The following is a 72,089-nucleotide window of genomic DNA, read 5'->3' as shown; positions in this document are numbered from 1 at the left end:
ATATTTATCTCTTTTTTTCCAGCAATCTCCACTCTCTTTACCTTGTCTATCATTAAAATCTTTGTTATTGATGGAGATTTAATTTCATGGGGTAATAATGTATAAAGGTAATCAGGTGCTACAGGGGATTGAGGTGCATCACGTTTAGGCAATATAGTTTGCAAGGATCCGGTAGGATTTTTAGAAGTGGACTCCTGAGAATCATACTGATTAGTAAGGATTGCTGCCAGTATATCATCTTCTTCCTAGGATACAACAAATGGGTTTCTCTCAAGCATCATGAGATGTTGAACAAAATTAACTTCTGAAAGATCATCACCAAGGTCTAACCAAGAAATTTGGTCAAGATCTAATTGGGGTTGTGCAGGAGAGTACAGAGTTAACTTTTTAGTCTTGGCACTATCTGATATTGTCATTTTTCCTGATCAACATCCAATGCATGCACTTGTAGTGGCCAACCAAGGTCTTCCTAAGATTAATGGATATCCTCCAAGGGTGCCTCTAGGTGACATCATAATAAAGTCTAAAGGAAAATCTAGGGAATCTAAGGTTACAATGATATCTTCTATCATACCATCAGGCTTGATAGTTGAGTTGTCTACTAACTAAAGTATTGTAGGAGTGTCCCTTAATCCAATAATGCTAAGTTTTAACAAGACTTCTCTAGTCATGACATTAATTGATGCTCCCAAATCAATCAAAACATTCTAAATTTGGATGTCATTTATGTGTATGGTAACCATAAGACTTCCTGGGTTAGAATACTTAGGCATCAAGGCTTTGCTCAACATTAAAGCAAAAAGTTGTCCTAACACATGGACAGTAGGATGATCCTTTTTCTTTCTACCAGACTGCTTGACACATGCTTCCTTTAAAGCTTTATTATAAAAGGGAATCTCCTTAAGCGCATCCAGCAAGAGAATCTAGATAGTCATTTGCTTAAGCTAGTCTAGGAAATTAGTTGCTATAGGATTTGGTTTGGATGGAGTTGCAAGAACTAACCTTTGCAGATATGGAGGAGTAGATGCTTTTACAGAAGGTGGAATTGGAGCATCAATAGGTTGACTTGTTGGAACATTTTCAATATCAGTGACCTTAGTTATTACAGGTCCTTTAGGTGCAGGCAACTTGGTTTCGGAACTTAGATGAATATCATTTATTTGCAAAGAATAAGCCTACTACTTCTTGTTGGGATTTGGTACTGGTTGAGCAGGAAGTTGTGGTTGCTTTTGTGGGCTAGCATTGGTTGTAGGAGGTAGAGGCATTAGGGCTTGCTACTAACATAGAGGCATTAGGGTTTGTTGCTGAGGTGGTTGACTAGGCCCCCATTGGGGTGGTTGCTACCAATTCCCCTGGTGCAAAGGTTGTTGGTTAGGGCCCCACTGAGGATATTGGTTATTTGGTTAAGGTCATTGATTATTTTACTGAGGAGAGTGAGGTGTTTGCTAGTAGGCTTCATTATACTATGGCTACTGGTTGGGCCAATTATTGTTCCAATTCTATCCTTAAGGGGGACAATTTAGGGGAATATTTCCTTGCCACTAATTATTATTATAACCAAAATTATTTAGAGGGTCTTGAGGCATACCTTGTCTTTGAGCCCATGGTTGTCTTTGAGCAACATAAGTCACTTCTCCTATATCCTCATCAATTGCTTTGAACTCAGTGGGCATTGGATGTGCATTCACAACTGTAATGGTCTTGCATGTGCAACATCTCTTCATTTCTCTACAACAAGACCAGAATTTAGTCAACATAGCATCAACTTCATCCTTTTTCCTTTGGGCTTGCACGATATCCAACTGAGTGGTGACATCATTAATGATATCTTGCTTGAAGTCAAATAGTAGGTTAGAGAACTCCATCTTAGATACTCCTCGCCCACCATTGGTCTTATGTGGTAGGTTCCTTAGTCCTCTACCTTTCTTCACAGTAGCTCTTGAATAGTTCTGACATATCTCCTTGATTTCATCCAAGTCCTTTGTGTAACATCTCCTCTAGCCATTAGGTTTAGAGCTTCCATGCTTTCTTCTTGTACACCTCTCAGAAAAAGATGCTTCTTAGATTCTTTATTTAGGTTATGCTATGTATTCTACTACACATTAAACAAGAATCTAGAAACATAGTCTTCTGATGTTTCATGCTCCTTCTCTGACATTTTAAAAATGACATCCCCCTTCATATCTTGACCTCTACAATATTCTTTATATTTTTGAAGAAACAAATTACTCATTTCAGTCCAATTTGCTATAGCGTTGGCACCTAACCCCATGAACCATCTTAGAGCAGCCTCCTTCAGAGTAGAGGGAAACAATTTCAACTTATGGACATCAATTGTGTAGTCATCAATTGTGTAGTAATAGCTCCTACGAAGAATGTCAAACTCAAAGAGAAAGGTTTCAGGGTCTTCTGTAATAAGGTCATAGGGTCTTCTGTAATAAGGTCATAGAATTTTGGAAGGGCAGCAATAGGTATCTTCTTAAAATTTTGATTCCCTTGCTAAGGTGGAATAGGAAAAGGAAAGCTAGGCATATCCATTCTTGGAGGAAGAGGTGGTGCTTGATAGATAACAATGGCAAGTGGATTATCTTGATATTCAGGCTTAGCAAAAAGTTCATTCAAGTGGAGTAATTCTTCTGAAGATGAAGGAGGTATTTCAGCTTGAATGTCAGCAAATAGATTTTCAAAAGGTTTGTCTTCATCGTTCTCTCTTTGGGGTTCATCTAGTTCAAGATGAAAATCATTGAATGGTTCTTCCTGATTATCACAAGGAAGGAATCTCCCAAGGTGGTCTCTTTTTCTATGCATAACATGCTTCTTTAACACTAAACTCTATTCTACAAGGAATAGAAATGCAACTACAAAGATAGGTTTGATTTAACACCATCCCCAACAATGGCACCAAAAATGCTTGGCCAAAGAAAGGGATCAAAATCATATAGCAATAGACTGCTTAACTCAAGATTGGACATCCCGAGTGGTTCTAACCCAACTCATTTGGACTCATTTAATTTGTCAACCATGGATGTAAACTTGAAATGGTGTTTGCAAGGTATATGCTTCAAAGTTCCATCAACTTAAGAACTACTCTACGAAAATTCAAATGCTTATGCTACAGGAAATCTATGCTAAAGCTGAGAATCAAATCTATTTTAACTAAGCATGAAAATATAGTCAAGAACTGCTTCAACTATCTATGCTATAGGAACAGTCCACTAATTTTGCTATCAGTGGCTATAGGAACAATAGACTCTACTCTAGTTCTACAAACTGAAGGTAAATCCTATACTAATTAATTAGTTCACTATAGATAGTAATTAGTTAGTGTAGGATTTACCTTTAATTTGTAGAATTGGAGTAGACTTTGTTGTTCCTACCGCCACTGATAGCAGAATTAGTGAATTGTTCCTACATCATAGGCAGTTGAAGCAGTTTTCAGCTGTACTTTCATGCTTTGTTAAAATAGATTTCATTCTCATCTTTAGCATAGATTTCCTATAGCATAAGCATTTGAATTTCCATAAAGTAGTTGTTTCTTATTTTTGCGCCCCTGCCAAAATTTGAATTCAAATTCCGCCCGCCCAACGTTCACTTCCATGTTTAATGTTACTTTAAAACATCCCCAGGAATACCAAAAAAATTAAATGCTAAACCTTACGATATTTCTTCCCTATGCATTTTAATGTTTTCGCGGGCCCGCAAGTTCACAATCGTCAGATCTTCCCCAGATCAACAGTTGGCGCTATGTCGCTATGGAAAGTTGCAAGTTGTCTTGTGTTAGTGACATAGCGCCTTTTGGCCGCATGGCATGGTGGGTCCTCCCTTTCCCTTGATTGTTTCTTCGGTGCTAAGTTTTGACAGATCGACGGTGGGCGTTACGGTGCCATCAGAAAATATATGCTCCTCGTCGTTAGATACATAGCACCCAGACAAAAAGTGATCCTGCAGTGAAGTTTAGAAAATACGGTGGGTCCTAGGTATGCCTTATCAGATATCAGTAATGAAGGTTGTCCGAAAGGTTGGCATGTGGCCAGTTCTTATTGGTTAATATGCTGGTAGATTGGACCCATCTTGCCCGCCATCAGATCTCAGAGGATCAACAGTGGGCGCTATCTCGCTATAGAAAGTAGCGAGGATTTTATCCATAGCGACATAGCGCCTTAACGACACGTGGCACAGATGATGTAATGGGCTCGCCTTTCTCCAAAGTAGTACTACGGCTCGTCCTCGGTGGTAGTTTTCAGGTGAGTCTGCGATTTGCATTGGCCAAGGTTATCGTGTGGGCGGCAAAATGATGATACTGGAGGGTGCTATGGTGCTATCGGGAAATTTTTTCTTCTCGCCGTTAGTGACATAGCGCTCGGCCAATAAATGAGCATGGTGGGACCTCAGGAAATGTGGAAAGTGATTGTGCTTGGAAGGAGGATTTTGATTAGTTGCCAGCTGTGCAAATCTTCTAATGTCAACAGTATGCCTGGACCCACGCCCCTTTCAAACGCATGAAGATTTCCTCACCCTTGGATCAATCTGGATCGACGATGGGCACTATCTCACTATGGGAAGTTGCATGTTGTTTTACCATAGTGACATAATGCCTTAGCGACATGTAGCAGGGTGGGGCCAAGTGTTATGAAACTACAGGGATGGTACCAGTTTGGGCTGAGTCGGATGCTAGGTGTGCTAAGGTGTTTCGAGGGCCCAAAAGTTTTAAAGGGGCAAGTATAGTGTATGGTGAGTCTTTCACTATCGTCAAATCAGCATGGATCTATGGTCCTCACTAACTCATTATGGGAAGATGCACGTTGTTTAGGTATAGCGAGTTAGCGACTTGGCGACACATGGATTGTGGGTCATGTTTCCTTACAAGTTGCAAAATGTAGGGCTACCTGACAAATTTTATTGTACTTTCAGGGCCGTCAGATGGTGACAGATCGATGGTCCTCCCTATCTCGCTATGGAAAGGTGCTCAAAAGATATGCATAGTGAGATAGCGACTCGCTGACACATGTCTTAGTGGGTCTAGTTAAGGCAGTAACAGTTAGTGGCTAGCAGTTAATGTGACCATCACGGTCAGGGTTTGCAAGTTGGTGCAATTAGTAAAAAAAAGAGACAATCAACCACGTTGGACTCTTGCGAGGTGGCAAGATAAAATGAGACTATTGGTCCACATAGTGCATTTTTCATTGTGAGATTCAGCTAACTTGCTAACCCTGCTGATTCATGCACCAAAATAATAAGAGATCGAGGTTTTGCATGAATCTGATCTTCATGATCGATGCCACCAACCCAAAATGAATGCGAGACAAGGAAGAACACTCTACCACCCTAATCTAATCTATCTACCTGGTCAAAGCACAGTTATGGCATTGTTTCTATCCTCTCAAGGCATTATTTGACACAGAAGATCAAATTTTCTTCAGATCCCCATGATTGTTCTTGGCAGAGCCTTGATGGCAGTGGTTGCAGGATAGTTTTGGAGGGAAAATCTCAGTTATGCCTGCACTATAAAGGCAAATTTTATGGATTTTGTAAAGGTCGATCATTCTCTATTGTTCTCTGTTGTTGCTCTGCAATTCCAGTGTAAAATTCCCTTTGCCTCTGAACTGCATGATTTTTGCCTTATCTCTTTCAGCCATTGGTGTAAAGTGTAAGAGCTCTTTGCCTCCACTAATGTTTTGTAGAAATTAGTAATCTGCATGACTGTATCTCCCTGACTTATAAATGATAATATAAGTGAATCTCTCTTCCTTGTATCATTCATCTTGGTTTTCTGATCTGAATGTGATTATTTGATTAAAGCAAGTCTAAATGTGAATATCTTTAGTTTCATTCTGGTTCAATAGTGCATATATGGGCAAAGATTGGTCTGAACACTCTATTTTGGTGCATCACCTCTTTAGATTAGGTTAGGTAGATTTGCTTTCATGCTCTCCTTCTCCCTTTTTCTCTCCAAGAGTAGTTAGGTGCATCCTGATAGTAAGAGGAAGCTAGCCTTTTCCGGAGACTCAATCTCATAGTTCAAGTCCCACAGCTTGGAGGTTGTTTCCATGTTTCACTAGGTTTTCCTCATGCATAGGCTTTGGACAAGGGTACAAACCTAAGTGACAACAATTTTTGGCACGCCCGGTTGGACAACTTCTCAGAAAATTTCAAGCCTACTGGTGTCAAAAAGGAAGATTTCAAGATCAATACCGAGGAGATAGTACTGGCTTCAATGTTTAAGCCTTCAAGAGGCTCATTCTTCAAAGTACTTGGCGACTCTGAGCTTTAATACATATCTGGTTCCAGACCAAAGTTGCAGTGATTCATGCCCAGAGCTAAAACAAGGACATCTTCTAGAGGTAAGTTTCAATATCAAGAGCTTTCATTTTCAAACCCTAGAAGGAGGAGGACTAGAATATCTTTATCACCAGTTAGGAGTGCAATCGTAAAAAATATACCTAAAAGATCTATCTCTACTCCTCCTATTGTTAGATCTCAGCCTAGACTGCCATAAATACATATCAATAGATCACTTGTCTATATGGCGTTGCCTAGAGTTCATACTTTTGCCAGCCTTAAGGGTGGGAGCCCTCTCTTATTAGCCCAAAGACATGACATACCAGTAGCTGCACTCAAAAGTATACCAGAGTTTACTGGTGAAACTTCTATCTCCTCCTCAGAACACATTCAAGAGGTTGCAAATGTCTGCGATATCCATGGTATTACAGAGATGATGTTGCAGTTAGACTCCTAGCCTCATCCTTGAAAGGAAAAGCACTACAATGGTATAGAGGTTTAGCTCATGGTTCCATAATAGAATGGGATGGATTAGGAGCAGGATTGTGCAAACATTTTGAGGATAAAAGTGACTATTTTTCACTTTTAGAGCAGTTGACTACTATAAAAAAGAGCCCTCCATGAATGTATGACTGATTTTAATTATAGATTTCAAAAGACATGGGATAGAATACCTACTTCAGCGAAGCCTACCCCTGGTAATGCCTTCTTGCATTACCTTAGAGCTTTTAACAGTGATATTGCCACTACAATCCAAACTATGGGAGGAGATACCTTGCCTAACGCTTATAATATAGCGATAAGGGTAGAAAATATATTGATACAAGGAGGTAAACTAGCTCCAAGGCCTCCTATGCCTTTCTTCCCTGACGTTCCAAATCATCAACCAACAATGGCTCCTCTTCCCACAACTTCTACATCACAATCCCTTGTCTCAGTCCCTCAAGCTTCCACATCTTCAAATGAGATAGATGAAATCAAAGAGATGATGCAATCTCTGATGCAGAACATGGATAAAAGAGAAAAGAACCTAGAGAAAAGATTGCAAGATCATGGGAAGAAGCTAGATGGCTGATTTTAATTATAGATTTCAAAAGACATGGGATAGAATACCTACTTCAGTGAAGCCTACCCCTGGTAATGCCTTCTTGCATTACCTTAGCGCTTTTAACAGTGATATTGCCACTACAATCCAAACTATGGGAGGAGATACCTTTCCTAATGCTTATGATATAGCGATAAGGGTAGAAAATATATTGATACAAGGAGGTAAACTAGCTCCAAGGCCTCCTATGCCTTTCTTCCCTGATATTCCAAACCATCAACCAACAATGGCTCCTCTTCCCACAACTTCTACATCACAATCCCTTGTCCCAGTCCCTCAAGCTTCCACATCTTCAAATGAGATAGATGAAATCAAAGAGATGATGCAATCACTGATGCAGAACATGGATAAAAGAGAAAAGAACCTAGAGAAAAGATTGCAAGATCATGGGAAGAAGCTGGAGGATAACTCCTCAATGATGCAAAAAGTAAGCAACAAGGTGGTGACTTTAGAAAGACAGCAAGCTCAAGGTAGTAAACCTCATCAATTGCAATATCAAACTCCAAGCAGTGGTAGGTTTCCAAATCCTAATCATTGGAATAATTCTTTTGATCAGAGTAGGCAGGGTGGCCATGCTTCAACCTCAAATGTAAACCAAAGTAGTGCCATAGTCCCTCAAAACAACATGGCTCAAGATCAAGATTTTTTTCCCTCCTGTAACTACTCCTATGCCTATTGTATGTGTCAAAAGGTTGAATCTTTTATGGCTTTGACAGTCTAAGAACCTGTAGCAAAACAATCATACAAGGAGGACCAATTTAAAGATGCCTTAGATATGCAAAGACAGGGTGATCGCTCTTTATGAATCATCAGATGGAGGAGCATTGTAATGTAAACCAGGATTCCATTACTCATAACACTAGAAGCAAAAGAAGAGCTATGGAAGATGTTGTCCCTCCTCCTCCCAATCAGGCCTCAACTTCAAATGCAGTATCTCATGAGCAAGTAGCAAATAATCAATCAAGTACCTTTTAGCAGCAAAGGCAAAACCATGGCAGAAAAGATACAAGTAATCCTCAGGTTATTCTATCTCAACCTCATACAATTGCAGCTTCCAAAGTTTCTACCAAAGCACCTGCTATGCCATTTAGTGTGGTAGAGAAAATGAACAAGACAAATGTGAATATCTCTATGTGGGATGCTGTTGCTACTATACCCATGCAAAAGAGGTTGTTGTAACAAGAATTGGAAAGAATTGAACCAAAGGATCATACACTCAGCATGGAAAGTGCCACAAGCCTAGTACAACCATCAACGGAGGTAGAAATAAGTAAAAAGGTTAGACCTCCTCCATTCTATATTTCTCTAATTATAGGGGGCAAACTAGTCCATAATTGCATGATTGATTCAGGGGCTAGTAGTTCAGTGATGCTTAGGTGTGTTGTTGATGCTTTGGGAATGAAATATGAGCCCATTATTACGGATGTATTACAGTTGGATGGTAGTACTGTCAAGACTGTAGGGATCCTTAGGAATGTGGAGATGGCCTTACATGCATGCCCTGGTTGTACTGTAACCCAAGATATCTATGTTGCTGAAGTCAAGCAATATTTTGCTATCTGTCTGTCAAGAGACTTTACTGCCCAAATAGGTGGTTAGATATCTTCTGATTGGTCATATATGTTTTTTAGAACAATATATGGATCCAAAGCTTCAATTAGAACAGAGCCTCAAGCCCTCCATCATACTGAATCTTACACCCCTAGTCTCATCAACATGAATTGCCCTATTCTAGAGATGGACGAGAATGACATAGTGAATGAGCCCACCACTTCCCTAGTAGAGATACCTAATTTTTTCTTGGATGAGTGGACTAATGCATATCAGTTTGATCCTATGTCATAAATCCTTGAAATAGGTCTCAGTACATATTGTATATTGGAAAAAGATGCTCTACTTCCCAATCTTGTGGGTGCTAAAGAAGGTATGAGTGGGATATGGAGTATGTACTTTGATGGATCAAGGAATAAAAATGGATCAGGGGTTGGTGTCATGTTGATTTATCCTACACAAGTAAGGTACTACTTCTCCTTTAGACTCCAATTCAGTTGCACTAATAATGTAGCCGAGTATGAATCCTTAATTCAAGGTCTCCTACTTGCTCAAAAAAGAGGAATCCAAGCCTTAAGGGTATATGGAGACAGTGAGTTGGTGGTTAATCAAGTGAGAAATCAGAATACCACCAAGAATGGTTTGCTCAAGTCTTATAAAAATAGGGTATGGGATTTTCTTGAGGGTTTAAATGCATTTAATATTCAAAGCATCCCTAGAAAAGAAAATAGACATGCTAATAGACTTGCAACAATAGGTGCATCTTATGATGTACCAAGGAATCTTGAGGAGGAGAAGAAACAACAAATCAGGGTGGTAGTAAGGCCTGCCATCCCTGACAGCAACATCCATTGGAAAGTGTTTGAATTTGATGAGCAAATTGTAAGCTTCTTGTAGAATGAAGCAGAGTTTTCAGGTAGGAACCAGTTGAGACTGCAGGATCAGTATGGTGACCAAATCATTAACCTCAGCTCCAACAAGCTACCTAAAGGTCTCATTACTCTAGAGAGTGTTTTTAATCCTGATGACCAAACAAGAGGCAGGGCCATGAACCTAGCCGCTAATGAAGGTGACTATACTCCAGTCATGATTGTTGATGGAAAGTCTTTGAACATGGGGAAGGTATGTTCTGAAATTGAACAAGAAAATTTTATTCATCTATGTCAAGAATTTAATGACGTATTTGCTTGGACATATGATGACTTAAAGGGCTTTGACCCAAGGTTGTTTTAGCATACTATAGATTTAGTTGATGATGTAAAGCCGATAAGACAAAAATAGAGACCAGTGAATCCTAAAATTGAACCCTTAATGAGAAAGGAACTATCCAAGTTGATTGAGGCCAATATAATTTTTCCCATCAAACACTCATCATGGGTAGCAAACCTTGTCCCTGTTAGGAAGAAGAACAGAGAAATTAGATTGCGTGTGGACTTTAGAGACCTTAACCAAGCTTCCCTTAGAGATCACCATCCTCTTCCTTCCATGGAGCAGATTTTGTCCAAAGTCAGTGGTTCAAAGAGATTTTCATTTCTTGATGGATTTTCTGGCTACAATCAAGTGTTGGTTAAAGAGTCTGATAGGTACAAGACTGCATTTACCTCTAAATGGGGTACCTATGCTTATTGTAAGATGCCATTTGGGCTAACCAATGCAGGTGCTACATTTCAGAAGGCAATGGAGATGGCTTTCAAAAGATTGATTGACAGGTTTGTCTTAGTTTACCTTGATGATATCACTGTGTAATCAAAGAATGTAGAAGATCATTTTGATCATCTAAGACAGGTATTCCTAAGATGCAGAGAGTTTGGGGTTTCCCTTAAGCCAAGCAAATGTGTCTTTGCTACTAACCAAGGAAAATTATTAGGACATATTGTATCTGAGGATAGCTTAACCATTGATCCAGAGAAAACAAAAGCAATACTTGCCCTTCCTCTTCCTAAACACAAGAAAGGGCTGCAAAGTTTCCTAGGCAGGATAAATTTTGTAAGAAGATTTATCCCTAATCTTGCTACTATGGTGAAACCTCTTACAACAATGCTCAAGAAAGGTATGGTCTTTATATGGACCAAGGAAGGGAAGGAAAGTTTTGAAGAGATCAAGACAACGATAACCTCAACCCCTAATCTCATGAATCCAAATTTTGAGAAGGATTTCATTCTTTATACCTTAGGTGGTGAGTCAAGCATTTCTGCTGTCCTGACTCAAACAAATGACAAGAATGAAGAGCAGCCCATAGCTTTCTTTACTAAAGGGCTTACAGAATATGAAGATAAGTATAGCTATGTGGAAAAGCAAGCCCTTGCAGTCATCAGAGCTTTAAAGAAATTTAGACACCTCTTGTCTCATAATAAGATTCATTTGTTAGTACCCCATGCCAGTTTGAAGGATTTCCTTTTAAGCAAAGATATTAGTGAGAAAAGAGCTCGCTGGATTACTAAAGTGATGGAATACGATATTGAAATTTAGATTACCAAGCTGGTAAGAAGGAAGGGGTTGTGTAAATAGATGTTATCATCTCAAGAACCTGATGAGGAAGCTGCTATGATAATGACAGAGCAACAAGAGGTGAGAAATAGTGACCCAAGGAGTTGGATGGATGATATGAAGAGTTTCTTATTAGGGAATGGATACCCTCAAGGATTAGATAGAACTAAAAGGAGACAATATAGATTACAGTCAATTCCCTATGTCATAATTGATGGTATCCTTTTTAGGAAAGATTTTAATGGAGCCCTATTAAGATGCCTTGATATAAACCAAGCTGAAAGAATAGTCAAAGAGCTTCATGATGGTCCTGATGGTGGCCACTTCTCAGCAAGGACAACTACAATGAAGATCATGAGGGGTGGTTATTACTGGTCATCCTTGTTTCATGATTGTCATAAGTATGTGAGGAAGTGTGAAAAATGTGCCTTCTTCTCTGGCAAGCAAAGGCTTGCAGCTCTTCCCCTTCATCCTATCTAGGTGGATCAACCTTTTGCTCTATGGGTTTTGGATTTCATAGGCCCTATCAATCCTTCTTCCAGTTCTGGTCACAAGTGGATTTTAGATGCCACAGATTACTTCACCAAATGGATAGAGGCAGTTGCATTGAACGATGCCACTAAATCTTCAATTGTTGAGTTCCTTGATGGAATTGTGACCAGATTTGGTGTCCCTTCAACTATTATTTCAAATAATGCAAAGTCTTTTGTTGGAGCTTAGATTTATGCATGGGCAGTGGATCATAACATCTATTTGAGCACATCCTCAAATTATTATCCTCAGGGTAATAGGTTGGCTGAGTCCTCTAACAAGAACCTAATCAGAATCATGAAAAGGACAATAGAAGATAACCAGAGGTGTTGGCATAAAAAATTGAAGATTGCATTGTGGGTTGACAGAATAACACCTAAAAGATCAATAGGGAACTCACCATTCATGTTAATCTATGGCAGAGAGGCAAGGCTTCCAATTTCATTGGAGTTCCCATCCCTAGAGCTAGCTCATCAGCTGGAGTTGATTGAAGATGATGCTATGACAGTAAGAATGGCAGAGCTGATGGAGCTGGAAGAGAAGAGAAATCAGGCCATGCAGACCCTAGAGACACATCAATGACAAGTAAAGAAGAGATTTGACAGGAAAGCCAGGGTCAGAATCTTCAGGGAGGGAGATTTGGTTTTGAAATGGGATGCAAATAGGGCAAAACCAGGAAGACACTCAAAGTTTGACGCATTGTGGAGTGGTCCCTATCTGATTGTCAGTTGCAAGCAGGCCAATGCTTTCCAATTAAGTAAGCCTGGTGGTGAAATTTTGCCCATCCCAGTCAATGGGATCTATCTCAAGCCATGTTTCTGAGGGTTTGAGATTCCATGTGCATAGTTAGAGTAGTTTTGTCTCCTGTTGTTCCTTGCTTTTCCAAGAAGTGCACGAGCATAGGTTTTGTCTCTATGAGACAACAAGTTTTGAAGTTTTGTGGTTGTAGAAGGAAGGTTTCATCTCTGGTTCCAGTTGTAGAGACAGGGGTTTTAGGGTTCTTTCCTCTCAGAGGTGGGGTTAGGGTTTCACAGTGCTCAAAATCTACACATTTTTTACGACTCTATAACCCAATGGATGCTTTAGGCCACTGGTCATATGCGTAGCAGGCTCGCATCCCCTGTGAGTTGCCAGAAATGTTGCTTTTTTTTTGCCCCTATCAACATTTGAATTCAAATTATGCCCGCCCAACGGTCACTTCCCTATTTAATGTTATTTTAAAAAATTCCCAGGAATACCAAAAAAATTAAATGCTAAAACTTATGATATTTCTTCCCTGTGCATTTTAATGTTTCCACGGGCTCGCAAGTTTATGATTGTTAGATCTTCCCCAGATCAACGGTTGGTGCTATGTCGCTATGGAAAGTTGCACGTTGTCTTGCGTTAGCGACATAACACCTTTTGGCCGTGTGGCATAGTGGGTCCTCCCTTTCCCTTGATTGTTTCTTTGGCGCCAAGTTTTGATAGATCGATAGTGGGCGCTATGGCGCCATCAAAAAATCCATGCTCCTCGCCGTTAGCGACATAACACCCAGATGAAAAGTGATCCTACGGTGAAGTTTGGAAAATACGGTGGGTCCCAAGTATGCCCTGTCAGATATTAGTAACGAGGGTTGTCAAAAAGGTTGGCACGTGGCCAGTTCTTATTGGTTAGTACGTTGGTAGATCGGACTCATCTTGCCCACCATTAGATCTCAGAGGATCAACGGTGGGCGCTATCTCGCTATGGAAAGCAACAAGGATTTTATCCATAGCGACATAGCACCTTAGCAACGTGTGGCACAGATGATGTAATGGGCCCGCCTTTCTCCAAAGTAGTACTATGGCTCATCCTTGATGGCAGTTGTCAAGTGGGTCTGTGATTCGCATTAGCCAAGGTTATCGTGTGGGCGGCAAAATGATGGCACCGGAGGGCGCTATGGCGCTATCGAGAAATTTGTTCTTCTTGCTGTTAGCGACATAGTGCCCGGCCGGTAAATGAGCATGGTGGGACCTCGGGCAACGTGAAAAGTGACTATGCTTGGAAGGAGGATTTTGATTCGTCGCTACCTATGTAGATCTTCTAATGTCAATAGTATGCCTGGACCCATGCCCCTTTCAAATGCGTGAAGATTTCCTCACCCTTGGATCAATCTGGATCGATGGTGGGTGCTATCTCACTATGGGAAGTTGCACGTTGTTTTACCATAGCGACATAGCGCCTTAGCAACACATAGCAGGGTGGGGCCGAGTGTTATGAAACTGCAGGGATGGTACTAGTTAGGGCCGAGTCGGATGCTAGGTGTGCTAAGGTGTTTCGAGGGCCCAAAAGTTTTAAAGGGGCAAGTACAGTGTATGGCGAGTCTTTCACTATCATTAGATCAACATGGATCTATGGTCCTCGCTAACTCACTATGGGAAGATGCACATTGTTTAGGTATAACAAGTTAGCGACCTGACGACACATGGATTGTGGGTCCTATTTCCTTGCAAGCTGCAAAACGTAGGGCTCCCTGACAAATTTTATTGTACTTTTAGGGCCGTCAAATGGTGGTAGATCGATGGTCCTCGCTATCTTGCTATGGAAAGGTGCTCAAAAGATATGCATAGTGAGATAGCAACTCGCTGACACGTGTCTCAGTGGGTCCAGTTAAGGTAGTAACAATTAGTGACTGGTAGTTAATGTGATCGTCACGGTTAGGGTTTGCAAGTTGGTGCAATTAGTAAAAAAAAGAGACGGTCAACTACGTTGGACTCTTGCAAGGTGGCAAGATAAAATGAGACTATTGGTCCATGTGGTGCATTTTTGTTGTGAGATTCGGCTGACTTGCTGACCCTGCTGATTCATGCACCAAAGCGATAAGAGATCAAGGTCTTGCATGAATCTGATCTTCATGATCGATGCCACCAACCCATAATGAATGCAAGACAAGGAAGAACACTCTACCACCTTGATCTAATCTATCTACCTGGTCAAAGCACAGTTATGGCATCATTTCCGTCCTCTCAAGGCATTATTTGACATAGAAAATTAGATTTCTTCAGATCCCCATGATTGTCCTTGGCAGAGCCTTGATGGCAGTGGTTGCAAGATAGTTTTGGAGGGAAAATCTCAATTATGCCTACACTATAAAGGCAAATTTTATGGATTTTGTAAAGGTTGATCATTCTCTATTGTTCTCTGTTATTGCTCTACAATTCCAGTGTAAAATTCCCTTTGCCTCTAAACTGCATGATTTCTGCCTTATCTCTTTCAGCCATTGGTGTAAAGTGCAAGAGCTCTTTGCCTCCACTAGTATTTTATGGAAATCAGTAATCTGCATGACTGTATCTCCCTAACTTATGAATGATAATATAAGTGAATCTCTCTTCCTTGTGTCATTCATCTTGGTTTTCTGATTTGAATGTGATTATTTAATTAAAGTAAGTCTGAATGTGTATATCCTTAGTTTCATTCTGGTTCAATAGTGCATATATGGGTAGAGATTGGTCTGAACACTCTATTTTGGTGCATCACCTCTTTAGATTAGGTTAGGTAGATTTTCTTTCATGCTCTCCTTCTCCCTTTTTCTCTCCAAGAGTAGTTAGGTGCATCCTAATAGTAAGAGGAAGCTGGCCTTTTCCAGAGACTCAACCTCATAGTTCAAGTCCCATAGCTTGGAAGTTGTTTCCATGTTTCACTAGGTTGTCCTCATGCATAGGCTTTGGACAAGGGTGCAAACCTAAGTGACAACAATAGTTCTTAAGTCGAGAGAAGTTTGAAGCGCATAATTTGTAGAAACCATTTCAAGTTTACATCCCTAGTTGAAAAATTAAACGAGTCCAAATGAATTAGATTAGAATCACTCGGGATGTCCAATCCTGAGTTAAGTAGTCCATTGTTGTAGTATTTTGATCCCTTTCTTTGGCCAAGGATTAGGAACCAGAGGATCGCTTGGTGGATCTGAGGGTACAAGTGTGAATTTCTCTTGGTATTCTTATCTAGTTGTGGATTTGGACTAGCTGGAATTGGTGTGTGGTAAATGGATCTTGTGGGATCTTGTAGAATAGATTTTGTAATTGATGTTTATATTTGGCCCTAACCCGGAAGGCCTTACAGTTGGGCATATTGCATGTAATCAGTTATTATATGAATAAAGAAATTGTGATTGGTATCAGATCTTGCATTGTTGTTGCTTGTTGTTGTATTTCTGTTGTGTTGGTTGTTGGATTTTGGATCACCTCATTTTGGGGTACATTGGATTTGCATTGCATCAAGTGTTGGTCGGTCAATGAAGCAAGTAAAGAACAAGACTAAGGAACTTAAGAAGAAGCCGAACAAACAGTTTAAACTAAGTGATAGTTATTGTTGAGCAAGTTGATGATGAAATATTAGTATTGGTCGAGTGTCAGTAATGACCAAGAAAAATAATAAATGCCAAGCGAGAGAGTATAGTACATGTCGAGCTACACAGTGATGCTTGAACAAAAGAACATAGTGATTGTTGAGTGATAACAAAAGTTACAGTTTGTGAAATAAATAAGTTTGAGGATGACACAATTAGAATTTTGAATTAGTTAAAGCATGTGAATGATATGGATTGATGAGCTATCATATTTAATGCATAGAGAGAGTTTGTTATGTGATCAAAGGAAATTATTTGATTAGAAGTTTCTAGAAGGAGAAGGAAAATAAAATGATGGAAGGATTCAATGAATCTGACCCAACCCTAAGATCTACAAGGATATTTAAGTGACAAAAGATCAAAATTACCTATTTAAGGAGGCATAAGAGATGATTTCTAAGGTTGGTTCATTATTGATTGACAACCTTTGTTGGAAACTACATTTGGAACAATTGTTATGTTGTCATTGATGTCAAACCTACTGGTAAGATATTTACTAATAATGCAGAGTGCCATAACATATGATTGATGAAGATGATTTGTAAAGAGGAGATAACAAGGTAAGCTAGTCAAATTGTTGAGTGATGAGAAGTTGAGTATAATGGAATTACAGTGGGCACTTGATAAGTTAGTCATTAACAAGATGGTGTATTGTTTAATCATTATATGAAGTAAATAAGACAAGTGAATTGATGTATGAGTGAAATGAAAAAAGTTAAGTTAAACTCTAAGATTGACCAGGTATCTGTATTGGTCAATCAATGAAGCAGAAGATTAAGGAACTTAAATTGAAGCCAAGCAAATAGTATAGCCAAATGATAGTTATTGCCAAGCAAGTTGATGAAGGAAATGTTAGTTATGATCGAGTGTCAATGAAAATCGAGTAGAATAGTGAGTGTTAAGCTACACAGTGATGATCGGGTAGAAGAATACAGTGATTGTCGAGTGACAAAAAAAGTTACAACTTGTGAAATAATTGAGATTGAGGCTGACAAAATCAAAATTTTGGATTAGTCAAAGCATGTGGATGATAAGGATTGATGAGTTGGCATATTTAATGCATGATGAGAGTTTTTTATGTGATCAAAGATAAAGATTTAATTAGAAGTTTCTAGGGTTGTTGTGAAAGGAGAGAAAAAATAAAATGATGGAAGGATTCGATGAATCTGACCTAACCCTTGGATCTACGATGATGTTTAAGTGGAAAAAGATCAAAGCTACCTATTTAAGGAGGCATAATGGATGAATTTTAAGGTTGGTTCATTGTTGATTAGCAATCTTAAGGAAAACCTATGAAGGGCAGAGTAGCAAAAGGAAAGTGAAGGAGATTGGTGAAGTGTGATTGCTTGAAGGGATGCCAAGAAGAGTAATAGTGGAGATGATAATGAAGGCCAGTTAGTGAACCAACATATGAGTGAATGGATATCTAAATTTACAAAGTGAGTTGTGTTTCACATATCAAACCTCCTATTGTATTTTCTAACTAGTATGATAGTTAAAATCCTTTAATCAAGGTTGACCTAACAATCATGTTGTAAATCCTTTAATTAAGGTGACATTCTAATGGAATGATCCAAAGTCCTCTAACAAGGCTACTCTTAACATGGTGGCTAAATACTTTAATAGGGTCACACCTAATAGTGTGTTTTGTAACCTTTAACAAAGTTGATTCTTAACTGAACTCACTTCAAAAGAGTGAAAAGTTGGTAGCATGTTACTGGTGGGTTTTCCCAAATTGGTTTTCCTCGTTAAATCCATGTGTCATTTACTTTTGTGAATGTTACTTTATGCATGCTATTTTTACAGTTGTTCATATTAGAAACAAAGAGTGAAGTAATTGCATGAAAAGTTGATTTGTTAATGATATGCTATATTGACTGAATGGATTTATGAATATGTTTAAGTTGTTTGAGGTTAGTAGAAGTTGAATTGGTACATCTGGACCCAAGGATAACTGATTCACCCCCCTCTTAGTTATTCTAAACCATTCTAACAATCTTAAGGAGAAGTTGTAAAGAGCAGAGCAACATAGAATAAGTGTGAAGAGATTAGTGAAGTGTGACTGCTTGAAGGGATGCCAAGTAGATCAGTAACGAAGATGATAATGGAGGCCAGTTAATGAACCAACATATGAGAAAATCAAGATTTGAATTTATAAAGCAAGTTGTATTTTACAGATCAAACCTATTGTTACATTCTAACCATTATGACAGTCAAAATCCTTTAATCAAGGTTGACCTAATAGTCATTTTGTAAATCCTTTAACCAAGGTGACATTCTAATGGAATGATTTGAAGTGTTCTAAAAAGGCCACTACTAACATGGTGATTAAATCCTTTAACAAGGTCACATTTAATAGTGTGCTATATGACCTTTAACAGGGTTGACTCTTAACCAAGCTCACTTCAAAAGAGTGAAATTTGATAACATGTTACTTGGTAGTTTTCCCCAAATTGAGTTTGCATGTTAAATCCTGGTGTCAAAGTGTCATTTATATGTGTGGATGTTACTTTATGCATGCTATTTTTACAATTGTTTATTATACTATTAGTTGACACACAAACAAAATAAAGAGTTAAAGAATGATAAATTGTTGATGATATGCTATATAGATCAAGTTGTTTTATGAGATTGATTAAGTTGTTTGAAGTTGTTAAAAATTGAATTGGTACATATGGATATAAGGTTAATTGATTCACCCCACCTTCTCAGTTATTCTAATCATATATATATATATATATATATATATATATATATATATATATATCTTAAAATAGTATAAATATTTTATTAAATCTATTCAAAATATGTAAGAGGAACTACATTAATTATGTTTTTCTTTATTTACATTTTTACTTCTTTAATTTTTAATTGAAAGGATTATATTTAAAATTATTTATGATGAAATTTAATAATTAAAATATTAAGAGTATTTTACTTAAATAAATAAAAATAAAAATTAGAAAGTAATATTTGAAATTATTATCATTTTAAATAAGATATTTATTACACATTTTTTTTCTCCTTGATATTTTTTTAAAAATGAAATAAAGAGCAAATATAGTATAAGTTTCATAACATTAAAACACCATAAAATTTCTCAAAAAGTTATTCATTACACATTAAGCATAAGAATATGGAGAACTAGTTATCAATAACCCCTAACTTATAAAAATTTATAGAAATGCAATTTGTTCTTCAAAAAGTTTGTAAGACGTTCGTCTAAAAACCACAGTGTCAAAATTACAACAATATAAAAAATGGATACCCAACCCAATCCAACCCAGAAAACTTGAAGAGGACTTATGACAGATGTATCAAAACAAAGATAGGAAAACACACTTGAAGAAGAAGAATGAAGATAGGCAAGGTAACATTGGAGGTAGACTACTAATTTTTCCTTTCTCCATTGTTCATTTTATCTTTCTTTTTGTTTGTTCCTCATCTTCTCCCAAGACTATTATATATACAAGGATAAAACCTAATGTAATTAAACTAATATTGTATACACAACCAATCAATGCCTCGACAAATCGATAATTTTCTAACTTAAAAAATTGGCATGTATTTTAATTGTAACAAACTTCCACAATCCATGACATTGTGTGTGAGTTTATCAACATCAATGTTTCGAGTCATATTCAATGATGATGGATCTCACCATAAGCATAAATAGAATTAACATGTAGACTTTTAAATTTTTTTTAAAAAATTGAAAACTAAAAGTACTAAATTGTAATTGGTGAAAATAATTATTTTTAATAAGAATTAACCAAAATTCATTGCAATAATATGCAACCTCTGAACAAATACTAACAAGAGGCGCAAGCACCAAAGTTCCTGCTTTTGGTGGTGTTGTTGGCACGAGGACATCGAAAGAAGTTTTTGGTGTTGGTGTTTAATTCATAAATAGAAAATTAAGCATGACATGTTATTTTTTTATAAACATGAGTACAAGTTTGAAGGGAAAAAATAGAATTTGTGTATGTATAATCCTTTTTTGAACTTTTAGGAGAACTATTGAAAATTTGAAGGATGTTTTCATCTAATGGTAGAAGGTTGCATTTGATAATAAAACATATTAAAAAATGTGAAGAATATTTAACTAAAAGAATTGAGAAAATTATATATTTTAAATAATTTGAATTAATATTACAACTAAAATTTATATTTAATGACTCGATAATATAATTATACTTATTCACGTGGAAAAATAAGTACTTTTCAATAAAAGATAATTCCCATCATGTGACAATTATAGCGAGGTTGGTCTTTTTTTTTTTATAATAACTTTGGTCTCTTAATAATATTAGATCATTATAATTTTTTTTTATAACAATTATATTTCTTTGAATTCGTATAATAGTTTTTAATTTTATGAATTTACTTTCAAAATTTTATTTAAAAAATTAAATATGTTGAAGAACAAAAAAAATCAATTGAAAAAACTGAATCTAAATTTTTAATAATAACAATATAAAATAGTGATAAGTATTATAAAATAAAATAAATAATTAAAGCTAAACAATATTAGCACTTCTTCATTAATAATAATAATAATAACAACAATGGCAACTCAAAATATAAAATATCATATAAATCTCAATTCATTCTTTTGTTAATAGAAATTCACACATAAAACTTTATCAACTACAGTCAAATAAATACGCACGAGCTCTCAAATAAGTATTGGTAGCCACATATAAGCAATTTTTTAATAATTGTGCATCAAGTTTGTCCAGAATAAATCCGCCCACAATAACATATGTACTTTACAATTTTATTACCCATTTAATGATAGTAGCTGTAATTTTCGTGATTTCTATGGCGGTGAACCAAAAAAAATCTAGATGAAAGGAAAAGACAATGCTAATGCCACATTTAATGCAAAAGTACATGATGCAATCGATTTTTTAATTTCTTTCTAATGTTTGGTGCAGAATTGGATTTTTCTCCTCGCCTTTATTGATAGGAGCCAATAGAAGTTGAGACAAAAAACTTTTTCCAAAATTAAAAAATATAACAAAATTATAAACTAAGAGAAAAATTATAGATATGTATTAATTGTTGAATTCTATTGATTAAAACTAATTAGCTTTTGAATCTGAACGATTCCACTAGTATTCTTGCCTGTAGCTGTAATTTTCGGAATTTCTATGGCGGTGAACCAAAAAAAATCTAGATGAAAAGAAAGGACAATGCTAATGCCACATTTAATGCAAAAGTACATGATGCAATAGATTTTTTAATTTCTTTCTAATTTTTGTTGCAGAATTGGATTTTTCTCCTTGCCTTGCCTTTATTGATAAGAGCCAATAGAAGTTGAGACAAAACTTTTTCTAAATTAAAAAATATAACAAAATCATAAACTATGAGAAAAATTATAGATATGTATTAATTGTTGAATTCTATTGATTAAAACTAATTAACTTTTGAATCTGAACGATTCCACTAGTATTCCTGCAGGAACTAATAGCTAATACACGCCTCTCAAATATTTTGGAGCTTTACATAAATAAGATTTTATCCGCAGAGATTACCCAGAGAAACCAGGAAAAAAAACTAATACACATTTAGCCATATATTTGACACGAAAATATTAATCTACAAGCAGATTAAAAACGTAGGGGACAGAAAATACCCATATTGCCAAATTCACCTATATAAATATATTTTTAAACCTGGGAAAACCTATCAGGATTTGAACCCAATAAATGTCAGGCCCAATACCCTCAAGGGAAGAGTGCCCACCCTACTGTATTGCAAAACGGGCGAAATTTAGCTTAGCTTGATCAATTTGAAAGATCGTTGTAAACAGGGAGTCTGAATCCTTTTTCCGAATGGGTGCATCCAAGATTCAATTCTTCCCGGGAGGTAAAGGAAACAGATGACACTGTAAAATTTGATTCGGGTAATACTACTCTGGAAATGGTTGGAAGTGTATAACATGCTTTTGTGAGCAGTGGATTATGTCACTGAATGAATCTCTACAGAACAGTAGTTAATGAGTACGCAATATCTTTTTAAGACTGGAGACGCGCATCCAATATTTTTGGAAACAGCTGAACTGTGTAAGCAGGATTTTTAAATAGCTGAAATCGGTTTATTGGGTTTTGGAATCAGTTGAAGCAGGAAGGCTAATTTTTGCAAAGATTGGAAGTGGGTCTGTCGAATGTTGATGCAGTTCCAGTCCAATTGAATTTCAACCGAAAAATATGAGTGGAGAATCTCCTCAACAAAATATTTTAAATCAAGGCGGGCCACAAGTCTGCAACGCTGCCACAGCTACTGGCACCACCACCATGATACCCAATTCAGTAGTAGGCAGCCCAGGGGTGGACTCAGCCATTGGTGCTTCAGCTCAGCTCAACCCCATTTCTAACCCCATTCAGGCGCCCTCCAATCAAGGACAGTTGCCCTCCAATCAGGGTCAGATGCCGCAAAACATAGGGCTAAACAATTACCAACAAGGTTTGGTACAAGGACAAGGACAGTCTCCGATTGCAAATCAAAAACTTAGACATCAGCAGATGATGATGCTTTCGTCTACTTCTGCTCAACAGAACATGGTTTCCAGTGCCAATCATTCCCCAGCAGGAGTTATGCAACGATCGGCTTCAGTTCCTCGCATCAGCCCATCACAGCAGTACAATTCGTCAAGGTCTCCTACAATATATGGGCATTCTCAGTTGCCATTCAATCACCCTTTACAACAGCAGCAGCAGCAACAACAATTGGGTGGACTGACGAGGTCTATGATGGGGCAAGGTCAAGGCCCGGGTCATATTTCAATGCTCTCAGGACCTGCTGGCCAGCTTTCTAATTTTCAAACCCAATTACTGTCACAACAAGTAGGTGCTTTTCCCGCAGTTTTAATTTTCATTGATGTTTTGCTGTTTGCTTATATTCCACAAATTTAATGCTCGTGTTTTGCTTTGAACCAACAAGGGCAAGCTCTGTGATTAGGTGTAACCCCTTCCCTGCGAATCAAAATTTAAGATATTCTTGTTATTTTCATATTGCACATGAAGTTTATGTTTATCTTATGCTTTTCGTCATCAGTAACTTTCTCTGGGTCATTGGTATTGTCTTCTCTTGCGATGTGGTGGGTATCTCCTTTCAGGAAATCTATGCTGAAATTTGTTCATTGGGTGTTGAAGTGCGCAAATGTTAGAGCTTAAGCCCCGAGGCTCAGCAACTCAACATCAAAATCAGTGCAATCATATTTTGTCTATAGTATGTAAATATAGCATTATAATTGTAGAAAAGTAGAGGGTAGAGATCCAAGGTGAATTGGTTTTCTTTTGGTTTCCCCTCTCCGATTGTTTTGCATAGGAATGGACAATCAAGGGGTTTTCAAACGACTGCATGTCCGAAGAAAGTCTTTCATATTGACAGCATAAAATAAGTTTCTGTCTCTTATTGCTAATATTACTTAGCATGACCATATATTCTTTCCACTAGTTTATTATGCAGAGTACCTCTCTCTATGTCGTATTCCATTTTATGATGTATTATTCTTTATAGGAGTCTCAAATCTCAGCAACAATGGTCAACTGTGACAGAATGAAGCTGATGTAAAGCTTTGTCAGTAGTGTAGTTGCAAAATAACCTTGCTGCAACACTGAAGCACCTTTCAGAAACTTTAATGTATTGTTCAATCCAGAAAGCACTCAATTAAACTTGTTTGTTTCAAAATTTCAACAATGTGTTAGACTGCTTAGGTAAAAGAATCTGGTTGTGTCAAAAACAAGTTAAGACAGGTTTTGCTAAATATGGAAACCGAGGTAGCAAAAACACTGAATAAAACAGCATGGTAGAAGCCGACGCCGTAAACCTTAAAAATCCATTTCAGGTTTTTATCTTCTTTCCCCTAACCCGGACCTCCCTTTTCTTCCCAAAAGGAAATTTTAGACAAATAGATTATACTGGTTTCTTAGAATCCTGCAGGTAGGTCTACTGCCTATGAACTTATGCCAGCAGTTTTGGGTTTCTTACTGTAGAACTTCTACTGGCATTTTTGGGTTTCTTTTCTATCTTTTGTATTTTGTATCTTCTAGCTCAGGATAAAACTGTGCTGAATGACATTATAGACCACATCAAGATTATGGTGGAGGAATTATTTCAGAGATTGGAATCTTTTCTTTGATAATGTATAATGATACAAGTCTTACACATCAAGTTTTCATTTTAATTAGGCCACTGATAACATGGGCCCCTTTAGTATAGTAGGGCCATAGAATTGTAGGGCTTAGGCATCGGGTGGTTGCAAGCTCTCCTCGATCCTTTCTCCTCTTGCTTCCCACCCTGCCCGGAGGGAACCCCCAGGCATCTAAGCTTGGGTGGGAGGGAACCCTGTTGTTCTGGTGCAGTGGCACGCACCAGTGCACATGATGTTGCAAAGGGGCCAATTTGAGCTGCAGCTATCCTCTGCAAAACCACACAGATTTCCAAGTGGAGGAAAGTAATATCATAATCATGTGTGTCCAAGGATGCACAGGATTGAGACAAATGTCCACATGGTCACATCAACAAGTTCTTTTGTAAATTAGTAGAACAGTGATATGTCAAACAGACACCCTTTTATCATTGCGCACGATGACAGCATTTGTTGACATATGTCAAAGCCATGAGCTCATTGAACACTTAATAGACAAGAAGCTTAATGAAACTGTGTGGCCTTGTGGAGGTACCTGATGAAGACATATTCCTGCATTGTGCGAAAGCGTGGAAACTGTTTGTTTGATGTGCTTCACCCTTGAGCCCTTTGTTTTTATTGTTCAATTTGACCTTGATTTTGTCAAATCAGGGTTTTGTATAAAAATATAAAAAATAACATTTTTTGTTCTTTAAATATATATATTGCAGGTTGCACACATTGTATGAAAATTTATAATTAGTTCTGAGTCATATTTGAATGAAACTAAGGTCCTTTGCCATTAGTTATCTTCCTCGGATATAGATCAAGGATGGGGTTTCTCTGCTATACAAAGTTTGGAACAACTAAACAATATTCAATGGGCAGATGTGTCTCATTCTACATAACAGGAAGCAATGAATATTGAATTGAAAATCTAGGTTTTATATGGTATCTAACCTGATAGCTTGTCAGGTTTTATATGGTATCTAACCTGATAGATTGCTGGCTTTTATATGGTATCTAACCTGATAGCTGACAGATTGCTGGGTTTTATATGGTATCTAACCTGATAGATTGCCTATTTGCTTCTAATAGTATCAGTGAAGAAGCTTACTTACATGAACTTCACAGGGTATAGACTCCAGACATGCTTATTGTTCAATATTCTATAGACATAGATATCAGACACAGCGCTTCTGGATTTATGGTATACTAAAAAGTTGTAATTATTATTCTTTGGAGAAGAAAGTCACAGTATGTCAAGTCTGGTAAGATAGTGGGTGGAAGTCTACAGGAGCATAAATTGTCTGGATAAATTGGCAAATCAGAGTGGGAAGATATTTAAAAAACTGGGAAAAAATTAGATTTACAAAAAAAAAAAAAAGTTGAAGAAAAATGGTCAAATATTACTTTTCTTTTAATTTAAGGGCATTTCTGTAGCATAGATCTGTATATTATGTATATTTTGTATTCTATGTATTTGAAAAAATTCTGTATATTTTTCTATGCTTTTATGTATGTGTATTCTTTGCATAAACAGTATACAGAATAGATAACTGTAAGATATAACTTAAACAATAATATAATAATTATTAATAAAGTACAGTTGTAAAATATACAAAATTGATACATACAAATTTATAAATATACAGAACATAGATGTACTACTGATAGAGTACTGGCTGAGTTGCAAAAACTGGCCGAGTTTCCTTGCCAGGCGAGTTTTTAAAACTTTTCCTAACACCAAAAACTCTCTGAATTTTTGGTAAAAACTGGTTGAGTACTTGCCGCGTTATTACCGAATTTTTTAAAAACTCTCTTGTAGTTTTATAACAGCAGTTAAAGTCAAAAAATAGCCCAAATTATTTTCATTTCCCATTTTTTCACTTGTATTTTGCTGAGAGGGGGAAAATAGTCTTCCAAACCCTTGTACTCCAAACACTTGCAAACTTATTTCTATCAATTTGAGGTGGATTTGTGGTGGTTTATGAAGAAGATGACACCGATGATTTGGAGAGGCAGGCTATGGAGGAGGGCAGTGGATTTAGTTTCACATTGGATAACATTGAGTTGAATTAGTAGTCACTGCTAGTGCTAGGAGAAGCTAGAGGTAGGGCCACATCCAAGATGGAGGACAAGCCACAGGCTGAGTTAGACGTACTACGCAAGGACGCAGTCATGCCCACTATAGACTGCAAGGACTAGACCCTCTACATCTACCTCTCACTTAGTTTTTACTAGAGCTGGGAAGAGGATTTGTACAAATATAAAATTAAAGTATAAGTTATACTTTAAGTTATATTTGTATAAATACTGTCAAGATGTTTGAGATAGGTTTCGGCTTCATAGGGGTTAAATATAGATTCTAGATTTTGGGGGTTTTCAAAACATTTCAGGCTTAGCGAAATTTCAGGATTCAACATGCCTTCAGCAGTGTTATCTCCCACAACCTGTCTTGGCTGTTTGAGGTCAACTTCAAGCTGGAACAAGGATTTTTCTAATGATTGTAAGTCATTTTCTCCGAAATCACTTTGTTTCAATTCTATATTCCAAAGCCCTAATAAACTTAGCTCAACCACTTGCTCACACCCAAGACAAGCATTACTTTCCAGCCGGCCAAAATTTCTCAAACTCACCCTTGGACCATTTTGCTATGATGTATTTACTTTGAGTTTTATAGAAACTATTTACTATGATGTATTTACTTCTAGTTTTATAGAGATTAACTACAATGATATATTTACTTCTAGTTTATAGAACTATTTGCTGTTTTGCTTCTTGCCATCAGCATTTTGCATGAGAATGTTATTTTCTACCCACTTTGCATTTATATTTATTTAAACTATGCTTGTTTCTTTTGTGTTCTCATTAATTAATTCATTGGATGCATCTTCTGATTGGATTTGCAAAAAAAAGTATTTTTAATTAACTGAAGCTGTTTTTTAGGTTCCCAAGGTTTTTTAATAACTGGCCAAATTTTTCCTGAGTTTTGCTTTTGGGCTTGGCAAGTTTTTGCCTAGTGAGAGTTTTCCATCTATTCACACACACTCTCCCTTATATTCTGTAGGTATATAATTATAAATACATATTTAATATGCAGAGATAATATAATTGAGGCTGTATATTTGGTATACAATATACAATATTTTAAATCTGTCTCTATATAATTTTCAAATATAACTATAATTATAAAATATAGAGAATATGTATAGTTTTATATATAACTACTGATTCTACCTCTATTCGATACATACAAATATGATACAAAATAAATTCAAGGAATACATGGGTTGCTGAATCATATTCTCGGAGATGAACTCTGTTGTTGCTTCAAATGCCATGCATCGAAGGCTGTATTTGTGTTTTCCTGTCTGTATCCTGCACCATTTTTCTAGGAAATATTGCAGCTTTTTGATTGTTTTAGGTTTTTGGACTACTTTTTTTGTGCACATATTTTTGTAGTTTAATCCCAATTTAATCCCCACTTTTTTTTGCAAAAAGTCCTTTCCTGCGTTGACTGATTTTCTGGGGGGAAGGGGAATCAGCACCAGTTGCAATTGCTGATTAATCAGGTATAATTGGGAGTTTTTGCAAAATTCGGCTTCAATGGGTGGAATCATTGGGTGATTGATTCTTGTACCTATCTCATGGATTTCTTAGTTTGGAAGTTACAATGGTAGCCCCAAATGTATTTCTAAAATATATATTGGACAGATTATTTCTAAAAGAGTTAGGCTACTAGATGTTTCATGGAGTAACAAGAACTCTAAAACTATTTTACTTGGGTATGTATCATAACCTTCCTATGAAAACTGGAAATCTAAGGTTACAAAGATATCCAAATGCTTCAAAATAATGCAAAGATGTTATTTTCCCAGAGATCACTGCAAATGTAGTTGCATTGCCATTTTTGGTATATGCTTTTCAAATGCATCAATCTCCTCTCATATATGTTAAGAATGAGACATGTCTATCCATTAAAATTAATAAAATAACAAATTGTATAATATCTCATATATTAAATATATAATTAATACACACACACACACACACACACATATCTCACACATATATGTAATATATATATGTATATTTATACTATAGTCTCATAGGTTTAACCCACGGAAGCTACCAAACATCAACAAAAGATAAGTTACCAATTCGGGTTCGGGGATGGATTCGTGGGTTTGGGCAATTTTTTTTCCCATTTAGGTTTGTGGGTGGGTTTGTGAGTGTGTATGTATTTCTATATATGCATTATATATACAAAAATATAAGAGAAACAGACATAATTGCAAAACTTAGTCATTTCATAGTATGAATATATGTTGCTTGATCATTGATTAATGCCAAATGTCAAAGATAAACATTAAATACCCGCTCATTAATAAATACCCACACAAAAATATAGAGAGCAAATGAGTGAAATATTTTTTATTAGGATCCTTTTAGGGTTACATAATTAAAAAAAAAAAAAACATTATTTTAAGTAGTTTTATTTCATTTTTTTGGACTCTACTGCTGCGGGTCCTCTTGAGTTCGCCTTGATTCGTGCCAGAAAGGACCCAAACAAACCCACTGTCCGAAACCTGGACCCTGCCTGAACCCGCAGCGAACTTGGATGCGAATCCAGACCCGCGCGAACCCGGACCTGAATCCGGGCTGCAGGATGCAAACCTGGTAACACAGAGTTTTTTGTTTGTACCTTGTTGCCAACTTTGAATGTTTAACTGTCAAGTCAATTATTTTATCTGTATGGGTGCCATCAAGATGTAGAAATCCACAAGAATGTTGAAAACTGTGCAGTAATACTAACGTGAATGCAACAAAATTGCAAGGGAATTATCCTGTTGGTTCACGCAGAACAACTACAAATACAGTAATGTTGACCTGAGTATTAGCTTCTTTGCTTGTGCAAAGAACCTTGAATGTTTAACTGTCGAGTCAATTATTTTATCTGTATGGGTGCCATCAAGATGTAGAAATCCACAAGAATGTTGAAAACTGTGCAGTAGTACTAATGTGAATGCAACAAAATTGCGAGGGAATTATCCTGTTGGTTCACGCAGAACAACTGCAAATACAATAATGTTGATCTGAGTATTAACTTCTTTGCTTGTGCAAAGACCATCAAGTACCAATTCCTTGCAACCAACTATAGGGTTTGACTTAGTGTTGATTTTGCCAAGCATAACTGACCTGGGTATGGCAAAGTCAAGCTCAGCATTCAGGAGAGTTCCATATCAGGTTAGTTTTTGTAATGCTGCTCCGTTTGAGCATAAATATGCATTCCCTGCATTTTCAGCTTTATCTTATAATTTGGCCTGGGTCATTTTCTTTTCAGTCCCTCTTCCATCTATTCCTACAATGCCCACAGTTGCATATACAATTCCTAAATGTGAAGGGTGTATATTGTTCATTATCAAATAGTTACAGTTACCTTTGCAAGACCAAGCTTCTACATCTGAGAAATTCGACGCACTGCAAAGAATACTACCAGCTTGGCAATAATGAACTAAAGGGGCTCTATGATGAATGGTTCATACGGCATATTACTTGCTGAAGGGTTTGGAAATGAGGTAGAAGGCTAAGTTGGTTAATCTTGGTAGGAAATCCATGGTTAAGTGGGCTTAGGGTAATGCTCAGATGAGTGACCTCCTCAAAAGTCTTGATGCTTCGCCCTTTTGAGCATCATCCAGATGCAATGAGTGGTAAGTGGACCATTCATGCTCATGAGATATGGGTTCCTGTGAACAACTAGTCATAAAATATGGGTCATTGAGTTTGACTCACAAACCATGTTGTTTGACTCTTGTAAAACATCATAGTTTTGTACATTGCAAAAATTCCACTTATTTGTCAATGGATGATCTAAAGGTGCTCCATGATGGATGGCTATAAATGAGGTGGTAAATCTAGTGGCTTGATATTGGGGGAAAACTCTATGTTGAAGCACATTTAGTTAGAGTAGTACTAGGGTGGGTGACCTTCTAGGAAGTCTTGATGTCTCACCCTTGTTCTCTCGTTTAAATGTGATGAGTGCTCTGTGGATCATTCATGCTCATGAAGTATGGGTTTCTGTGAGCCATTACTCTTGAAAAATGAGGCAATGAGTTTGACTCAGAAACTGCATATAGTTGAATCTTTGTAAAACATCATAATCTGAGATATATATTTGCTTAGGAGATGGAAGTCTTATTTCAAGTGCCATTGACACCATAGGGGTTTTGAGGTGATCAAACTGATGCAAGAGGTACCCCCTCAGCATTCAAATTCCAAACTCAAAACAGCAAAACACCTGCAGATACTATCCTCTTACATATAAAGTTTAAACACTCAAATTGTGATAATTATCATACCTACATTCATGTCAAATCTGTAACATTAAATTACAATTATAGCCTTTCATTGGCCTCTCTCTATGCAGTATCTTCCGAGTCAGATTTTGAAGTCTGCAAATTCTAATCCGTGTCTGTCCGGACATGAATTCTAATCATCTCCATGCTTTGTACCTCCATCTTGTTACTCATTGTTTCTTTTCTCCCTCCATCCTAAATAACCAGAGCAATTTAGGCTTTCACATGACTGATGACATCATATCCGTATGCAGACACCTTCTTAACTCTCTCACAGTCCTTCTGCATTACATTGCATAGCTATATATGTTTAGTTATGAAGCCTTTTCCTCCTTCCATTTAGGACCAATGCCTATTTTTTATTTTTTGATCTGCATTTCATTTTGTTTCTATTCAAACCCCATCCTCTGTCACTTCATTTGCAATAAATTTCCATGTTTCTTATAGTTTAATCACCGTTTTATTTGTGATAAACTGATTAATAACTGGTCAACTTGAAGGCATTTCCATTTCTTGGTTGTACCTCTTATGCTATTTTTCCTAACAGCTTGATGCATGAGAAACATTTCTTTAAGGCATTTTGTGAAACACTTCTTATACCTTGTTTATGTGCCCACACTTTAAAACTAAAATGCTGACAAAATTCCTTCTCCTCTGTTATGCTTTGGTGGCTGTCCAAACTTCGTCTCCAAAGTTTCCATGTGGCATGGACTGGGAGGATGTTGGCCGGGTTGTGGAATTTGGCTTATCAGTTGTCAAGTGGATGAAAGGAACGCCTTTCCAAAAAATATTGTACATTGTGTCCTATTCAAGGAAACACATTTAGATTAGGCTTTTTGTCAACAGAGCATGTGTTGGGTCTAGATCTCACATTCTACAGTTGTTACCATAGAGAAGATGGAAGAGAAAATGGCGATTGGACACATAGTATGTACCCAAACAAGCAAACTCTACAATGGCTACAGTGGCATCCTATGGAATATCACCAAAGGAGCCTTGATATTGAGATTGAAAACAGTTTGGTAGCTGGATTATCGTGAAGAGAAGTGGATGTTAATGCATGTTCCAATATGTATGTTTTGTATACATATCAGCTATGGGAGTGACAATTACATCATTTGGCAAATTCCATCTCGAGGGATGGCTACACTTTGATCCAAATCTTTCCACATTGCAAGTGAATGCTAGAGACCAACAAACATAAAAACTAAACCAAAGTTGAGAAAACAAACAAAATGTAGGAACCATTTTTTTTTGGGTTGGTGTTGGTTGTGGATATGCTCGGGTGCTCTTGCACCAGACATGCCGGGTAAGAAAATTCATGAGCATAGGCTCACTAAAATGAGGGTAAGGGTCAAACAACACTTCTAGGTTGTAAACAACCTGAAACAGATCCCATTATTACTTAAGGTACATCGAAAGCCTTCTTCCTTAACCTCTTCCAACACTTAGCTGGGACTGTTGCCAACCTCCTCCACTAAGTGTGCCTTCTTCTCCACTTCCTTGTTGACCCATGCCCGCTGTATTCCAACCTCCTCCACCAATAGCTCTTTCTTTTCCTCTAAATACTCTCTACTCTCCTCTCCTTCATGGAATCTTGTCCATCCTAAATAGACCACCTCCACCAATGCCATGCAACATCCTCAACACCAATATGCAAATCTGTCTCTTATTTTCAACCTTGTAAACAAAGGCAAGCTGAACTCAACATCTTCACATTTAACCTTGTTCTCTTTTTCTGCCCCAACAGCCTCTTTATTCTCATCTTTATCATCCCTAACTGTTTTACATTCCACTGTAGTCACATTTTCATCCTCTTCAGTCACCGTTGTTACAGATTTCTCCATTGTACTAAAATAGTTTTCGATCTTCTCAATTTCTTCCTCCAGCAACTTTTGCTCTTTGTTAGGTTTCTCATCAAACACCGGACCTTTATGCATTATTGGACACTCTATCTCATCCTTATGTTTATTTGCTGTATCTAGAGTCCCCAAAGGATATTTCTCTACTTATTAAAATTTTCCCTTTCTTAACTCCCACCTTATCTCCTCTAGGCATCTTGCAGTTCTTGCTGCGATTTCTGCGCTTCCTTCTCAATGCAGTCACCCATCTCTTCTTTCTCCCCTTCTCCAACATAGGAATCATCAAAACTCAACCAATCACAAACACAGGCTTCTTCGTTTTCTCCATTAATGGTTTCAAGTCTCTCCAGCTCTCACTGTTGCAGGACTCCTTCACACCTGCACTGGTCTCTCGAGACTCTCACCAGTTCACTCTTTTCGAGGCTTCAAGCTCTTAATCAGTCAGGAATTTGCACACCTGGATCAATCCTCTTGAGCCTTCCACAATTGCTTCTTACCTCCACGTGCAAACTGGCTTGTGGTTGGTGATCTGTTTACATGACTTCACTCTTTATCCTTAAGTCTTGGTGTAGACTAACTCATGCTTGGCGATTTGTCCACACAATCAAGACCATTGGCACTGAAACTATTTGATGCAAGGCGTACCCCCTTAGCATATAAATTGCAAACTTAAAACACCAAAACAGATGCAGATGCTGCTTACAAATAAATGCTCAAGTTGCTACAATGATCAAACTTACATTTGTGTCAAATTTGTAACAGTAAATTACAGTAATAGCCTTTCATTGGCCTTTCTCTCTATACATAGTACCTTCCTAGATAGATTTTGAACTTTGCAAATTCCAATCTGCACCTGTCTTTACATAAATCCCAACTGTAAATTCCACACTCTGTACCTCTATCTTGTTACTCATTCTTTCTTTCCTCCCTACCTCCAACCTAAGAAATTAGATTGATTTGCACTAGTACATGCCTGATGATGTCCTCTCTGTGTGTGGACACCTTCTTAATTCTCACACATCCTTTCCTTATTACCTTGCATGGCTATGTATGTATAGTCACTCAATCTGCTTCGTCCTCCCATATAACCAATAGCTCTTTTTAATTGTTTGATCTGCATTTGATTGGGTTTCTATTTGCACCCCACCCTTTGGCCCTTCTAGTTCCAGTAAACTGCTATTTCACTTATAGTCCAATCTTTCCTTTTTTTTGGATAAACTAATAAATAACTGATCAGTTTCTGGAAGGCATTTCTGTTTCTTGGCCAGGCTACCTCTTTTGCTGTTTCCTCTATCAGCTCGATGCATGAGATTATTTCTTTAAGGTATTCTGTCAAACACTTATTGCAATCGTTTATATGTCCACATTATCAATGGAAATGCTGACTAAAGTCTTTCCTCTTCGTTATGCTTTGGTGGGTGTCTCCAAATTTTCAATCGTTATGGGCTGGGAGGATGTTGGCAGGGTTGTGGATTTGACTTTTCAGTTGCCAATTTGATGAAGGTTTCTAATGTCTTTCCAACAAAGCTTGCACATCATGTGCCATTGATTGAACCGCTTTTGGATGAGACTTCTGTCAATTGTGCACGTGCTAAGTCTAGATTTCACATTCTGCAACTGTTACCGCACAGAAGATGGCAGAGTGCCCAAACAAGCAAGTTGAGAATGGTTGCAGTGACATCATATGTATGTCAGGAAAGGAGCAAATGATGTTGAAATCAATAAACAGGTTGGTAACATGATAATCAAGAAGAGAAATTAATGTTCATGCCTGTTCCAATACTCTATATTTTGCATACATATCAACTGTGGTGGTGGCAACTGCAACATTTGCCTAACTCCTCGAGGGATGGCTACAATTAGATCCAAATCTTCCCACACCGAGAGTCAATGCCAGAGACCAACAAACACAAAATCCAAACCAAATTTGGGAAAACAAACAAACTAGAAACAATTTTTTTTTTTTGTCTGGTGCTGATTGTGGATATGCCTGGGTGCTCCAGAACCACAAACCCATCCTTGCCCAGACAAACTGCAGCCCAGAGTTCTCTTAAAGGAAAATTCCCTAACCTTACACCACCTAAACTCCTCCTCGAGGGATGGCTACAATTAGATCCAAATCTTCCCACACTGTGAGTAAATGCTAGAGACCAACAAACACAAAATCCAAACCAAAATTGGGAAAACAAACAAACTAGAAACAATTTTTTTTTTTTGTCTGGTGCTGATTGTGGATATGCCTGGGTGTTCCAGAACCACAAACCCGTCCTTGCCCAGGCAAACTGCAGCCCAGAGTTCTCTCGAACGAAAATTCCCTAACCTTACACCACCTAAAAAAAGTATTTCATCACGCTCTGCAGTTTTTGTAACCCTACAGATTAGAGCCTTCTCACTTCATCCCTTCAGTATTTCTTCCATAGGGTTTTTGTTCGATCTCTCAGATAGCCTATAGAATGGACTTTGTAAAGAGCTGTAATGACCAAGCGTTGCATAAGTAGATAACGATCCAATTTACATGTGTATACAATATGAACAAATGAATTGATTTTGAAATAAGATCAAATAAATTCGAGAGTGCGTTGGACACCTATATGTCGACACCTACACTCTTAATGAAATCACCTACATTCTTGGGACTATAGATAAGGAATCCATTTTTAGGTACCTCCATCATCTATTCATTAATATACTCTATAGGCTTGCTGAGATTCTCTATTTTTCCGAAGTGAGTTGTCTCCTACATGAAAACAACCGTAGTCATAGTTTTGCAAGCACCGCAAACACACACAATCTGCAAATGCGGCTCAGTTGTAGTATCCTCATATGGTGGACTTCTCTCCTACATGCACGGAACAGGTATTTTTAGACATGAAGGTTCTAGGATACAAATCCAGACCTCATACAGAAGAGTGCAGGACAGATTTATTTGAATACAAAGACAGAAGATTTAACAAATTACTATCGTGAGTGGAAAGTGTAAAAATGTAGTGTATGAAATCAATGAAAGGGGTAATGATGGATTTAGATCAAAATATTCATAAATGCTGATGTTGGCCACTTCAACATTTGCCAAACTCCATTTGCCAAACTCCTCCTTGAGGGATGGCTACAATCAGATCCAAATCTTGCCACACTGCAAGTCAATGCCTGGGACCAACAAACACAAAATCCAAACTAAAATTGGGAAAACAAGCAAACTAGAAACAATTTTTTTGTTTTTTGTTTGGTGCTGATTGAGGATATGCCTGGGTGCTCCAGAACCACAAACCCATCCTTGCCCAGACAGACTGCAGCCCAGAGTTCTTTTAAAGGAAAATTCCCTAACCTAACACCACCTAAAAAATTGATTTTCCTTTAAGTATTTCATCACGCTCTGCAGTTTTTGTAACCCTAACACTGCAGATTAGAGCCTTCTCACTTCATCCCTACAGTATTTCTTCCATAGGGTTTTTGTTCAATCTCTTAGATAGCCTATAGAATGGACTTTGTAAAGAGCTGCAATGACCAAGCGTTGCATAAATAGATAATGATCCAATTTACATGTGTATACAATACGAACAAATGAATTGATTTTGAAATAAGATCAAATAAATTCGAGAGTGCGTTGGACACCTATATGCCTGCACCTACACTCTTAATGAAATCACCTACATTCTTGGGACTATAGATAAGAAATCCATTTTCAGGTACCTCCATCATCTATTCATTAATATACTCTAAAAGCTTGCTGAGATTCTCTCCTACCTATTTTTCCGAAGTGAGTTGTCTCCTACATGAAGCAAATGTATTCATAGTTTTGCAAGCACCGCAAACAAACACAATCTGCAAATGCAGCTCAGTTGTAGTATCCTCGTATGGTGGACTTCTCTCCTACATGCATGGAACAGGTATCTTTAGACGTGAAGGTTCTAGGATACAAATCCAGACCTCTTACAGAAGAGTGCAGGATAGATTTATTTGAATACAAGGACAGAAGATTTAACAAATTACTATTGTGAGTGGAAAGTGTAAAAAAGTAGTGTATGAAATCAATGAAAAGGGTAATGATGGATTTAGATCAAAATATTCATAAATGCTGATGTTGGCAAACATGGACCTGCCAGAAGGCAATGATCAAAGTCTAAGTTGCTGGATTGGATTCATCAGCTCACTATTTTTCTCCCAGGTTTAGTATGGCCTGGTTTGGCTGTAAAATACAATATATAGTATTTGTAAATCAGTGAATTGCCATAATTTGCACAAGGTATACATGATTAGGTAGGTTAGGGATGTTCTTAATTTTTAATAAAAATATTCACTCTTGGATGTTTTAAGGGCTGGGCTGACCTGGGCCTATGGCGTGACCTTAGTAACCTCCTATGACTTTTCCCTGGGCATGTTTGAGATGTACTTAGGATAAATTTAAAGGCCCTGGCTCAGCCTTTATCCGCACTGGGATTCACATTTGCTTTAAATCAATCTAAGTTCTGAGGATTCCCTCTGACACAGATCAATCCATTAAGAAGTTTAGAGACATTTATTCAAGATCTACAAGGCATTGTTGTCCCAGATTAGAACCTGTTAGAGTACATCCAGAAGTTGAATGTCACCATTGGCAAAGCATTGGATGGAGCTGAGGAAACGCTGGGAGAAATCCATGGTTGGAGAAGTCTACATGTGAGACTCAAAGTACAACGAAATTGAAATGACTGGAAGAGGAAGAAGAAAAGCAGGGTACGTGCAAATCACTAGCACTCAACATCGATTTCAAAAGACTCAGATGAATGCATGCAAATTAGGGGATGTGTCTCTAGAGGCAAATTCTATGAGCAATCGAAAGAAAAGTACCATGAAGGCACAACTGATCCATTAGGGATCTTCAGCAAGATACAAGCTTGTTTTGTTAATTTATTGAGATATTGCAAACACAGGATTGCAAATGACAAAGGGAAGACGAGAAATGTGCACATTATTTAATATAGAAATTTTATCAAGAGTGTAATGGCACATCAGAGAACCACAGTAATGACTCTATAAGAAGATGCAAATATGCCTAGGAATTATGATATTGATACTGTAAAAGGAGGACAAAGCATGTCCATTGATTTAAATAATGTAGAACAAGTTTATGGTGTTGTGAAATCCTTCTTGTATGGTTTGGCAATTTGATATTAGAATCTGGTAATCGCTCCTTTGCAGGTATAAGATTCAGAATATTTTCTCAGTATCAGGGTTTTTGAAGACAGTTGAAGCACATTGTTATTAAGAGTTCTGTATTGAGAAAATTTATTCCTGCACATTAAAAGTGGTCAGTTTTCCTTTCCTGCAGTTGTTGTTATTAATAAATATGATATACCATCAAGCATAATCTGAGCCTTTGTTGTTTTGTATTCTAATTGCATGAATCAGGGGTTTAAATTCTCATTTACTATTTATTTTTGGATCTTTTGATAATTCACGTGGTTGTGCTCCTGCTATGTACAGGAAACTTCTAGGTCCAACCTGGCTTATTCAGATTTCTTTTGTCTGAAGACTCTGAACCTTTGTTATCCAAGGGTAAATCAAGTGATTACTATTAAAACCGAACACAATTACAATTGGTCTTGCCTTTTATCAATTTTGGCTAAAAAAACCTGTTACATTTAAATCATTGTGCTCACACTTCTCTCCACAAAATCTGAGTTTGGTCAAGAATTTGTGCGTTTTAATTTCATATGGTAGATAGATTATTTTCAATTTAATATTGTCAAACCATCATGGTATTAGGCAGTTAAATTAAGACATCGTACAAAGTGAAGAAACTGGTGTTTTCATACCCCTTACTGTAACCCTACCCTTTTGATGAGGTCAACAGAACTAATGGATGGGGCAAGTCACAACATCAAGTATACCATTATTTGATATCTGCCTTTTTTGCACAACATTGCAACAATAATGCTGTATATTTTAAAGTAAAGCAAAATTTTTATTATTTTTTAATCCAAGAAAACATCAGTGCTCAGTAACTGTTGAGGGGGGGGAGGGGATTTGAGGCATTGCTCTACTGTTTTTTATTTTGGTGATATAATTTGTTTTGAAAGTCATTTTCTTTGAGCATTGGGTTTGTTGCTTGGCATGGGGCATGCCATTTCCTTCATGTTATATTACTGTTTAATTTAGATGGGTACGGTGTAAGTCATTATATGGAAGTAGAGGGTACACCTGCCACTTATATTGCAGAATACTGCATTTCTTAAAGAAGCATTGAGACATGTAAGCATTATGATTGAAAGAGGTGCAATGGAATTCACATAATGAGAATGTTAATGTTGTAAACTGTATCTTATAGGTAAGACAAAAACAACCACAAATTCAGAGCTCCCAGTTTCCACAGATGGTTTCTTCAGGGCAGACCTTGCAAGGGATGCAAACAATTGGATTAATGGGCCAACTTGGTACAGGCACACAAAATAGAATGAACGGAACACTTGTTTATTCTCAACAACGAATGGCACAAGGGTCACTAAGATCACCGCCTACACCTCAACAGCAAGCACTCTCTTCTCCTCAGGTACCGTCTCTGAGACTTCAAGCTGCCAGTCTCTTATTTGTTGTTAAGTTCCTATCATGTTTTATTTGATGAATCTAAAAAGGCGTACTTGTAAAATCATCAAATTGAATACATATTTGTGCATGTTATTGAAGTTTCTTGTGATATCATTTAACTGGTGTCTCCATACCTTTTATTTTGAAATTTAAAAAATGGAAATATTATTTGTGCTGCCCTTCTGCCGTTTTATAAGAATATTGGGGGCTGGGCTTGTCTGGGTGGCATCAGAATCCTTCAAACAATATTCAGCATTCAATATTTATGCATATCTATTGTAACACAATTTGGATATATGTATTATGAATAGTTTATTGTTAAAGTTGGGTCCCTCTTCTTAGACTAATCTAAGACTGATGTATCGGTGCTCCTTAGAAAATAGTGGAAGACTGTTTGTGGGAACTCATGGAATGATATGTTCAAATGCAATAAGCACTCAAGACAAATTTGACATTTATAGTTTATAATGAAATTCTAACTATATATATATATATATATATGATATCATTCACCAGTAGTATAGAAGAAGATTTGAGATAATATGTCCATATGTCTGTAATAAATACCTGGGAGTATTTAAGCTATTCTATATTTGCTGTGTTCCTAGTATGCGTATTACATTAGAAAATTGCACGAGGTGGATGCAGGGCTGGAAAGAGCAGAGAACATGGGCCGAAATCACAGATGGAAACATGTGCACATGCCACATACCAATTATTTTTGGGTGATTTTTTTTCCAATTTGCAGTAAAAAAATCCTTAATTGGGCATTAGTAGCAGACTGCAAATAAATGCAAAATTTTTAGTTTTGCTTGTGTTTTACACGAATTATGGTAAAAATAATTTCTAAAAAAATTCCAGATTATAAGTGGCTACATTTTTTTTGAGACCCCATCAACCCACTCTGATACAATGAAATTGTTAAAAATTGAATGAATGGAATAAATATTGCATTAACAATGAACTCTTAAATAGAATTTACATTGGCTAATCATGGCATATTCTAGAAATAGACTTAACTGAGTACTAAAATGAAAGCTTAAATGACCATTAACTAGAACTAGCTATATAAATACCAATATTTTTGCAGTTTTTTGAAGAAAAATAAAACAATCCCATTTCAGCTCCACAAAAGCAAGACAACAAATAAAACAGTATATATTAACCCTTTAAAAATATAATGGTTTGAACTTGGAGGGAATTGCTGTGTTGGTTATTTTCTTTAGTGTCTTTGTTTTGTGGGAATGAAGTTTCTGCAAAAAATTGATTTGAAAACTGGGTTTCATTAAATCCAAATTTGGGAAGATGACGAGTGAAAGACAACCTAAAAAGTATACAGACTGTACGAATGTCTACTCATGCCATTTGGATTTGTACATGCACCAATTACTTAAAGATACTCAGGAATGGAGTGTGGAGGCCATACTTGGGTAGGTCTGCCATTGTCTATTTAGTTGATATTTTGTTTTTTAGTAAGGTGAAGGAAGATTATAAGTGTTGCAATAGCTAAAGAGAGTAGAAGCAGTTGACAAATATGGAAAAATGCAGTCAGTGAAGACTGGATTAGTGTATAGAGGTTTATGATCTGCAAAGATGGATCAATAAATATAAAAACCATTTTAGATTGGCCAACACGAAAGAGCGTGTTTGAAGCAAGGATTCTTCATTGCTTAGCTAGTTGAAGTGTGAACTATCATTATCAAATATGAAATATCTTGACTCTGGATCAATGGTGAAGTATCATACTATGAAATGATTTATTTTCCTATATTTCTTGCATTTCTTTGCATATATATATATTTATTTTCCTATATTTCTTGCATTTCTTTGCATATATATATATATATATATATATATATATATATATATATATATATATATATATATATATATATATATATATATATATATATATATATATATATATATATATATATATATATATATAACACATCCAAAATCCCCCAAATTGTTTTTGCGCATCTGCACACCTGATTCTCGCATATATATATATATATATCTATTTAAATATACATAGATATATATATATATATATATATAACACATCCAAAATCCCCCAAATTGTTTTTGCGCATCTGCACACCTGATTCTTGCATCTGTGTCTGAATTGGTAACTTAGCTTCTTGTTATACCATTAGGAAACCTGATTGTATTTTTAGCACAACCGACAATACCTAAATGAGAATCATCACCTGAGTACACCTTACCCCCATTATATTCTTCAGATTCAAAAATCCAACCTGTCCTAGATGCATTTGGGTCAATTTATAATGCACCATTACTTGCATGAGTGGCTTAAGTTGCAATGAATGCATTATCATCCTTTTGGTGCTCAGAATAAGAATGAAATATCTTCTTATTATCTTTGTAGTCCTTATGGATGTGCATATTGCAATTCCAACAAATTTCAAATAACTTGGACTTTCCAAGAGTTTTGGATCTCTCCTTAGAGTTGGATTCATTTTGCTTCTCATCCTTCTTTCATTTTTTCTTAGGTCTTCCATGAATACTTGGGGCCTCCTTAGCATTGATGGGTACCTTTCTCCTTGTCTCTTTAGAAAGGACACCACCACATCTTTAATCTATGAAATAGCAGAAATATTCCTCATGGCTATGACAACAGAATACGACAAATTAGGCAAAGAAAAAAGAGATGTAACATTTCTCCTCTTAACCCATTTTGATACCAATTGATACCAATTTAACCACCAACATACTGAATGCTTCTAGGCGTGTCTGTAATTCATCCACCCTTCATTTTCAAGGAATAAAATGATACATCTCACCAAATTTCTTCCATAGCTTCTTTGTAGAGGACTTTTCATGGACATTGATTAAAATTTAAAACAGAGATTGTGAGGCACAATCTGATTAGACCTTTGGATTTACATTTTTATAACATTATATTTAGTAGTCTTAGTTGGATTTGTACATTTCAAGACATTCTCATCAACATCTAATATATTTCAATTTATTAAGAAATCTGCTCTCTTCATCTTCCACATCTCACAATTATTTCTCAAAAATTTCTGCACCTTTGTTCTCCTCAAGAAACTATTGATATGAAAAACCTTTCAACAGGATCACAAAGTATCTTTTACACAAACTCCCACTCAAAATTGGATTAGTTCAAAACAAACCCAACAACCCACAACAGATGCCATAGGTGTTCAGACTTTGATACCACTTGTAAAGGAAGTTGAGGTAGTGAAACAACTCTGTACGCTAACTTTGAGAGAAAGGTTATGTAGAAACTTTCTCATATCTCTACAACAGTTACAAAAGCTTTATAGAATCAAACATAAATAGGATGCATACAACAACACAATGGTCGATGTGGGAAAAACCATTTCAGGAGAAAAAACACACACTCCACAGACTGCCTTACATTATTCAAAAAACAACAACAGATTACTGTACATTTGGAACAAGTTTCTCATAGGAGTATCATCTACCAGAGATCCAGAGGTAACTCAATAGCTATAAGACTAGCACACAACTTCCATCTCATGCATGTAATATACAAGAGATACAAATGAAACTGTCAAAATGGTTTTTCAAAAGCATGGGCAAAAACCGCCTAAAACTGGCGCCCATCGTTTCTCCAATTGAAAATGCCCTATGTTGTGTCAAATTACACACCAATACATGTAACTCCCTTTTACAAATCATCTGTGTGTCCAACATGCTTTTAGATTTCTTATTTTGGAAGATCCAACTTCCAAAGATCATATCTTTCAAACCAAGCGTCTGATTGATGAACCTTTTGAAGCATCAGACATGCTCTATCAAACTATAACTGGCTATGCAGGTATCGGAGACTTTCAGACAGTTTTAAAGCCTCTAAAGCCTTCAAAATTGAGTTTGAACCTTTCGTTCACAATATTTTCAAGTTTAAACATGATCTTGAAACATAAAATTACCAACAAGCTTATCTTGCCCATCCAAAGCTTTGGAGAAAATTTTGGACCAATCCATGCTCAAATGTGAACTTACTATAAATAGCAGCCTTATGTAAATGTAAGGTTGAGACGCCATTTTCCTAACATTACTAGTGGAGTAGCATATATGTGAATTATATGAGATGGTTCAGGGGTTCACACTAATGTCTATCAGAAGCTAGTTTGTGATTTTCTGAGGTCTGACTCTAGAGATAGTTGTAGTTTTTACATCACAGAAGTCCCTTTTTCATATTTTATTTGTCGATGTGATGTATTTACAAGTTGTATATCATACTTTATAATAGTATTTTACCATTTTCGCTATACAACAATTGTGCTGTGGAGTATTTTCATCTTCTACAAATGGTCTCATCCATGAATTCTATTTAATTAGTGGGTACTTGAGGTTATCTTCTGCAACTTAAGTGAGCTGTTTAGTAGGCTGCATGTTTAAAGTAATGAAAGTTTTTGATTTATCATTTATAATATGCTGAATTTGAATGCATTGCTCTAATTGTGTGAATAGTTTCTAAATAGTCAATTCTACACACATTGTTTTTCATGTGATGTAATTGAGTTACAATGTTATATTTCATTTGCAGAAGATCCAGACACAAAATATGTCAAGAGTTGCATCAGTAGGATCTTTGAATTCTCAATTAAATGGCCTCTCCCAAGGCGGGCAATCTGCTCTCTCAAGCTCACTTCCACATACACCACAGTGGCCAAAGATCCAACAGTCCAGTTTGCCCCATTCAGCTTCATCTTCCTACCAACTTCAGCAACATCAAAGGCAGCAACAGGCCCAACTACAACAGCAGACACCCCCATCACCCTCGCAGCAACAACCAACGTTATCTCATCAACAACAACTATCTCAACAACATAACTCATCACAACTGCAGCAACAACAGCTTCAACAATCTGTTCAGCCACAACCAATATCTCGTATGCCTTCCTTGACAGTCCAGAAGCCTTCAACACCAACAGGAATTCAACCTGCCATCCCTGCGTCAAGTGTTGCCCTCCCAGCAGGAAGTAACAGTCAAGGAGATGAAGGCAGCCCTCAAATTCTTGGAAAGAGAAGCATTGAAGATTTAGTTTCCCAGGTAAAGATGGATTATGATGTATTTGTTTTCATTATGAATATTTCTTTTTTGGATATATGCATCAATTTAATAAATGAATATCTTAATTGACTGATATAAAATGTTTGATGAGCATTTAACAGTTTTTACAATCATGTACTATGTTATAACTAATCATTTAATCCTAGGTGAATTAATGTTTTGAATATTGTTCTTTGTCTATGCTGTACATGTTATTTCCTTTGCTGTATTTGGTAATTGGTAATTGTATTTGTCGCAGTTTCATTGGCAAATGGATGTTTAATGATCATTTTCTACTTCTGAACAAACACACTTGACAAGAAAACAATAGCTGGCATCAGTAAATGTGGAGTTTCACAGCTTAATTCATTGTAATCTTGAAAGATACAAATAGATGTTTGTTTTAGTGTATGAATAGAACCAGCTATGTTTCAGAAGGTCCCTTTATTGCAGGGATGGAAAATGTGGGATTTTAAAAAGGGCTTTAGAAATTCTCTCATCCATGGATGGTGGAGGGGACATCTGTACAAAAATTAATAAATAAAAATTGTAGAGAAAAACATAAAATTGGGAACTGTTAAATTCAACATAATCATTATTTTGTAATCATTATATGGTTCAACGTAATGGTTATTTTGTAATCATTAAAAACATAAAATGGGATCTTGTGGTTCTACTGTTCAAAAATCAAATACAATGAAATAACAAAATATAGGCAGCACAACAATCCAATATTACAATGAGAAAGATTAGAAATAGTAATTTTCTATCAATAATTACATTTAGACATATTGTCAAGCATTCATCTATCATTTCAAATCCGAGAGAATTTAATCAAACAATTGGCCAGGGAATTGAAACACAAATATTTACCTGGGTTGAGCTAGGTGATGATCAAGTGCTGTACTCAAGTCCAATAGTCTGGTGTATTGCATCCTTGCTGCTGCTTGACTTATATGCTGATTAAATTCTGTTATAAACTTAAATCTGCATGATGCCCTTCTTTTTCTGTGTACTGAAAGTCTGATTTGTATGTATAATATTAAACTCAAAAGTTTAGAAGATTGTTTTGCTCAATTGATGTCTGAAACAGCCACTTTATTGATCACTACCAAATTAAAATAACTAAAATATTGATTTCTGCACTTGTCAATGCTGTATGGCCATTGAAATGACATTAATAGACTGTTCAGACAGCTTCCAATTAGACTTGTAGACCCAAATAGTCCACACAAACAGAAGCATACCTAGAGTATACAACAATATTCCTCATAACTGACTCAAATGGTTCAGCTATAAGCTCATGAATCAGAACTAAAAAATATTCAATATTAATGACCCTTATTAAAGAAAATCAAAGACTCTTTAATAATACTTAATATTCCCTTGGACTTGGCACAACCCATCAATATTTCCAATGTCCAAAGTTGAGATAGTGAATGCAATCAAGGGTCTTAGAGAAAAATTGAAAGACTCTATGGTTGTCTAGAAGGTTTTAAGATCTTTTCGTCCTAGATATAGTGCTAAAATTTCTGCCACAGAAGAAGCAAGACATCTTAGTAACATTCCAAGTGATGACTTGCATGGCATGCCAACACCATATGAAATGAGCAAGGTTGGAGAAGAAGATAGCAAGAGATAGGGTTATTTTAAAGCAACACAGAAAGAAAAGAAAGAAAGTTCAGAGTCAGACAATGATACTGATGAAGACCTTACAGACCTTGTAAAGAAACTCAAAAAAGGTTTTGGCAAGCTGCCTTTCAATTGCTTCAATTGTGGGAAAATTGGGCACTTTGCTGCAAAGTGTCTGTATGCCAAAAAGGATAAAGGTGATGTAGAGGCTTCAAGAAGAAAAACAAAGGCCAGTTTCCCTACATTCAGAGAAATTCTTCAAAGAAAAAGAAAAGCTAATATGTCAAAGATGAAGATAGTACAAATTCAAAAGATAGAAATCATTCTGATAGTGAATAAACATTTTTCATGTCAATTGGGTCACTCCAGATCAGAGTGATGAAGATGATGTGGAAGAGGGAGAATCAGATCCTGAAGGAGAGTTATGTGCCTTAGAAGAAGTCATGAGATTGAAGGAGAATTCACAATAAAAAAATTCAGCATTGAAGGAAAGTGCAGTTCTAAATATTGAAATTGAGAAAGTTAAAAGACGAGAAGAGGTAATCAATTCTGAACTCTTGTTAGAATCCGAAAATTGATTAAAGTTAGAAAGTGTAGTAGTAAATTTTGAGGAATTATCATAAACAATTGAAGATGGTTTCTAATAGAAAAGTTTGAGAAGAGTTCTAATTTGTTAGATGAAATGTTAGCCAAAAAAGGTTTAAATAATGGTAAATTTGGTTTTGGTGCCAAAGTTCTAGTAATTCTTTAAGTGAATAGGAGAATGATGAATTTGTTAAGGTTTAGAGGGAAAAAAGGTATCCATAGTGGCATTCTACTACAAGAAGAATGACAACAAATACGTTTTATCCTATTCATGGTTATTGTACTTTCTACAAATACGTTGGGCATAAAGCAGTTGACTGTAGAGTTGTGTCAAGAAGAAAATTGATTTTACTAGTCAAAATCTTTTTGTTTCCGTAAAAGATTTCAGTATGATTTGTTTTAAATGTCCAAATGTTGGTCATATAGCAAGGAATTGTCATATGAGTTTTGCAAAAAATAAAAGGGCGGAGAGTAGTTTCTTGATAAAAGAGGTAGAAAAATTGTGGTAAAAGGAGGAAAAGTAATCGATGATTGTTCAGATTGGGTTGCATGCAAAGAAACAAAATCGTTGGATAATACATAGTGTTTTTTCCATCACATGATAAGTGATATCAGTAAGGTTAGTACCTTTATTGATTCCTGATTTGTCACTACTAGTATTGCATCAGATCCTTTCATCAATTTAAATCAGAATTCTAACTGTTGCAATAAGAGTTCACCTATCAACCTTCTCCTTTGAAGAATTGTAAAGTGTTGACTAAAAGTTGGCATGTTGTTAATGTGCAGTAGCAACAACTCATAGCCATCCATGAGGCATCTTACCAATTTGTTAATCATAGTTTGGTCAAGGGTTTTGAAACTTTGCAAGTGGAAGGAAATATCATTTGAAGGCAATCAAAGATTTTACCAAGTGTTCAAACAATCAAAATAATTAATTGAATCCTAGAATTGAACTTGCAACCACGAATTGGCCATTATCCTCTAAGACCTTGCTCAAGCTAATTAGCTTTTCCAACCATGGGACTGCAAAATCACTGCCAAACTATAACCAAACTAACAAACTATGACCTGCCAAGTGAGAAAAGTAGGGGTTCCCATTTGCAAAAGGGCGTGTGTGTTTTACAACACGACACATCTTATATCATTTTTTTGGCAGTCCAAAATAGTTTTATGTAGGGCCATTTAGAAAATCCGAAGGTCCCTTTTTTCAGAAGATTATTCTTCCAGCCATAAACTCATAGAGGCACATTGTTTCATTAATAGGAAGAGGTACTCTCACATGATGAGTTAATGAAGGACTTTTGAATATTCATAGTGGTGTATTAGCAAGGGTCACATGTCAGCTGAGTTATTTGAAGACCCCCACATCTGGTATAATTGCACCTGGATCATGGATGGTCGTATGCTTAGATTTTACAGTTATAAGTCAGTACAGAAATCCCTTGCTTGAATAAGTTGTAGAAAGGATTTGCCTGTGTCAGTTTCTACTTATATGTGTATTAGCAAGGGTCACATGTCAGCTGAGTTATTTGGAGACCCCCACATCTGGTATAATTGCACCTGGATCATGGATGGTCGTATGCTTAGATTTTACAGTTACAAGTCAGTACAGAAATCCCTTGCTTGAATGTTGTAGAAAGGATTTGCCTGTGTCAGTTTCTACTTATATGTCAAGAGCTGAGGAATAGTGAAAAGTAAATTACAAGAAATGCCATCATTGTGGTTGTATTACTGCTGTCTGAGTAGAACAACTGTTGGATCCAAGGCATGGATCCAAGACTGGGAATATTGGCTATTGTTAACAAATTCCTTCTTGTAAAAGTAAAGTAGTGGTTTTCTTATTTGTAGGGTATCAGATTTCCAGCATATTTTGCCAGCAGTGTAGAGAATTAAGAAAAATTTAAGAATGTGAAACTTGATTGCTAGTAAATAATGCGGCATCTTTCTAAGTGGCTTGTGTGGAATTTGAAACCTCTTATAGAAAAATAATACTATCATTTCAGGTGAAGATCCCATCACATTGCTTTTGAAATGGGGAGATGGACAAATATAATTTGAGAAGAACATCTTTGTTTGCTTCTAAGCAAGGAGAAACTCAGGGGGAAACATATCAGGGTGTTAAGATTTGATAGCTTATGGAGTTTCCTAATTTTGCAGACTAAACAACCAGGTGGAAACTTATATTAGTTTAGAACATCAAAACATGAGCACCTATATCCTTGAGGCTAAAGGCAGCTAAGATGCAGAAAAATCAGAATCTAGAGGGTCTCCTACTGATGTAAATATAATTTCATTTATATTTTCACAATTCTTTTGGAACAGAGAAGTTGAATTCATTTATACTTTTCTCTGTTATCAAGAGAGTTATCTTGCAAAACATTTCACGTTCCAAGGAATATTCACAATAGAAATGATTGCTGAAAAATGACACGAATAACTTAGGAATTTTTGGCTGAATGGTAATTAAAACATGCTTTAGTTTTAGAAAGTAACTGTTCTTCTAAGAAATTATTCATTATCAAATAGGAATTAAATGATTGTTTATTTGGTCTAATATAAATCTACACTTTTCATGTATGCAGGTTGATCCAAACATCAAGTTAGATCCCGATGTGATAGACATCCTTTTGGAGTTAGCAGAGGAGTATTATCAATCGGTAAGGTATTTTATTACTATTAGCCATCATTTAATACTTTTTATATCGCACTACTATTATCATGAACAAAAATTGCCGATTCTATTTACAACTTTGGTTTTCTGATGGCCAGACATCTGACCTAATAATGGAGTAAGAAGGCTTTCTAAAAGTAGACTAAAATCAATGTTGCATGAAGATGAGGGTACTTGGGTACTTAGGGTATGGGGACGGGTATGGGTATGGCTATTTTTCAAAATAGGGGATGGGGGTACTTCGACATGTAAAACTTTTTTTAAAAATCTAATTTAATTTATATAGAAAATCTGAAATTATGAGTCATGACAATGGTTTTTCAAATTAAGAACAATGATAAAGTTTTGCAAATGTAATGTATTATTTTCAGTTTCAGATTTGCAATTTGTCTGTAATCATAATATAATATATATGATAAATGTTTATTTGTTTAATAGAGAAGGCAGACTTTAAACATGAACAAGAAGATCATAAATCATTTAACAATGACAATTGAAATGGTAAACTTATGGCTTGAACAGTGAAAAAGTTTACTTTCAATCAGTATTGTATCAAATTTTCAAACTGATTAAATTTTGCATTAAGCTTGATAAACAAACAAAAAACCGAAACAAAAATTAGAAATCTTAATCAAGGTCCTTAGCTATGATGCTCTCCGATGAGTACCCTGTACTTGGGGTATGTGTACTTGGTACCCACGTACCGATGCAACCTAGACTATAATCCTTAGAATTTGATTTATTAAGTAGGTCCCTCTAAATTGGTTTGTTGAAATAATTGTTTTGGGTCTGTATGATTAATCAAACTTACCTCTAATGGGCTTTTGTTGTAAGTTGTCATTTTTAACAGATTAACCCTTAGTTAACAGATCTGGATTTTTTAGACTGGTTGAATTTGCCTAATTAGCTCTAAATTTTCAATTTCTATAGAAATTTCATTTTTCCTTTTTGAAAATTCTGGATTTCCAAATTTTCATGGTTTGTTGAACAAATCAAATCTTTCAAAAAAATTGTAACTACATATGTGATGTCCCTTTTTAAAACAATAATCCTCTCTTAAAATAATAATTGTATTAAGTTTATAAACACGACTTTGACTAAATTTATGAATTATATTACTCCTTTTAATAATTTGTGACATAATTTGGAAAATAAACCTTATCTTGATTTTCTGCTTTGATTCTCCTTCGACTGTGATGTTTTCCTCTTTTGTGTCTGTTAGAGTAAATAATTAATTTATTAATTATTTATTCTATTACTTAAGCTTACTTAGGTAAATGCATTTATTTAATATTTTGTATTTAATGCATGTAGTGGTTAGTTGTTGACAACACGGGAGTTTGTTCCTTTCTAGCATGTTCCACCTTTTGTGGATGTGTGTTGAGTTGTCAAGCTTATCTTCTACCACCTTCTAGCTTGTTCTACAAGCTTCCATGAGCTCTTTATAAGCGGGCTCCCTCTTTGTATTTTCATATCACATAAGGCATTGTGCATATTGTAAATACATTTCTTCTTGTGTTTGCATATTTGTCTCTCATGTCCGTTTAGGGTTTTTCCCTTGCTCCTCGCTCTTCCTTTTCTTGGCCTCTCTTTGACAGGTTCTCGCATGCAGGTGATCTTGGGCGTCTTCGGAGTTGGCTTTCATCAACTCCAACATGGTATCAGAGCCTCGCTGCTGCTGCTTGGTTGAAGAATTTTGAAGCCGTGATTTGAAGTCACAAACCCTAGTTTGTTTGTGCATTTTTTCTTCAAATCGGGGGAACAACAATTTTTTGGAGCACATTGGGCACAAACGGACATCACCATTGGATCCGGAAGGCCGTTTGCAGTTAGGATTCATATAAAACTTTTCGATTTTGGAGACAGAGCTTCGGGAGGCAAAATTTTTTGTTCGGAGGGATTTTTTGCAGGAAAATTTAAAAAAAAAAATAAAAATTTCACCGCACCGTCAGCGCATCGCCAGGCGGCCACTCGCGCTCCGCTCGCTGGCCACCGCAGCCGGCTGAGCAGCTGCTGGGCAGCCTCGGCTCGGCCGCTGCCGGCGGGCCACCCCGGCATCGCCTTCCTGCGCCCTCCGTCGGCATTTGCAACCGGACCGCTCCGCCTCCGCCGGTTCTGCTTCTCCTCCATCGGCTGTGCTGCGGTTATTGACAGGTCAGCTCCCACTGTGTACAGTCAACAGTTTTTGAACATCCGCCCGCCACGTGACGTCCATGTGGCATTGCCACATGGCCTCTCTTTTTGCTGTGATGGGCCGCAGGCCGTCAATTTTAATGGCATGACTTGCTGATGTCAGCATGACGTCATCCTTGCATCAGCATCCTCCTTGCACCTCTCCTTCAGGGTCTGTTTTGGAGCTACTTGTGGTTTTTTAGCCATAACTTGAGCATACGGACGTATTTTTCTGATCCAAAAGAAGCGCCAGAAAGCTGGTTCCGAGACGAAGACATTGGTGCAGGTATTTTTAGGTTTTGATGCTTTTTTATTGCCTGTTTTTTCAGTTGAAGTCCAAAGTTCTATTTTTGACTCTGGCAAGCATATCTTTTGCGTCCCATGCTCATTTTTTGAAAACTTTATATTTTTGGAAAGCTGGTTCTGTCACCTTTTCAGAAATGTGGTCCTTTTTTTTGAGCTTTTGGCTCATGCTCTTTCTATCATAGTTTTGGTGTTTTTGCTATATGGTAGATATTTTGAGTGTTTTAGGCTCGAGGATCGTTTTCCTGGCATGGTTTCCTGGCTCGAGGATCGTCTTCTTCCATGGAGGTTCTTCAGATCAGTAGTTTGGCAGATTTTGCGGCTCTTCATGCTTCAGTGATGCTCTTCATGATCACTCCTTGTTCCTGTTTTAGGGGACATTTCCCTAGTTGGAGACTTCTTCATTTCTTCACTAGGTTCTTACCTCTTTTTGGGGGAGGGTTTTTCCCGCGTAGTTTTCTCTCTTTTCCCATTTTTAGAGGTTGCATTTTCTTGCATTGTACATGGGTACCTAACATGGCCTCGTTGCCGGGACCCATTCTGCTTTCATCTTAGTTTTGTGAGCTTAAGGCATTTCCCTAAGTTGTACTTAAGGGGGGGTGTTAGAGTAAATAATTAATTTATTAATTATTTATTCTATTACTTAATCTTACTTAGGTAAATGCATTTATTTAATATTTTGTATTTAATGCATGTAGTGGTTAGTTGTTGACAACACGGGAGTTTGTTCCCTTCTAGCATGTTCCACCTTTTGTGGATGTGTGTTGAGTTGTCAAGCTTATCTTCTACCACCTTCTAGCTTGTTCTACAAGCTTCCATGAGCTCTTTATAAGCGGGCTCTCTCTTTGTATTTTCATATCACATAAGGCATTGTGCATATTGTAAATACATTTCTTCTTGTGTTTGCATATTTGTCTCTCATGTCCGTTTAGGGTTTTTCCCTTGCTCCTCGCTCTTCTTCTTCTTGGCTTCTCTTTGACAGGTTCTCGCATGCAGGTGATCTTGGGCGTCTTCGGAGTTGGTTTTCATCAATTCCAACAGTGTCTACTTTGAAAGTGCTTTCAGATTTGCTTGAATCCAAGGTTTTTGTCTCTAACTCAACAATGACAATACTGCTTGATTGTTTATGTTCTTAATTCTAAAAGTGTCAAAAGAGAAAACTTGGGGTTGAGGTAGTACCTTACCACATGAATGGGTTGGTGGAGTTAATTTTTATGTCTTTGATCATTGAACTCCTAAATGAGATCAAATCTGTCTCTATCCCACCTATAATAGTTATGGATGGGCTCTTTGGCCCCATCTATGACTTCATAAATATACTCCTTGGATTTTGATCCACATCCACCAAGTGCAAAACATGCACTGGGCGTTTTGAAACCTTCCAAGTACAAACAAATTAAAGATATTGTTGTACAATGAAACTAAATACTCTTAAATTTAAAAAATGAAAGATTCAATTTGAAGCTTAAATTGAAGTTTTGAGGTTACCTTGATAATCTTTGTTTCTTTCTTTGCAAAGACTTCAAATGAAACTATTTTTGTGGTTCTCCATCCAGCAACCTACTTTAACTGTCCTGTGTAGCCATACTTTAACTGTCTTGTGTAGCCATGCTTGACTCACATCCATCTACTTCAATGATGCCAATTAATTACTAATTAGTAATGCTTTGTAATGATAGGAAATTAGTTGCAAAAGTTGTGACACTCAGTGCACAATCTCTTTACCCTTGGTATTTTTTTGTTAAGTGTATATTTTACGTTCTTTACATCTTCTACAATTGGCTCCACCCAATCAATTTTGTTTGTGTTTACCAAAAGGTCAAAGAAATATGCCACACAAAGCATCCAAACTAGTGATGAATGCATTTCTCCGAATAATCTCTTAGCTGCCACATAGGTCAATGTATTGTCAAAGATAATTTGCACTATATTCTCTTTGACCACCTCGAAGATAACTTGCTCCAACATTAAACTCAAGGTTTATGCATCTGGTACTTTGTTAGAAGCATCAGTTGACTTGAAAAAAGTGAAAAACCATCTCACCATTTGGAGCTGTCAAAAAAGTGATATGATATAGCTCTTTCCACTTGTCCATCCATTTTAAAGAAGAGTGCATCTAGATGTTCACTATTGCCTGTTTTGTATTTCCAGAATTAGTTTTGCATCTTCAATAACATTTGGAAGCAACTTCCTATGTGAGCCTTTTGGAGAGGGCTCCATGCACACCTTAACTGCACATTGTTAAATACTACCACCAAATTCTCTTAGTACAGATTTTTTGCCACATTGAAGGGAAGGTGGTTGTAAATAAAAAATTGCACATGATAAAAAATTGCACATGCCTTATTTGCTTCTTGGCCCATGTCCTTGTTCGACTTACCTTTTAACAAAGGTAGTGCTCCAAGTATGTTTCTAGGTATAAAAATGTATGGTGCATATTCTTTACTTGAATTGGATGAGGTGGATGTGTTTGGTTCACATGGATCATGACTAGCACCCACGCTTGCCACATTTGTTCACTTTTTTCTTGTATATCAGTGTTAATGGCTCCAACAAATTTAAGATGCTTGCATCTCTAGTTATTCCTCTTCTCTAGAGACATGATTATGAGTGGCTGTGATGTGTAAATTGAGGCAATTGATGTCATTATTTCACATTAAGCTTCTTTGTGAATAAGATGCAAATCACTCTCCTCTCTCCTCTTGTTGGTCGCATAATGAAATCACCTTATAGAGTCTTTTCTTTTAGCGGTGTAACACAAAACTTATCCTGAGCTTGATGTAGAGCTAGATGCCATCACATCTTAATCAAACCAATATGTTTCAATTTAAATTTAAAAAATTGTTCTAAAAAACAGCAATTTGATTGGAAAAAAACTTCATATATAAATTGTGTCTAATATGGTAATTGAATAGCAGAGTGACACACCATTAATTGGTTTATTCGAAAAACCATTATTTAACTCGAATGTGTAAAATCCACTGTTAAAAAGAAACAATGATGTCTGAAACTATTTTAAGTGAGCAATAAAGTTTTCAAAAATTAAATTTATTGCAGGTAAAATGTAAAACTAAAAATAAAGACTACAAGTCTATTATTAATATGGTAGATGTAACTTTACGTTTGGAAAAAAACAAAATACTAACTTCGAAACTGGAACTTTTCAAATCTGCCCTTCAAATCCAATAAAAACCCTTTCTAGTTGCTCTCGAGGATATGTAACATCTGTGTCCGCATTTGAAATTGGCGTCCGCACCCAATCATACCATATCTCCCAGTAATTCTGTTTTCTACCAAATAAGATCTTCATACAAATGCAATATCCTGTGATTTTATGGTCCAACTTTAGAATGACAATGAAAGAAAAAATGGCATAAACCAGAAGCAGAATGGATCATGATTATCCACCCTTTATTCTGAGCTGTTATTGATTATTTGAACTTCAAAATATGATTGAGGGAAATGCTATTTTAGTTCGATTGACTATGGTAACAATGGTACTATTTATTTGTATGATCAAAATTACTACCCACCCATCCATCTACGTATGTATATGTTTATATATGCGGCACCTTGATTTGAAAATGGTGTCTCAATACTGTTTAGTCATACCATGTCTTTCAGTAACTGTGTCTATACTCCAAATAAAATTTTCATAGAATCGGGACATGCTATGATTTTATGATTGGTCAAATCTGGAATGCCGTTGAAAGTAAAAGTTGTATAATCCAGAAGCAAAAAGAATATGATTAGGTACCTCTTACTAAGGTGGTGTTGATTACTAAAAATAAAATAAAATGAAATGCTATTCTTGACTGACTGTTTTTGGTAGCAATAGCACTATTATTATCTGATGGAAAATTGGTCTTTATGATTATTTCTTGAGCAGGCTGAGATCAATGCAATTGCATATGCAAAACATCGGAAATCGACCATTGTAGAAGAAAAGGATATGTTGCTGCATTTGAGTGAGTGGTATTATTATTCATTATTTTGTAGCTCTAGTAATGTTTATGTTGCTGTTTTCCTCTTTTAATTCATATAACAATACAAAGGAATGGTAATTCATTTGCATGTTTTTCAAACATCATTTTACCATCACTGTTCTTCATATAGGCAAGCAAAATTCTAATTTGATTCAACATGCTGAATATGTTAATTATCTGTCTTTTTACAATGAGGATGTTGACTGCAGAGAAAAACTGTCATCTGTCAATCCCTGGCTATGCTATGAAGGGTTTCAACAAAAGGAGGATGGTAAGAGATGTTCTGTTCCTTTTAGTTTACCTATTTGAATTTAAAGACCTTCATTTAGCAAATAAATGCTCAAGAATGCATAGATAATCCTACAACACCACTGCGGTATGCAAGATATAACCATTTTTTCCCAGATAAGTATTATACCATCACTGTGCTGTTGATCATGCTTTGGTTCTGGAATCTAGGCCGCTGAATTCATTTTCTTATAAGCTATATAATTGAGAATATACTATGTTTTGACTGCATGTTGAGACCATAGTATTCTGCAATCGTTACTTCTTGCTTTCATGGAAGGCAAACATTTCAATATACTTACTTTATTTCATTTTTTGTGTGACAATTGGACAGTCTTCCACTGAAGCTCATACAGAACGGCTTGCTAAGGTACAAATCTTCTATTTAGTCTTATCTTTTTAAACTTCTTGATTCTTAATTTTCTGTAGCTTCAAGTATTTCAGTTACATGGACACTTGCCCTAGAACTGAGAAGTTAAGGGTGGGAAATGTAATACTTGTTTGAGAAATCATGAGTGTCAGAGTTCTTAAATTCATTTCTTGATACAATCAGATTAAAAAATCAATGGCAGCACCACAAATAGAATCTGAGGCAGTAGTTAACAATGGTACTGCGGGACCACTTACTGGAAGCTCTAATCCTGGAGTTCAGGTAGCAAAAGCACTACAGAGTTCAATTCCAACTGTTGCATCTTCGATGGGTTCACCTGGCGTACCAAAAAAATGAGATTTTGAAAAATATGGTTGGCCAAAATCAATAACAAGAGCTGTCACCTGTAAATTCTTGTATGCAAAGGCAATATTCAGGTTCGCAGCCTAAAATCTTTCCTTATGGTTTGCATCTGGATATATTGCTGGTTTTCATTAACGAGCGTTATCTTGTCCAATGTCTGGTCATTTGAAATTTCCAGAGGCCTCATTGGTACCTGTAAGGATCCATTGTAAAGAAGGGCCTAAAATCTTTCCTTATGGTTTGCTTCTGGATACATTGCTAGTTTTCATTGATGAGTGTTATCTTGTCCAATGTCTGGTCATTTGAAATTTCCAGTGGTACATCATTTGAAATTTCCAGAGGCATCATTTGTACCTGTGAGGATCCATTGTAAAGAAGGTAATGGCATATTTTTCAATTTATAAGATGTCATTTTTTGTGATTGTATGTTAGGCTGTTTGTATTCATATATTCTTCACCAAGAGGTATGTTTCTAATATCAGTCAATAATAAGCAGTCAGTCGATTTATGGTGTAGCGACTAGTTTGCTGTGGGCTCCAGACCAGGCTCTGGTTCAATATGGGTTTGGAATTCTGGGTCGATTTTGGTGGGGGCAGGTTTTGAAACTAGGACAAATCAGAAGGGAAAACACGCATTTTGGTTGGTTTTCTTTTCGAACAATTGTTTTTGTGGTGGTTTTTTTCTAAACAATTGTTTTTGTCATGGTTTTAAAAAAATATTTCAGTGTTCAAAGGGTCCTAGTTTAATTGGTTGAGGATGCTTGGTCAAGGTGATGCATGTTCTTTAACTAGCACTTGCATCAGAAGGGCTGGAAGGATCAGGCTGATCGATTTTCTAAGCAAGCAAATATGTTAGGAAGTACAATTCCTTTTGTGCGATAAGATTTAATTTTGGATAAAAATGTTTGCACATGAATAGATGAAAGATTAAGTGTATTGAACTTGTCTCTATACTGGGATAAGAGTTTCCCTAGACAGATATAAATGCATGACCTTATCCCACAATAAAATAGAATCATTCAAAAAATCTGGTATGATTTGAACATATAATTTAGTACTAAATCCAAAATGATAATTATCAAACATGATATATATTTATTTGAATATGTTAATGTTTGATAACAGGCCTGGCATAAATCTACGATCATTTGAACTTGGGGCTTTTGTCCACCAAGAAATGGATTTATTTGTTTATTTTTGTCCAAGTTGTCAGTTTCAAATTGGACTTGGATTTTGATTCGGGTTTGAGGGTTTGTTCATTTTAATGCGGTGGGTTTGGGTTCGCCTTGGATTTTTGTGAGTGCACACGCACACACAACAACAAATAAGTTCATGATACATGACAATGCTAATAGTAAAGCAACATAGCAAAATACAACACTGTATATATTATAGCAAAATACAACACTATATATTATTTCTTTTTCATCCTCCAAATTAGTAGCTTTGTCTTGCAATATTTAATAGAAGGATTGAATTTTCTCCTAGCACTCTTATCAGTCTTTTATGATAGACTCTCCTATTCCTAATGACTATAGATAGCAACTCCTAAAAACCATGTAGCTACTTATTCTCTCATCTATTTGGTACCCATATTGGCAAGTCCATTGAACCGAAATACGTCCTTTTGCTATGCCCAAGACAAGTGAATTTAGAATATTGAATGCACACTATAGGTACCTATCTACAATTACGAAAGGTGAATATGTGCAAGTTTGTAACATTTACATCTTCCCTAAAACAAGCTTTAAAAACCTTACACAATATAGGGAACACAACCTACAAATAATTCAAAAACTATAAAAGTCCAAAATAGTATATTACAAATTAAAAAAAGCCAAAACTGATAAAATTCTTCTGTGTTCTACTACCCAGGTAAAAATTCACACCAAATTCCTCTAAATTCTCCTTGGGTTCTTCAATGTGAATCCAAATGTTGGATGAATTTTGACCGGACCAAATCCAAACCTGAATTTGGGCTCAACCGGATCATGAACGTGAACTTTGAGGGAAGAATTTGGTAACATAGGTTTTTTTGATTGTTGTGTGATAATTTTTTTCACTCGTTTTTAACACAAATTCTCACACTACAAAATGCTTAGCGAAGAATAAATTTGCAATTATAATGCTTATCATTGTTATTCTTATGAAAAAATAATAATTTCAATGATATATTTAGCAAAAACTTCTTTTTTTAACCATAGATCTGTCTTGCTAAACATGATATGTCATGTGAATCACAATTGGCAACCATAACTCTAATAGTTGGACCCAACTAGGATATCCATTGCAAAATAACCCATCATTCCAAGTTGTAATACACCTTTGTTTTGTTAGAAAATTTCTTTTCTTGGATGTATTATATAAAAAGATATTCCAAGAATTTTCCTTGTTGATTTTTTGGGGTCTTTGCAAATGTAATAAGCACTGCCAGATTGGTTTGTGTTTTTCAAAAGCAGTAATCTCCTTTGTATTTATATTAGGAATAAGGCTATGAAGAGACATATCTCTTCATGGGACATGCGTATTCATTAATTACATAATTAATATAATTACACATGCGCGCGCACACACATATCATTATTAATTTATCTCATATAATAATAACTTTATATCAAATATAATGGACACAATATATCTAATATATAATTATTCATAGGTTCATCCAACTAAAGCTACAAAACATTAACACTCTCTAAGCTAGGGAGGATAAACACAACATAAATGATACCATTGCTAATATTAGGAATGACAAATTTTAAGGATATCTTTGAGCATAACATATCCACTATTTTGACATCACATTTGATAACATGGTTATTGGCTTCTAGAATATTAACATATAATATTCACCAAATACTTGTATAATGGCTTGTAGAATACCAACACATTATATTCACCATTTTTGGTATCACATTTGATATCACGAGTATTGGCCTCTAGAATATCAACATTTGATATTCAACAAATACTTTGAGTAATGGCTTTCAGAGTATAAACACATGATATTCACCATGTACTCAATTAGGTTTGATATCACATTTGATATCATGAGTATTGGTCTTCTAGAATAGCAACACATGATACTCACCAATTACTCAAAATGTTAATAAGGTATGTGCACATGCATTCTCATGGTGCACACCATATAAACATCAACCATGCAAATTATAATCTATCATAATCTACATAGACATTGTAAGATATCCATCATAATAGAAAATTAAGCTATTGTAAGATTGCCATGTTTTAATAACTTCTGCAAATACAAGTGATGATCATTTGGAAGTCACCACTTTCTCATGATGTTCACATGGGGTAGGCCTATTAAATTATGCAGTCACATGCATGATATAATTTTTTTACATGAAATCAAAACTCCCTTTGATTCTGATATGATCAAGATCTTCAAAGATCAATTGAAAAATATCCTCTATTTGCTCCTTCAAACTAATATGCCAGACTCTCTTTGAACATCAATCTTTTGAATTCCCCATCCAGTGATGCTTTTGAGGAGTGTCAGACTCCCTCTAATTTTGATATCAATCCTCCTTTTCCTGCAAGAACATCCCCAGAAAAAATCAAATGCAAATAGTTTTTATAGTACATGCATGGATATAGTTAAGAGGTTGACTATAATATGCAAAATTATTATTCAAGAGGTAATAATCAACACCAGATGTCTCTCGCTCCATCTACTCTTGCTGCTTCTGCGTTTGAATTTGCTGCTCCCGCCTTTCGTCCTGCAGCTGATGGGGTTGCATGTAAGTTTGCTGGCAGTGGTGGGAGAGCTTTTCCCATTGCTGCTGTTGACTTCTCATGTGTAGCATCTGTTTCTGGCGGGGCTAGGGTCTGCTCGTCTGCTTTTGGCGCCCATTCTTCTCCTTTCGCTCCTTCTTCATTGGGTGCTCGTCTTGGTTTTGGGGGAAGGACTTTTGTAGACGTTGTTGCCTTTGAAGCTGGATTGCATGGTGCTATCCCTCATGCCAGTTCTTCAGGGCCTTCTCGTCATGATGTGTCCCCTATAAGTGTCTTAAATCCTATTAGGGTTTCTTTAGACCCAGAAACAATTGAAGATATCTTCCATACGACAGAAGAGCTCTCCTTTTTTGTTGCTATTTTTTTTCTTTTGGAGTTTTTGGCCCTCTCTTGCTAATCTTCACGCCTGGATCTCCATGCATTGGGAACCAATTATAGACAATAATGTCCACATCTTTTCGAATGCAAAAGGATTCTTTATAGCTAAGTTTGAAAGTGTTAAAGACAGGAAGACTATTATGTGTGATAACAGTTTTTCATGGCAGGGCAGATATCCACTTATGGCTAAATTGTGGCATATGGATTTTAATCTACTTACTGAATCCTTTGATAGGTTCCCTATCTGGGTCTGGCTTCCAAATCTCCCAATGCATCTATGGCAAGATTCTGTTTTTGAAACTATTGGGAATGCTATTGGTGATTTTTTATATGTGGATTCTAACACTTCGGATATTTTCCATTTGATGTGTGCATGAATTCTTGTGGAGTTGGATGTTTCTAAGGGCCTTCCTGAGGAGATTTTCTTGGATTCTGTGAGAGGTTCCTGGACTCAAATGTTGGATTTTGAAAGTATCCCTTTTTGTTGCAGAAAATGTCACATGACAGGTCATATTGCTGATCGTTGTGGTGCTAAGAAGTCCATATCAAGGTGACCACCTTCTTGGTGGTTAGGGGCCTCTTTTGAGCACTATACGGTGCATAAATCTTGGGTTGCGCCCTTGGAACCTATGGGTGATTCTCCTCCTGATGATGCTTTTGGTGATCATTCGGTGCCTGTGGTAGAGGAAGTTGTTCGGACTTCAGGTTTGGTCCCTATTCCCACTCTGGCTCCTACCCCTATATCAGATGCTCTTTCTGGGGTCCAGTTGTCTTTTGGCTCTCCTAGGGAGATTGTTGTGGCTTTTGCTTCCCCTGGGTTCCACTGTTCCATTTCTTCTGGGGTTTGGGTTGCTGAGGCTATGAAGGTGGAGGATGGTTGGATTGCGGTAAAAAGAAAGAAATCTAAGCCTTCTGCTCCCCCTTTAGATATGAACCTCCGATCGCGCAAGGAAGGCACTAAATTAAAAGGAAAATCATAAGTTCCCTTGTTGTCACTGGCTTTTTCGGTGAGGTGCTGGCTACTGTGCAGGTGTGTTGGTTGTGGTACTAGTGTGCTGGTTGCTGGCTTTTGCTTGTTAGTTGGTTTAGTCTCTAGGTTCCGGGTCCTTGTTTAATCTAGTTACTTTTTCTGGTCTATCTTTTGGTTTCAGGTCCCTGTAAAACTTGGTTTTGATTTTTTAATTGGTTTTAGATCATAGTAAAACTTTGTAGTGCTTCATGGTTTATCTTTTTCTTTTATGTAAAGGGTTTCGGGGCCCCTTCAAAACCTGTTTTTACCTTAATCTAAAACAATACTTATCTCAAGATCCTAGAACACATGCTCATGAACATCCATCTTGATGTAGGGGGCTAGGGGGCTAGGGATCTATTTAGGGGGAATAATTTTCCGGTAGGGACGTGACTAATTCCTTCTTTGAGTATTAGTTTTCATTTAAGCTCTAATTTGGCCCTTCATAATAAAGGTACATATATCCATTTAACTAATCAATAGAAACTGATATTCCAAGCTCCATTTAAGAAAGAGAGACCTATAGATGATTCAAATGGCTTCTCAAAACTTCGATGACTTCTCATCATAACTTCATAGGCTTGGGAAGATCTTGGTACAATCGTGCTTAATTGCCCTTACACGATCACATTACCTCATACGAATTCCAAGAGATTGACACCATAAGTAGTAATCACATAACTTGGAGTTTGAACTCAAGATTACGTACAGTTCAACAATTTTACTGGTCCAAAAACTTGCTCTCAACACCTTTGTTTATGGAAATCCTCGTGCTGATGTGTAACTTCCTACCTTCAATGGAAGTACAATATCAAAATTGAATATGTAAGTCAAGAAATGCAAAGATTTGTAATCATATAGTTAGTCTAGCAATAATCCAATATGGGTTGTATAATCTCCTATGTGTATTGAGATTATTGTTAACTCTTCAACACTACTCAATTTGATGTGGAATTTTAAGTTTATATGATCTTCATTGCAATATAAGTGTTTTGATGTGGACCATAGTTGTAGAAATAGAATACGTCGAACAAGAGAGCATTTCCAACCAAATAATATTAACCATCGATCACTTTATCACTTCCTCCTTAGCTATTCTCCGGGGCCCATGTCTAATCATATTGCTCATCTTGCAAGTATGGTGCCTATGAGATCACATTTCACTATGGGATCTCATCAATCCATTCACTATTTCAGGAAGAAGCTTTTCCTTACTGTGTTGAATATTCATACACTATGTGATAGGCAAGACAAATGCATTCAAAGGTTGTTGAAGTCTGGCTTTAACCTGGGATTCTCATCCCATGAAGTGAGATATCTTTAGGCATTCTTTGTGAGAAATAACACCACTTAAATGCTCGCTCCACACCCCACTAAAAAAACATTTAATGTCTTGCACACGGGAACATCCATTGCCTCCGATCAAATATGTTTTTAATTACTTTCCTAGCTCCAAACAAAGTTTTGATGGTTAAATCTCCATATAATATAGTTTCTACCGCACTTAATTTCCTAGTGGTGTGACTCCACCACCAATCCCTTTGATTTTGTTTTATCACACATTCATATTGGAATGACCGAGGCGGCTCAATCCAGCTCAATCCTTATACAATGAAATCGAACTTCCCACCTGTACATCAAGATGCATACATACAAAGCCTCAAATCAGTTTGACCAACTTGGAATGGACATCTCCATTTGTTATTTTGTATCACAATTTGCAAGCACAACCCAAATGATTATCTTGCGCATGGCTCATAGTATTTGCTGATGAAGATTAAGTGATGAATAAGTTTATGTTGTCTAGTGTAGATGCTATTCAACTGATTTGATCTGTAGCAATATCCACTCTTTATCGCAGGTTCTAAATTTATGTGTTATTCCCCCTCAAACTCTTATTTTTTCTTCCATTCAATACTTTTATATGCTTTTGTTCCATTTAGCACTTGTCATTGTGATGATGTAGATATTAACGATGCCAACAAGTTCATTCTCTATCCAAATCTATCATTCATACTCAAAAATTCGCATGCTGACTCTCATTTTAAAATAATGATTGTCCTCCTTCATATCTCTACTTGTTGTGTCAGACCTCCGTTTCAAGATATCTCTCTCGTGCATTCAGAACCCATCGTTGATGTATTTAGAACCCAAAATCAAAGACATGCATAGTAATTTTTTTTTGTATCAATCAGAAAAGACATATTTTATTATTGGTAGAATTTTTTAATATGATTTCATAACACAGAGACAAATCTTTCTATCATTCATTTGACTCCTTTTTAAAAACATTTGTAGTCCAATTCTGATACCATGTTGGATTTTCAGGATTGCTGCAAATGTACTAAGCATGGTATGTGTTTTAATGTTTTACGAATGTAGTGATCTCCCTTCTATTTATATTGGGAATAAGGCTATGAAGACACATGTCACTTTCTGGGACATGTCTATTCATTAATTACATTATATATATATATATATATATCATATAATAATAACCTTATATCATATAATAATAACCTTATATCATATATAATGAACACATCGTATCTCATATATACGTATTCATAGATTTATCCAACGAAAGCTAGAAAACATTAACAATCCTCCTGTGTAATTGTGAGCACATATCATATTTTGTAACTCCTTTAATAAGGAAATTAGTTTATCCTCCTTAAGAGGGTGTTGACAAGTTGTAGACACCTATTATGAATGGAGTTCACCGACTTGGGAGTTATTCATGCAACTCCTCTCCTCATATCAATTTTAGAGAAGTCCCTCTCTCATTCTTCAATATGACACATATGTGTAACATTGTACATGAGCCCCTCTGAGCCCCCCCATGCCCTCTCCCTCTCTAGCTTTGCCTCATTCATAATGTCATAAGGGGCTTCTTTGCTTTCCCCCTTCCAAGTTTTGGTGTCTTCTTGTTGGCTCTTTTGGTGCAAGCTCCTAGTTTATGGTTTTCTCACAGTAACATTTTCTTCATCATCTAGCTTTCTTGGATTTTGTTATTTCTATGCTCAATTTATTTTTCCTTTCATGGTAATAGAGGAGTTTACAAATCCTTGTTTTGAGAAAAAGTTGTTGAAGGTTGCCATTTTGTGGAGGTGGAGAGAGCGACATGAGCTCTTACTCTACCCATCCTATGTGTCCTAGTTCATCCATGACCATAGGTTGAGTAATTGCATTATCGATTTTAGAACCTTTGATAACATCATGCCAGCCAATGTAGCCAAGGCCCTAGATTTTCCCTTGACCAAAACTTTTGGCAAATGTTATGTCATGGACTCCAAGCAAGTCCCTTTAGTAGAGCAGATCAAGGATGCTCAAGTGTCTTTGGCCGAATTTCTCGATAAGAGGATCAAATTGACCTAGTTGCTAATATCCCAACCAATTACGTGATGCTCTTGAGTAGAACTTTTTGTAAGGATTTGGGTGGGGAAGTAAGACTAGATTGGTCTCAAGCCACTATACCAATTGGGGATAAGAAAGTTACTTTGAAGCTAGAGAACATAGCCAAGTATATCGTTCTTCCATATGAAGATCCAAGTCCCACACCCTATATAATGAACCTAATTATGCTAATTATCTTGTGTTGCTTGAAGAAGATTTAACAGGTTCAAAAGAGTTGATAGACAAAGGACTTTGGATTTTAGAGTTTGATGGTAGTTGCACCTTAGTTGGTTCAGGAGTAGGGGTTGTTCTTATCACACCTTCTGTTAAGATTATCCCAAAAGCTTTATAAGCTTGAATTTGAGAACACAAATAATACCGTTGAATAAGAGGCTTTGCTTCTGGGTATTGAAGAAGCTAACAGGAGAGGAGTTAAACTATTAAAGGCCAAAGGAGACACAAAATTTGTTGTCAAGCAAATTCAAGATATCTTCGTTGTGAAGAATCCAAGGCTAAAGCACTACAGAAACATAGTATGGGATGAACTCGAAGGATTTGAAGCTGTCTCTATAGAATCCATGCCCAGGGAATATAACACTAGAGCAAATGCTTTAGCTAGCTCAACATCCCTTATAATCCCTAATCCCGACTTTCCAGATGATGTATACACCATTGAACTAATTCATCAGCCTAGTGTACCAGAAAACATGATCTCTTGGCAGGTTTTTGATGATGATGCACATATCAACACATTTCTCCAAGAGACACCACTATTTTAATCTCTTCATTTCAAAGGTTCAAACTCAAGAAACCGCAAATCTCCTTTGAATAAGGAAGAGAATTAGGGTGATGGTGTTATTCAATTGAAAGGCAATCTCATCTCATGGGGTTTTGTAAAAGTTGAGTTGTCATTTTACACAATGCTTGACGACATGAATCCTTTTGAACTCCTCTTGGAAAGTTAATCTGAGGGTCAATTCCAAAGTTTTGAGCAATCTTGCGACCTACTAGAATCCGCTTAGTTGAAGATAAATGTGAATGTTCACAAGGAGGCCTTTGTTGGTTCAAACAATTTGTATAAGATGTAGAATTCGCTTGCTGTTTCAAAAGAATAACCACAAAAGAAAGAAATATATTTTTGTATTTTTGTTTTGTTTTATGATGAATGCAATCTAACAATGCAACTATATGAATTCCTAATTTAACCAAAGGGGTTAGTAAAGCAAATAACGAAAATGGGGTGACGAGAAATTTAACCAAATAACATGAAAAGTAAATCCTAACGGACATAAGCTATGGAAACAACGCATTTGTAAGTTAAGCTTTCGAAAAGATCGATAAGTAACCAATGAAAATAGGAGCAACACTTCCTTAATTCCACTGATGCAATCACCGATGGGAATTCAGTAACTGTAAGATATATATATATATATATATATATATATATATATATATATATATATATATATATATATATATATATATATATATGTTTCACTTTTCATCAAATCGCAAGACCTTAGAAAGTGCACTCACGCAAGACAAAAAGCTATGTAGGAACATAATGGATGATCTCTTCTTAAACTAAGTACATTAGTGGAATTTGTAGACTTGTAGCAAACACCAAAATTAAAAGATCACACAACCATAAATAACACAATAAAACTTTTGGCTCAATTACATCCCATGAATGTACATCCACAAAATATAACACACTTAGGCAAGAATCACTACACTCCAAATGTGAGCACCAAAAACATATATTATTGCATCAAAATAACGGCGGTGACCTCTGATACAAATTATATTCTTGAATTTATAAGAAATTATCTTCTAAATTTGTGTTGAGAGTGAGAGATCTCTTTATGCAAACATATGCTTCTAAACTAATAAAGCAAATCTATTTATGTACAAACTGACTCTCTAAATGGTGCTAAGTAGGACTCCACCCTTGTTTATATCATTTAATGGGTGCATGTGCCTTTACATGTCTTAAAACAAAGAAAGCATGAGAAAATAAGAATAAGAAAGCTATCAGACAATGTAGGAGTCTTTGGAGATGCCAAAAGTAGAAGCTCCATCTTCACTAGGTGTCTGTCGAAGTTAAACTGCTGTCAGAATGCGTTTCTGATGCATGGAAAGCTCTAAATTTAGAACTGGCAGTTAACTATCAGCGCACCTCTAAATTCAGAACTTGTGGCAAAACCTTTGAAAAAGCACACCTACGCACCTAGCGCACCAGCGCACGAACGCACCTAAGAAGTAGGTTCCAAAAATTGTAAAATTTCACTAAGTGTCAAAATTGGAATTTTGGCTTTTGGTTTTTGTTCCCCTTTATACCAGAGCTATGTCTAAGTATTTGCCCTTGAATTTCTCAATGATCTTAGTGACTTGAGCCGCATCCAGAAAATCTAAGGCTTCATATTTGTCTTTTACTTTCGGCTTGTAGTTGCCCACCTTGATCCGAGTCTCTTCAAAACTCCAAGTTTTACATCCAGCTCTAATAAGGCTTCTTCTGTTCTAAATGCTTGCCTGATATCATCATCATCATTAGTAGCTTCCTCAAAAGTCTTCTGGAATTTTTCTACAACTACTTCTACTTTTATTAATTTCTCCAGTGCATCGTCCTAAAAAAAGTCTAAACATGCATCACTATAATGCTTCTCAGCTTCCAAAATTTTCTCTTGGGTTTGATCCTTGAGCCTATGAATCTTTTCATGTAATGTCTCCATTACTTTATTACCATCCACAATCTTTTCAATCCAAAATCAAACTAATCTTGTCTAATTCCTCAGTTGTATATACCTCCATCAACATCCGATACCTTTGTCCTTTGATAGACTGTAATGCTTGCAAATCTTTGCGCCAGGTATGTACTTCATCCATTAAACCAAAATATTGATTCAAAATGATGACTAACCTATCTGCATTCTCTTGCATAACGTGTAACATCTTCAGATTCCCTTGTATAATTTGTACACCCTTTTCCTCAAAACTTTCTCTCTATTATTGACAAGCTCTAAAAAATGGTTCCAACAGTATCATATCCTTATCCCTTCTCTCCAATGTTGTGTTCAAGGTCTCCTTAGGGTGTTTAGGGTCTAAGGGACCAACAACTTCACTCAAATATCTTTTTAGGATCTCTTTTTGCCTTCAAAGTGTTATCAATTTCGCCCCCTCCTGCTCTAAGCTCCTGAACACTTCTTTAATTCTTATTGTAACCATCAACTTAGCAGTATCTAAGGTAGGTTTCCCATGCATGACCTCCCTAATCTGATAATCCCTTGGAGTCAATTCTTTGACATCTGTATGTGGAGGAGGGATAACCATGTGTGCAAACAAGTCCTGGTTCTGACCACTCATGATAAAGGCTAATGCTTGTGCATCCTTTGATGGTGACTCAGGTTTTCTCAAAACTTCAATTAATTCCATTCTATCCTCCTCTTTAGTGGTGAATCGCTACTTCTTATTTCTTATTACTTCTTTTCGCAACCATCTTGGAATATGCTCTACCAGGGATTTACCTTTTGAGGATGGAGGAGTTTTCTTGGCTATACTCTTCCCCTTATCACTCCTCTGTGGAGTCTTCTCCTTTTGTGAGAGATCCATACCAGGAGTCTCTGTATCTGTGGAGTCCATGGTTCTCACCTCTATGTCTTGGGAAGCTTGTTGAGGTTGCTCACTTATTTGTCTTCCTTCCAACACTTCATTGGTGGATACTTGTTGTGGCTCTTCCTCTTGTCCTGCTTGTGCTTGTTCTTCTTCATTGTTTGGAGGAAGAGAAGTAGCTAATCCCTTATCTACACAAAATAATACTTACACTAGGGATGGTGGGGCTACTTCAAGACCATGTGGCTCAAGCGGCAACTGACTCCAATCCTCCTGTTGAAGTTGATTGGTTGGATTGTCTCTTATCTTATCCCCGACCAATTCAGTACCCATGGGCATGAAATTAAAATTTGACATCTAAAAGACATCACTGCCCTCCACATCTTGGTCATCTAGCCATTTTTGTATTTCATCTTCTGATGTTGGAGTTTGAATGGGTTTCTCAAGAATAGATGGAGGTGTGATGGTGGAGCTTCTTCTCCTTTTTGACTCTATAGCTCTTGCAAGATGAGTCCTCTGGTTCAAAGGTAGATTTTCCTCTTTGTCCTCATCATCCTCTTCTTCCGCTTCTTCCAGGATAGGTTTAGGGATTGATGGGAAAGGAATCACTCTCTTGATAACCTTTTGTCTTCTCTTAACATGAGTCTTAATCTTTCTTTTCTTAGGAGTAGAAGGGAAGGCTTGTACCTCTTGTGGAGACACTTCTTGTACTTCAATTTCAACTTCTCCTTGGCCTTGCTCAATTGACGACACTTGAGGATTGTCTTGAGATTTTGTAGCTTCCACATTCTTTGATCCTTGCACATCTTCTTCTCCTGTTTGTGGAGGTGCTTGGGTCACTTGCTCTTCTGGCTCAGTTTTTTGAGAAGTACTCTTCCTCTTTCCTTTACCTTTACCTTTCTGAGCCCTATGATAGTCAACTGGTCTATCAAGTTGGTGTATTGTCTTGGATCTCACTAATGATTGGGCTGTAAATGTAGGCACTATGACCTTAGCTCCTCGAGCTTTAGCTGGGCAGGCTTGAGCATGCAAGACCACTATTTGAGGAATTGGATCAAGTTTGAAAGGTCTCCTGATCCAATCCTTTGTCAATTTGATGACGTGCCTCACCTTGTGATTGATGTCCGAGTTCTCTTCTTTGTCAATCTTAGCATTCATAATAGGTCTATCACCAATCTTGTCCCTGTTGAACAATGAATCGAGTAGATCCTCCATATCTTGTTGCACAATCTTCAATGGAATCTTCATCTTTAAAGCACTTTTTGCCAGATGAGTCATCCTACAATAATCCCTTATGTCGATATCATAGTCGTCCATTGTGTTCATCTAGTGATCCTCAATCACATCCGCATGCTAAAATGTCTTAGCATAGATGTTGCACTCTTCTAATATTATTAGAATAGGGCCATGGAGAATTATATTATTCTAAGGGATATTGATCCCATTCACACTCAAAAGATGGAATGTCTTGTCTTTGATCCATATTGAACGATCCTATAGCAATAGGCCACACCCAAGTTATTTTCTGTTGTCTTCGTACTCTATTGTATGCAGACAAGAGTTGCCGAGAAATCTCCAATAGTATAAGCCTGTTACTAGGATACTTAGGGAGCTTCTTAGGATTGATAGTTGTACCTGCTACCCTCAAATATGTAAATGTTCAGTATTGGATGTAGTAGGCTCCAACTTCTAAAATCTTAGCTGTTTCCTCTTCTGACATCCTCTTCGCATGATCTCCTTTGATGAACATGATAATTGTGAATATGAAAACATCGTTTACTATCTTGTGCTCCTTGCTATGCTCTTGAAGCTTCTTTTTACTAGCTGAGGATATACACTGCCCTTCATATAGAGCCCAGGATAATCCATCTTGCGGCTAACAAGTACACCAAGTATGATGTCATGTAATTTTTTTTGTTATTCTTCACTGCCACTAGCTGCTTACCCAAGTTATCACAGAGAGTAGAAGCCCAATCAATCGAAATCTTTGCTATCTTGATAGTCTTAATGAAATGGACCATCCATATGTTCAAATGTCCAGAAGCGAGCAAACCAATGACTCTAATCAAGAGTATGATCGAACATCCAATATCTTCCTTCATATATCCTCTTGTCATGTCGACTCTACCTGCTTTCCACCCTAGAGGAGTCTTCTCGATGAGGTATGATGACTGTATGATTTGAAAAGCTTCATCAATATGTTCCCTGTACCATCCCTTGGCTTGGTGATAAGTTAATCTGATAAATTGATCCACTCTTGGAAGATGGAACACCATTTCTATATTGTTGGCTTAGAGATCTAGGACAATCTCTCCAGTTATGCTCTTCATGACCCTTTCTTCAGGAACATAATTCTCCACTAGTGTCATGACCAATTCTGAGGACTGCACTAAAATAAGATGTGATGCTGCATTAACTAGTCCAAAGTGAATTAGAGCGGATATCATCGGTGATATTTCTGTGGGTTTATTACACAATATCAAGAATGCTCCCAAATCTGTGTGACCAAATTCATTGTCTTGAATCTCTGAGTAATCATCTTGAAATCATGACTTGGTCGGAACACCTTGAAACTTGAATATTACTGGCTTTGGAACCATCTTTACTACAAGGGAGGATGATGAAGAAGCCATTGAATCTGCACAAAAGGAATGCATATTAGTTTGAGGTCAAAGAAAAATCAATAAATTCAAACCCTAAGATTGACACAAATAAAACCCTAAAAACCTAACAGATTGAAAACATAAAAACCTAATTTTATGACCCCTTTTTGCTAAAAAGGGCACACCTAATAGATGTGCGTGGTGCACCATTATATTTAGAAAAGTTTAATACCAAGGGTGCACAATAGCGCACCTCATGGTGTGTGCTAATGCATACCCTACTACATATTATCACACATTAAAAGAGTTTTTGCATTTATGGGTGGGAAACAATGCACCTAATCAGGTGTGCTGATGTGCACCTTTAAATGTTTGTTTTTTACTTAGTTTTTTAAAAAAAGTTTTTAAGATTTTTGGTTTATAATATTTTTTCAAAGCAAAAAAATAAGGTGAGCACTAGTGCACCTAGGTAGGCATGTAGGTATACACCTTAGATTTTAATGTCGTCTTTGTAAGTGCGGTTGCAGGTGAAAGCGAGGAGATGGAGGCGTGATGCACACCTAAACTAGCGCGCTGCTGTGGATTAGAGAGCTCATAGAAGAAAATGAAGACAAGTGATGAGAGGGTGGGGGTCCTTGGGTTATATAGACCCGAGA

General features: G+C 36.5%; 1 protein-coding gene across 2 annotated transcripts; it reads left to right on the top strand.

Annotated features, from left to right (window-relative positions):
- Positions 1–21,818: 21,818 nt before the first annotated feature.
- Positions 21,819–57,106, top strand: LOC149544199 (transcription initiation factor TFIID subunit 12b-like). 2 transcript variants are annotated; one of them, XM_089798712.1, is made up of 8 exons: positions 21,819–23,168; positions 38,983–39,204; positions 43,804–44,310; positions 49,110–49,184; positions 55,563–55,641; positions 55,869–55,930; positions 56,282–56,317; positions 56,501–57,106. In XM_089798712.1, exons 1-8 carry the CDS (start codon positions 22,533–22,535, stop codon positions 56,672–56,674), a joined length of 1,791 nt encoding a protein of 596 aa, XP_089654838.1. In that variant the 5' UTR covers positions 21,819–22,532; the 3' UTR covers positions 56,675–57,106. The 2 variants fall into 2 exon arrangements, 1 of the variants encoding a protein (XP_089654838.1); XR_016355757.1 differs by having other exon boundaries at positions 21,963–23,168; positions 49,110–49,189.
- Positions 57,107–72,089: the final 14,983 nt, after the last annotated feature.

Source organism: Cupressus sempervirens, chromosome 8 (genome assembly GCF_028749045.1).
Source record: "Cupressus sempervirens isolate cs-2001-9-10 chromosome 8, ASM2874904v1, whole genome shotgun sequence".
Taxonomy (NCBI): domain Eukaryota; kingdom Viridiplantae; phylum Streptophyta; class Pinopsida; order Cupressales; family Cupressaceae; genus Cupressus; species Cupressus sempervirens.
Note: the sequence above shows the minus strand (reverse complement) of the source record. Positions and strands in the feature narration are given on the sequence as shown.

Coding starts and splice junctions, on each gene's coding strand:
- LOC149544199 (XM_089798712.1), top strand. CDS start 22,533: ATGAGTGGAGAATCTCCTCAACAAAATATTTTAAATCAAGGCGGGCCA. Junction 44,311..49,109: donor TTGAAGATTTAGTTTCCCAG/GTAAAGATGGAT, acceptor TCATGTATGCAG/GTTGATCCAAACATCAAGTT. Junction 49,185..55,562: donor CAGAGGAGTATTATCAATCG/GTAAGGTATTTT, acceptor TTTCTTGAGCAG/GCTGAGATCAATGCAATTGC.